Source organism: Rhinatrema bivittatum, chromosome 7, assembly GCF_901001135.1.
Source record: "Rhinatrema bivittatum chromosome 7, aRhiBiv1.1, whole genome shotgun sequence".
NCBI lineage: Eukaryota > Metazoa > Chordata > Amphibia > Gymnophiona > Rhinatrematidae > Rhinatrema > Rhinatrema bivittatum.
In genome coordinates this window covers 11,454,311-11,526,399 of record NC_042621.1, presented here as the reverse complement: position 1 = coordinate 11,526,399, position 72,089 = coordinate 11,454,311, and the positions used below count along the sequence as shown (strand labels likewise).

General features: G+C 44.7%; 1 protein-coding gene across 1 annotated transcript; it reads left to right on the top strand.

Moving 5' to 3' along the window:
- Positions 1–31,501: 31,501 nt before the first annotated feature.
- On the top strand, positions 31,502–50,684 carry DYNLRB2 (dynein light chain roadblock-type 2). Its single transcript, XM_029608160.1, has 4 exons — positions 31,502–31,637; positions 33,385–33,460; positions 49,496–49,663; positions 50,361–50,684. The coding sequence occupies exons 1-4, from the start codon at positions 31,635–31,637 to the stop codon at positions 50,402–50,404; spliced, it is 291 nt and encodes a 96-aa protein (XP_029464020.1). The 5' UTR covers positions 31,502–31,634; the 3' UTR covers positions 50,405–50,684.
- Positions 50,685–72,089: the final 21,405 nt, after the last annotated feature.

Here is a 72,089-nt window from a genome sequence, read left to right as displayed (position 1 = left end):
TCTGGCGCCACCAGAATTACTGGACCGTTGTGACTCTCTACTCTTTGGATTACCTTTCCCACCAGGGACCATGGTGGAAACTTGTAGAGGAGAATGTGCTGCGGCCAGGGAAGGACTAAGGCATCCACTCCCTCCGTGCTGTGTTCTCTTCTGCGGCTGAAGAATCATGGAGCTTTGGTGTTCCGTAGAGTGGCTATCAGGTCCAGGTGGGGAGACCCCCACTGACTGAATAGAAGTGCCACTGCTTCCTCGGAGAGTTCCCACTCTCCGGGATCTATGCGTTGACAACTCAAGAAGTTGGCTTGAACGCTGTCCACTTCTGCGATGTGAGAAGCCGCTAGGCGGGAAAGATGGACCTCCGCCCAGGCCAGCAACTTGTCCGTCTCCCAAGAAACGTGACGATTCTTTGTTCCCCCTTGACGATCGATGTACACTACTGTTGTTGTGTTGTCTGACAGAATCCGAACCGCCTGACGCTGGACTAGGGGGAGAAAATGCTTCAACGCCAGGCGTACCGCTCTGGTCTCCAAGCGATTGATCAGCCAGGATGCGTGCAACTCCATCCACATCCCCTGTGCTGATTTCGTCTGACAGACCGCTCCCCAAATGGAGAGACTGGCGTCTGTGGTGACAATCACCCACTGAGGGACTGCCAAGCTTACTTCCTTTAATAAATGATCCAGGTTGAGCCACCAAGCCAGACTGTCCTTGGTCCTCTCTGGCAGTGGGAGGATGGTCTGAAACTCACGAGAAATCGGTTTCCAGCGGGAAAGCAAGGCTCTCAGCAGAGGACGCATATGCGCAAAAGCCCAAGGTACCAGATCGATAGTGGACGCCATAGTGCCCAGAACCTAAATATAATCCCAGGCTGTGGGAAGAGAGACCCAAATGAATCACTGTACCTGGGAGTTGAGAGCCTGGGCCCGATCTGGATGCAGCAGTACCTTGCCCACAGCTGTATAGAAGTGTGCTCCTAGGAAGTCCAGGGACTGAGATGGAGTAAGGCTGCTCTTGGAGAAATTGACCACCCATCTGAGGGACTGAAGGAGATGCAACACTCTGTCTATCGCTTGTTGACACTGGACCAGGGACTATGCCTGGATGAGCCAATCATCCAAATAGGGGTGGACCAGGATTCCCTCCCTCCTGAGTGCTGCCGCCACTACTACCAATACTTTGGTGAAGGTACGGGGAGCTGTCGCCAGTCCAAAGGGCAGGGCTTAGAATTGAAAATGCTGTCCCAGAATCTTGAAGCGAAGGAAGCGTTGATGCGCCTTGAGGATAGGAATGTGGAGATAAGCCTCCGTCAGATCCAAGGAGGCCAGGAAGGCCTCCACCAGCTAAGAAGGGGGGCCCCGTGCTCTCAGGTCTACATCCACCATCGAGGTCTTTTCCTTCCCATCCTACACTACTACAATTGCTGTCCTGGGAATGGGATTCCCCTGAAGCCTCCCTCAAGGTGGGTAGAGCTATGGATAAGCTATACCCCATCCCAGATGATTTTCTGGAGCTCCTCAAGGTTCCCAAAGTGGACGCAGTGGTATCTGCAATGAAGAAACGAACTACCATTCCGGTGACAGGAGGTGCTGCCCTTCGGGATATGCAGGATAGAAAGCTCGACAGGCTCCTGGCCCTCGGAGCAATTTGCCCGGATCCCCCCACGGAAGTGGGAGCCAGCCATTACTCTATCTACTTTGTAGTCCCCAAGAAGGAGGGCTCCTTCCGTCCGATCCTGGATCTCAAGATGGGGACTACAAAGTAGGAGTAATGGCCGGCTCCCACTTTCGTGGGAGGAACCGGGCGAATTACTCCGAGGGCCAGGAGCCTGTCGAGTGCCTGGCGTACTATGAGTTGTTTCTGTGGTGGTCCACAGGGAGAGAAGAGGAACCTGTCTCTTAGAGGACGAGCAAAATCTAAAGCTTAACCGTGCTTTAGAATATCCAGGACCCACTGATCCGAGGTAATCTTGACCCACTCCTCTTGGAAGAGGGAGAGACGTCCCCCTATCCTGGGGACCGAGGAGTGGGCCATCACGGCCTCATTGTAAAGATTTGGGAGCTTCCCCCTGGGGAAAATTATCCTGGGCTGGTCTTCGGCCACGAAGAATGAGACCAGGACTGGAAATGTGAAGAGGGCAGACGAGAGGCAGCTGTTCTTGGTTGATGGAAACGTCTTTGGCTCCGGAAATGGCTTCTAGTGGAACCGAAGGTCCTAGCAGCCTGCAGCCAATCCTCCAGCAGCTTGTGGACCTTATTCTCGCCGAGTGACTTAATAATCTGGTCCAGATCATCTCCAAAGAGTAATTTCCCTTTGAAGGGTAGGGAGCCCAACTGGGTCTTGGAGGAGGAATCCGCCAATCAGTTGCGGAGCCACAGGAGGCATCTGGCCAAAACTACTGAAACCATAGACCTGGCCAGAACTCGGAGCAGGTCATATAGCGCATCTGCCCCATACGCTATCATGGCTTCCAGGTGGTCAGCCTGCTGCGTTTCGGCAGGAGACAGCTCTTGTGTACTGAGGAGTTGTTGGACCCATTGGAGTCCTGCCCGTTGCATGAGGGAACTACAGATCGCCGCTCTGACGCCCAGAGCTGACACCTTGAATACTCTCTTGAGATATACCTCAAGCTTTCTATCCTGCATATCCCGTAGGGCAGCACCTCCCATCACTGGAATGGTAGTTTGTTTCGTCACTGCAGATACCACTGTGTCCACTTTGGGAACCTTGAGGAACTCCAGAAAATCGTCTGGGATGGGGTATAGCTTATCCATAGCTCTACCCACCTTGAGGGAGGCTTCAGGGGAATCCCATTCCCAGGATAGCAATTGCAGTAGCATAGGATGGGAAGGAAAAGACCTCAATGGTGGACGTAGACCTGAGAGCACGGGGTCCCCCTTCTTAGCTGGTGGAGAAGGCCCTGGAAGGTCTTGTGGATCCTCAGTATCCAATTCCTGCACGACATATGGGATGAACGGAACCAACTCAACCCTCTGGAAGAGACGCAGTACCCGGGGATCATCCCCTTCCATCTGAGTCATCAGAAAGGGTTCATCCATGTCTGGGTCCGGGAGAGGGCCTTGAGGAAGAGAAGCCAAGTCCCTGGAGGACAATGGACCACGCGGACCCTGGAGGTACCTTGGTGAACCCCAGGTCCTGAGTCCCCCACTCCCTGAGGGTATCCCCGGAGGCCCCAGGGAATCAGCCATCCTCCTCACCTTAGGAGGAGGAGGCCCTGTTAGATCTTGCTGCTGTCCCATTCTGGCCAGGTAGGCATTGTTCATTAAAAGCACAAAATCCACCAAAAATGGAAAATGGTCCAGAAGAAGGCACTGGGGGGGGGGTCTCCTGCAGGTGGACAAGGGTCCAGGGGATTGACAGGGGTCAGGATCGGTGGCAGCACTGAAGAACCGGCGTCCAAATCATCCCCTGGCTGCTCTGGAGCAGTCGGCTCAGAATCAAAGATGGCCACCGTTCCCGCGCTGGGCGGGATCGGGGCTGGCCTCCGTGCATCGAGGCACGCCATCGCTCGCAAACCTGCTCATCCTGCTGGCCACGAGGAACCCTCCCCACCATGGAGGCATCTCGCACAGATCTCCTCGAGGGAGAGCCGGCAACCGGGCTCTCCGCACGCGCAGCACCTCAAGGACTGCGGCATGGGACTGTGAGCTGAGCCGCCAACAAATTGCTGGTGAGTGGCTGAGAGGAGCAGGGATAAACCCCGTCTGCAGCACTACTCCTTCTCCCCAACCTGCCTGAATTGCTATTTACACCACACAGAGGAATGTCGCGTCTCTGTGGAGGCTGTCCCGAGGCAAAACGACTTCTCAGGGCAGCGGGTCGGCTCGGAGGAAAAGGGGGAGAGGTTGGACTACCAACTTGCACCCTGGGGCTTACAAATCTAACCTGCAAGTAAGAAAGGTACAAAAACTTACTCCCACAAAGCAAATACAGCAATGGAGACTGAAAAACAGCTCTTCCTGCAAGTTAGATTGCTGGGCCCTAGACAAGGGTCTGAGCTTTCCCTGTCTCTTTTTATTTATTTATTTATTTATTTATTTTATTATCCGCTGTTAACCTTGATCCATCTTAAGATAGGAAGGAAGCTAAGAAATAGAGAAAAGAGCACTAAATTTAGCTTTTCAGAAGTCTTAGTGGGGAACTAGAGTTCAGCCACTCTCATCTGCTGGAGTCAGAAGAATACAGAAGGATGACAGAGGGAGCACTGGCTTATATGGGAGCACCCTTCGAAGTTTTCTCTGACTCCATCTGCTGGAAGGGGGACATAACCCACTGTCTGGACTGATCCGGGTACGTACAGGGAACCGCCAATAAAGGTGTAGGTGTGGTCATTTTGGAACGTGATATTTATGAACATGAAAATACCTGTCAATTATCAGATCTAACATTTTATTGAAAATTAACCGCCCGATTTTAAATGGCCCGCGCGCAAAAAAAAAGGGGGTTATGTGTGTGCCCGGGTCTTGTGCGTGCCGCGCGCATTTTAAAAGGGGCCCGGCCGCAAGCGTAACCCTCGTTACGCGCACAAGAGCCAGGCAGAAGAAAAGGGACAGGGAGGGGTTGGGGTGGGGTTGGAGGTGCCAGTACAGCCATTTGCTGCTGTGCCGGGGAAGCGCGCACCGGCAGTTGGCCAGCACACGCCAGTTGCTTCTGCTCTGGAGGAGCAGCGACTTAAAAAACAAAAAAAACCCCTGAAGGTAGATAACATTCAGGGAGTGGGAGAAGAGGGAATGGGGAAGGGAGGTTAGGGTAGGTGGTAGGGAAGTTCCTTCATAGATTGCTTCTTAATTGGAGCGGATTGGGAGGGAACTGGGGAAGGCCACGATGCGTCACCAAACTTGCCAAATTTTATTCCCCCTTGCACGTGCTGCCCCCAATTTTATAACATGCATTTACACATGGACGTGCACACATATATATATTTTTTTTTTTTAAATCTACCCCTTAGTGTTGATCCAACATCTCAACTTCAAGAGAGTTTAGCAGAAGAAATCATGATGCTGAAAAGAAAAAATTTATAACTACAAAGGAATTGGCATTTCTTCGGCTAGAAAATCCAGTGATGCCAGTATTATATGTCATCCCAAAGACACACAGATCATTGACTTCTCCTCCTGGACGTACTATAGTGTCAGCTCATGGGTTTATCTTTGAACTAATTGCAGTTTTTATTGATAAGTTACTTCAAAATTTTGTTCAAGAAGTTCATACATTTGTTAAGGACACCACTCAAATGTTATCTTTACTTTCCCCAAGTCACAGATTTTTCTGATGAGTATTTGTTGGTGACTATGGGCATTCAGTCCTTATATACTAATGTTCCTCAAGACCGGGTTTTAAATTTGGTTTCAACTATGACGAGAAGAAGACCACAGTCCAGTAGAATCCGTACTGATTTTATTTATTTATTTATTTAACAGTTTTTTATACCGACCTTCATAGTAGTTTACCATATCGGATCGGTTTACAGTTTAACAAAGGGAAAAACTAGAGTAACAATTCACGTAAACGAAAGATAACAATAAGTAGGAATAAGTCAAAGTTACAATCAACAGGGGGAGAGAACTTGGAAGCTTGCAACAAGCTGGAAAGAAGAAAGGTCGGTAAAAGTATTGTTACCATAGAGTGTACAAATTAAAAAACTTAAGAACAGTGCTTTAACCTGAGAGTCTCAGAGTCCATATTTTCTTTGAGTGCTAGACCGGGTAGGAATAAGTCCAACTAGTAATTGTCTGGTGGTTCAGGGAAGGCTTGGTGAAAGAGCCAGGTTTTAAGTCTTTTTCAGAAAGTTAAAAGGCAAGGCTCCAGTCTGAGATTTGATGAGATGCTATTCCAGATAGATGGGCCTGCTATCGAAAAGGCTCTGTCTTTGGTCGTAGCGAGGCGTGTGGCTTTAGTGGGGGGAACATTAAGAGTGCCTTTGTAGATATCTCTAGTTGGTCTGTTAGAGAAGTGGAGTTTGAATGGTATTTCCAGGTCCAATTGAAGATGATGGATGGTTTTGTGGATTAAGGTGATTGATTTGTATAGAATTCTGAAATTTACTGGTAACCAGTGTAGGTTCCTGAATATAGGTGAGATGTGTTCGCAGCGGCTGGTACTGGTCAACAATCTTGCTGCCGCATTTTGTATCATCTGCAGAGGTTTGGTAGTGGATTTGGGGAGTCCTAATAGAAGGGTGCTGCAGTAGTCTATTTTGGCGAACAGTAGCGCTTGGAGGACTGTCCTGAAGTCATGGAAGAATAATAGTGGTTTAAGTCGTTTTAGGACCTGTAATCTGTAAAAGCAATCTTTAGTTGTTGTGTTGACCATCTTCCTTAGGTTGCCCATGGCACCAGATTTGCTAATTTCTATGTTATAGCATTTGAAGAAGAGTTTTTGTATACATCATACTGGTTTGCAAAGATTCACCTTTGGCGAAGCTATACAGATGATGTCTTTTTTGTTTGGCAAGCATCTAAGGAAGAAATGGATGCATTCCATTGTTGATTTAATTCTCTAGATCAAAATTTACAATTTTCCATCAAAAGTAATCAGTGGGAGATTTCAATTCTGTACATTAACATTCATAGGCAAGTGGGTAATTTGAATACTACCGTTCATAGAAAACCTACAGAAAGAAATAACTTATTGCAATTTGACGGTTTTCATCTGAGAAAGCAGAAGTTAACTCTTCCGACTGGACAATTTCTGAGGCTATGACGCCTGTGCTCTACAGATAATGAGTTTTAACTCCAGGCACATATTTTACATCAAAGATTAGTAGATCATGGTTATCTAAGCAAACATGGTATACCAATCAACAATTACTGTTATCCTATCAATCGCAAAGGGAAGATTCTTGGATCAAATGCTTAATGAGATACTTGGTCTTGTCTAGCCAAATTATTAAAATAATTAAGCAACACCAAGATATTGCCAACTTTGATATCCCCAGAGCAAGTTGGTTTCACTAAAGAGAGGTATGCAGCTACAAACTGCCGAAAAATTTTAGCTTCCATAGACTGTCCCATAACAGTGGTGTAGCTACGGGTGGGCCTGGGTGGGCAGTGGCCCACCCACTTTCCATTCAGGCCCGCCCAAATTTCTTTGCAAGACACTGCAGCCAATAAAAAGCAGGCAGCATCAGCAGGCACCCAAGGGAGAAAAAATAAAAATAAAACCAGCTGGTGTGTTGCGGCTCCCTGTGTCCCACAGCCCCAGTAATACTTCCCTTTACCTTCTTCCTGCCCCCGCGGACCAATGGGAAACCTCCTCCCTTCTTCCTGCCCATGCAGGCCAATGGGAAATCTCCTCCTTTCTTCCTGCCCCCGCGGGCCAATGGGAAACCTCCTCCCTTCTTCCTGCCCCCACGGGCCAATTGGAAGCCTCCTCTGTTCTTCTTGCCCCCACGGGTCAATCGGAAGCCTCCTCCCTTCTTCCTGCCAGTGGGAGGAGGAAGCCTCTGATTGGCCAGTGGGGCAGGAAGAAGGGGGGCATCGGGCTGGGAGGAGTGGCAGTGTTCAAGCCATGGACTGGAAGTGCTGAAATGCGGCGAGCCACAAAGAAAAGAGGCCAGCCGCACCAGGAACTGCGATAGAGTAGGGATTCTCCAAAGCGAGCATGCAGAGGCCGGTTGCTCCAGGGAGTCTCCTCCTTCCCCCAGTGAGCGCGGAAGAACCGCATTTCAAGTAAAAGTGGCACTCAGCCATGCTGATTTCAGATGGGGGCAATTGGAGCTCCCAGCGGCCATAAAAGCAGGCAGATGGGGGGCCGCGGGAGCCTCGGGATATCCCGACAGTTAGGCTTGAGTGCTGTGGCATACTTTTCTAAAATAAATATTTGCTGCTTCAGTGCGGATGAGAAGGCAGCGGCAGCACTAGGAAATCTGCCACTGCGAACTTAAAGGGGAACACAGCATTGGGGCTCTAAGCAAAGTGTGTGTGAGAGACAGAGACTGGGCAGAGAGGTGACTGGGGTGTGTGTGAGAGACAGAATTTGGGCAGGGAGGTGACTGGGGTGTGTGTGAGAGACAGAGTCTGGGCAGGGAGGTGACTGGGGTGTGTGTGAGAGACACCGATGGCCTTTGCCCTTACCATGTGACAGGGTATCCGTGCCATTGGGCGGCCCGTCACATGTAGGGAGCACTGGATGGCCGGCACCATCTTTAAAAATGGCGCCAGTGGCCCAGTGGGGGGCGCCTGGTGGTCCAGTGGGGGTCACTGGACCACCAGTTACCTGTAAAAAGTTTTTTGGGGGGTCGGGAGGGTGGGGGAAGCTAAGGGATGTTTTAAAGGGTCGGGGTGGGTTTAGGGGTTATTTTTGTGTGCTGCTTTTCCCGCCTTCCCCCAAATCGATGAGAACCCCCACGAACAATATCGTGGGGTTTTCCTATTGTTTTGGGGGAGCCCCCGATTTCTGACGATTTTGAAAATATCGTCCGATATTTTCAATCGTCCGAAGCCCGATTCACATCCCTAGTGTTTAGGACCTGATTTAATATTTGTAGTGTTGCCTTTTCATAGATAGGGTTGTTGTATGTTCCATAATGCAGGTGTAACTTTGTGCAGATTAATTTCTGTGCATTCTTGCAGATCCTGGGACTGTATTAGTTGCTATATTTCTGTTTCCATTTCTCCAGGTTCGCACTGCATGCAGAGTGGCTTTTTTTGGGTTTCCATTCCAGTTTCTATCTCCATATTTATAATGTGTGGTCTTTCTGTACTTTGGTGAAGGTCGGTTCTGTGTGTGTGCCCGAGGTGAGGTAATTTACTAGCATGTAGGCAATTGTATCAATCTTATTTGTGGATGCAGAGTGTATGTTTACATGATGACAACTTAGTAAATGACAGGGCTGGATAGCGCATTGTTAACCTGCCCTTGGACGCGCGTTTTCCCTTACCCCTTATTCAGTAAGGGGAGGAAAACTCGCGTCCAACCCGCGGCATCTAATAGGGCCATCAACATGCAAATGCATGTTGATGGCCCTATTAGGTATGCCCGCGGGATACAGTAAGTAAAATGTGCAGCTAAACTGCACATTTTACTTTAATAAATTAGCGCCTACCCAAAGGTAGGCGCTAGTTTCTGCCGGCACCGAGAAAGTGCACAGAAAAGCAGTACAAAATGCTTTTCTATGCACCCTCCGACTTAATATCATGGCGATATTAAGTCGGAGGTCCCGAAGTGTAAAAAAAGTTTTAAAAAAATTTAAATGGGCCGGTGGCTGTTGGGCCGAAAACCGGACGCTCAATTTTGCCGGCGTCCGGTTTCTGAGCCCGTGGCTGTCAGCGGGCTCGAGAACCAACGCCGGCAAAATTGAGCGTCGGCTGTCAAACCCGCTGACAGCCACCGCTCCAGGCTAAAAGAAGGCGCTAGGGACGCGCTAGTGTCCCTAGCGCCTCCTTTTGCCTGTTTCTACCGCACCACCTAATTTGCATACTGAATCGCACGCACCAGCGAGTGGCCGGTGCACGCGCCGGGAGAGCAGGCATTCGTCCCGCGGACTTTACTGAATCGGCCTGTTAGTTTGTAAGCCCTCTGCGGATAGGGAAATACCTACAGAACTTGAATGTAATCCGCTATTAAGTGCCAAAAAGCAGATTATAAAAATCTAAATAAATAAGTAAATGATTCAAATCCTTCCCGAATTTCATCAATTGTTGACTGCAATTTAGACAGCCTGTATTCCAAGGCAGCCAAAATGCTTTGGGGACACTGAGAATCATCTCTTCTGATGCCACTGCTACCACTGACTCCGGGGAGCTCCTCGGTGTTTCTGTCGCCATCTTGAATTGTAATAGTCGGCCTCTCTCCATGCACTATGAATCGTCTTCACACTCACACCCCAAAATTAGCAACAAGAGGATCACCCAATGATGTGAGCACCAGAGGGAACAACAAATGTGGTATTTTTGCTAGTCAATAAACATTTTTTGGATTATTTGTGGTGGGGGGTCCACAGAGCTCACCCTGGACACATCTGCCCAGGTAGCTCCCCATAAACGGAAGTCATCCAGTTACTACTTTTAAGAGAAACATGGAAGTAACCTACATGGCACGGCAGATGCTACCATAAAAAACTTGCCAAGCAGACTGAAAGGACCATTTGGTCCTTTTCTGTCGTCATTATTATGTTACTATATTCTGGAGTAATTCCTCAGCAGTGCTTTGATATATCCAGAAGCTGTCATGACAAAGAAAAGACTGAACCAGCAGCCACTACTCCAGAAAATGATCTAAGCAGAGATGGCAGGAAGCCAAGATCCATGCTGAAAAAAGAAGGGCTGAGGCTAGAGGATAATTCCAATTGGTGATTTTCTTCAGAAAAAAAAAAAAAGTCATCCTCCCTGTCAGTTTTTCCTGCACAGCCCAAGTCAGACCTCTGTGTGCACCTGCGTCACAGAAATGTTGAGCAGAAAGAAGTCTGGAAACCTGTTCCCAGCATCAAGGATTATATAATAATTCCATTCCTTATGACAGCAGTCTGGAACCTAGAAATGCTCTTTAACACTGTTTAAAATCTGGCCTAGTCTGGATCCTGTGCTTGTTTATTCATTCTTTTTGGATGGCGGGAGTAACCTATGGGTATACTGTCACTCAAAACTGATGCCAGCCAATCAGTGTTCACTTCCGGTCTAAATCCCACCCACTCCCTTCCCACTCCCATAGAAGTGAATGGATGTAGCCCTGCCCATGCCCCACCCACTCCTGCCCATGCCCCCACCCCTCCCACTCCATAGAAGTGAATGGCCCCTCCCACAGCCCACCCAAAACCAAAACCCCTATGATGTCACTAGGATATATCATCGGAAGTCCAACCCTTACCACACCTCCAAAAATACACCCCCTAGAACATCTTCAGAATTAATGGACTCTAGCCGTTTTTGATGACCTCACTGGAGGTACAACCCAAACCCACCCCACACCCAAAAATGTGACTATCACTTTTAATGATGACAGAGCCAGAAGCAGATTTTTCTAGCCCATCTGCTTTAAAAGTTACTAGCTGTGACATGGCAGGAAGCTTTCTCTTATTCTGTACACAATGACAGGGAGAATCTCCCCCTTACCTCCTCCCCTCGCTGTACATAGGCAGAGTGAAATGTGAGCAGATCCTTTGTAGTATAGTAAAAGAATAAATAACAGCGGTGACCAAGATGGCCGCTGACCCTTGAGAGCGTGCGGCAGGCAGCTCCCGGTCTTTGAATACTTTTCGGGCTAGACCTTTGAAATTTTTTCCTTGGAGCCTATTCTTTGAACAATGCCACACACTAACAGGAAAGCCCGTGTGCGAGAGCTTACCTCTACTCCAAATTCCTTGCGACAATCAAAGATAGAGGCTGCGTTCGCCAGAACACCGACTTTTGACCCGGAAGCTCAGGTCGCTGGGGCAGGCGTGGAGCAGCCGCCGAGCCCTCTGACGCCGGAGATATCGCTGAGCCCGGGATGTCCAACGGCTCCGGCGCTACCAGTGAGAACACTAGAAGTGGACTTACTGGGGAAACCCTCGATGGAAAGTAATGGAATCCCGAGAGGAGAAGGTGATTTCTCCTCGGTGAACCCAGTGGGGAAGGACTCCACGGGTTCCAGGAACCATGAGATAGCGGCTCAACAAAGCCCAGAAGAACAAAAGGGTAGCGAAGGACCTTCGGAGGTAGGAGTTGTGATGAATAATGTGTCTTTGCCCACCTCCTCTCTCGCCCCTTCCCTGGAAGAGATTAAGAGCATTCTTGTTGTAATGCAGAAATCTATTAATACTTTGACCTTAACGGTGAAAGAAGCCATGAGTAAAACAAATAATGTCGAAGAGAAGATAATAGAGGCTGATAAAAGAACTTCAATTTTGGAAGAGAAGGTAAAAAAGATGGAAGAAGTCCAAGTAAACCTTATAAAATCAGAGAGACTTTTTGAGAGTAAAATGGAATTTCAAGAAAATCAATCCAAGAGAGCAAATTTGCGATTTTTGAACTTTCCAAGAACTAAATTGCAATCTGCAGTGGACTTACTGAAAAGTTACTTTGTGAATATACTAAAGTACCCTTTGGAAAAAACTCCAGTAATAATAACGACATATTACCAGATACAAAGATCTTCTGAGAAGGGAAGCTCTAATCAACAAGAAGGATTAGAAGAAGAATCTTTGGATATAACTGATTTTCTAGAAAAATCATTTGAAATGGACATTTCCTTACGAGCCACTTTATTGGTTCAGTTCGCATCAAGAGTTGAAAGAGATAATGTTTTAAAACAGTATTTTAGATTTCAGAAAATGAAGTTCTTTGGTCACCCTATCCGTATTTTCCCTGACATAGCTAGAGTGACGCAAATAAAACGGAAAAAGTTCTTAGAAATGAGGAAGGAGGTAGTTGAGAGAGGAGCTAGATTTATGTTACGTTTTCCTTGCCGTTGTTTTTTATACTTTGGAGAAGCTAAATATGTCTTTATAGAACCTGAGCAACTACGTACTTATTTAGATACTTCACCACAGCCCTAACGAGAATCCTAAGGTAGTTGGAAAAAGTTGTAATGTTGGTGTTAATCTCAGAAGTCAGCATGTATTTCCTTGAAGTTAAATTTCTTTATTATAACTGCTATAATCACCCTTGGTCTCCCATATTTCTTAAAGTAATGTTATCAATCAATGTATATAATTTCTTATGTTTTTTTGAATGCCTAAAGAGTAAGTGATCTTAGGTGGGATTATGACATACATTGATATTATTTCCTGTAATTGATGAAAAATTCAATAAAGTTTAAATATAAAAAAAAAAGAATAAATAACAGCAGGGGAGTTGGGGACTGCAAAAGAGAATAAAACAAGGCTTTAATTTTCTTTTAAAAAACAGACCTCTGTGTTTACGGCCATACAAACCAACCATGCACGAGCAGCTATTAAATAAAATTTATTATGACCCAGGCGCTTAGGAAGTTTTAGTGGAATAAATCCTCTTTTTAATGCTGCTAAGTCATGTAATGAAACAGTGTCTAGAAATCAAGTATCTGAATGGCTAACAGTTCAAGATGTATATTCCTTACACAGACCTGCTAGGATACATTTTAAAAGAAACAAAACCATAGTGTCAGATGTGGATGCACAATGGCTGGCTGATCTGGTCGATCTGACAGCCTTGTCCAGTTATAACAGCAGCTACAAATACATCTTGATGATGATAGATGTTTTGGCAAAATATGCATGGGTTGTGAACCTGAAAACAAAAACAGAACTTGAAGTAGCCAAGGCATTTGAGAATATATTTAAAGGTAGCCGTGTTCCCAATAAAATACAAATAGACAGGGGTAAAGAGTTTTTAAATAGCTTTGTGAAGAATTTATTAAAATACAGAGGTATTCATCATTTTGTGACCAACAACGATGTTAAGCCAGCGGTTGTGGAGAGATTTAACAGCACTTTAAAATCCAAAATGTGGCGATACTTTACATCATGCAACACTTTTCAATATGAAAATGTGCTTCAGGCTTTTGTGAATAGTTATAACCAAAGCTTTCACAGAACAATACAGGCCCGCTCCATCGATGTAACAGTCTCAAACTCTCTGCTGTTCTGGAAAGTAATCTACAGCAATACAACAAACTTGAATCTGCTAAGCCCTTTTTTAAAAAGGGGGATCATGTTAGACTCAAAAACTACAGGGAAATTTAAAAAAGGATGAGATATTTATAATAATGAACATCTTAAACAAGGGGCAGAAAACAGTGTACAAGATACAAGATTATGGTGAGGAAGCCATTCAAGGTTCTTTTTATTCTGAAGAATTACTGAAAGTCAACCATCGACAGGCTAGAATATACTGCATTGATAAGGTTCTAAAGGTAAAAGGGAGAGGTAGGAATAAGCAGTGTTTTGTGAAATGGCGGGGGTGGCCTGCAAAAATTAACAGTTGGATAGAAGCATCAGAGATTCAACATGTTTGATTTGAAAAGGCTTTGTATCACAAGGCAAGGCTGAGGGCAAGTCCCGGAGTGGAATGATAGCGTAGTCAAGTGAAGCAGAAGTCTGGACTAGGAGATGATCCATAGTGTGTTCAGGCAAAGTGGAGGTCTGGACTAGGAGATGATCCGTAGCGTGGTCAGGCAAAGCGAAGGTCTGGGCTAGGAGATGATCAGTAGCGTGGTCAGGCAAAGCAGAGGTCTAGACTAGGAGATGATCAGTAGCATGGTCAGGCAAAGCAGTGGTTGGGTCCAAGAGAAGATCAATAGCGTGGTCAGGCAAAGCAGTGGTCGGGTCCAGGAGAAGATCAATAGCGTAGTCAGGCAAAGAAGTGGTCGAGTCCAGGAGAAGATCAATAGCGTGGTCAGGCAAAGCAGTGGTCGAGTCCAGGAGAAGATCAATAGCGTAGTCAGGCAAAGAAGTGGTCGAGTCCAGGAGAAGATCAATAGCGTAGTCAGGCAAAGAAGTGGTCGAGTCCAGGAGAAGATCAATAGCGTGGTCAGGCAAAGCAGTGGTCGAGTCCAGGAGAAGATCAATAGCGTAGTCAGGCAAAGCAGTGGTCGAGTCCAGGAGAAGATCAATAGCGTAGTCAGGCAAAGAAGTGGTTGAGTCCAGGAGATCAATAGCATAGTCAGGCAAAGCAGTGGTCGAGTCCAGAAGAAGATCAATGTGTAGGGAGGCTGGATAACACGAACATAGGAACAATGAAGACAAACCAGGAACAGGAACTTGAAGGGATCAGGAACCAGGAACACGAAGGAATCACCAGGAGGCAACGAAGTACACATCCAGAGAGGAGACCTGTTGCAAAGGCGACTAACAGGAGTTGAGCCCGGACATATATACCGGAGCTTCAGTGACATCATCATCTGGGGCTGTGGCCAAGTTCCCGCCGTGGGCCCTTTAAAAGAAACAGGGAGGGGTGTGGCGCTGGACGGTGGCATCTCTCTGCGAGCCGTGCGGAGAGGCCCGCCGCAGAACACAGGAGTTCGTCATAGCATCAGGAGCACTGGGGGTGGTCCAAGGACGGAGCTGGCGGCCTACCACCACGAGGGAAGTGGAGCCAGACACTGAACTAGGCTGTAGAGGGTAAGAGGGCCTGGCCGCGGGCCTGCTGCAGCCAGCACAGGCAACAAACACATCTATTTCAGTATGGGAAAATGAACCTCAAGCTACACCTGAGACCCCAGAAAGCTGTTTTTTAAAATGGTTGTGGTTAAAGACTATGGGGACCCTGACACTTACAGAAATTATTATGGAGCACAGGCCAGTCACAGTCTTTCAGGGTATTATGGGGCTCTGGTCATGTACGGGGCGGGATAGGTGGCGTGTTTCGTAATCTCTTTAGAAAAGCAATACATCTTTTGAGAAGTTTTGAGAACACTGAGAGGAGAGGATCACCTTGCTGGTGGCTGAAAGGAATCAGTAAGTTTTAGCTTGGGACATTGTCTTTTTTAAAAGTATTGGGGCAAAGTTAACTATCTGGGAATATTATTTAGTGTGTTTGTGTGTTTGTGCCTTTAATAGCCAGAAAGGCAGTGAATAAACAAGTTAGACTGTTTGTATTTTTAAATAGTCAGTCAATAAGGTAGCTAGTAAGCATTAGGTAGTGTGTTTATTTTTAAAAGTCTGCAGAACTGAGTGTTCTGCAGACTTTTAAAGAACTGAGTGTTTGTACTTAATACAAACTGAGTGTTTGTATTGAAAAAAAAAACAAAAAAAAAACCCCCAAAAGTAGCCAGAAGCTAGAAATAAGCTAGGAGCAGTGTATACCTAAGTAAAAAAGTTGAATAGTTCAGCTCAGTTACTCACCTTGGAAAGGTGTTGAGGTAGTGTGATTGTGTTTGAATAGGGACCAACATTTGTTAATCAAGAGAGCAGTGAGTCACTCTGGCTGACTAACTGAAGTTATATCTTTTTTGAGATGCGGCGACCAGAATTGTACACAGTATTCAAGGTGCGGTCTCACCATGGAGCGATACAGAGGCATTATGACATTTTCCATTTTATTCACCATTCCCTTTCTAATAATTCCCAACATTCTGTTTGCTTTTTTGACTGCCGCAGCACACTGAACCGACGATTTCAATGTGTTATCCACTATGACGCCTAGATCTCTTTCTTGGGTTGTAGCACCTAATTTGGAACCCAACATTGTGTAATTATAGCATGGGTTATTTTTCCCTATATGCATCACCTTGCACTTATCCACATTAAATTTCATCTGCCATTTGGATGCCCAATTTTCCAGTCTCACAAGGTCTTCCTGCAATTTATCACAATCTGCTTGTGATTTAACTACTCTGAACAATTTTGTGTCATCTGCAAATTCGATTATCTCACTCGTCATATTTCTTTCCAGATCATTTATAAATATATTGAAAAGTATGGGTCCCAGTACAGATCCCTGAGGCACTCCACTGCCCACTCCCTTCCACTGAGAAAATTGTCCATTTAATCCTACTCTCTGTTTCCTGTCTTTTAGCCAGTTTGTAATCCACAAAAGGACATTTCCACCTATTCCATGATTTTTTACTTTTCCTAGAAGCCTCTCATGAGGAACTTTGTCAAATGCCTTCTGACCGCGAGCTCATCCTTTAGAGCACTAGAGAGTCCATATAGGAAGATGGCTTGCAGACAATCTTCTTGCCACCCAAGTTCTGTGGCCAAAGTCCGAAATTCCATTGTATATTCGGAGAGGGTTCTTGACCCTTGATGGAGGTGGAGTAGACTATGACTGGCGACAGCCATATGACCTGGGTCTCCGAAGGTCTGTTTAACCAGAGTAATAAAGTCTGATAGCTTGGAAAGGATAGGGTCAGAATGTTCCCATAAGGGAGAGGCCCATACAAGAGCCTTTCCATCCAACCGGGACAGAATGAAGGTGACTTTAGTAATCTCCTTCAAAAACAATGAGGGTTGCAGTGCAAACTGCATAAAGCACTGATTAAGGAAGCCACGACAGGAGCGTGGATCACCATTGCACCTGGGGGGTGCAGGAAGTACCAACGTTGCTTTAGGAAGCACAGAGGCTGAGAGGCCCACCGGATTGGCCATCGCTGTATCTTGTAACTGAGAGCGCAGTTCTTCTACCGAAGAAGCCAGCGTCTCTAAGATTTGGTGATGTTGTTTTACTGTGGCGGCCAGTCTGGGTAGGGCCCTGGAGGCGGGAAACTCCACTGAGTCCATGGCCTTGGCGACCTGTTGAGCTCGAGGGTGGATCCTTGGCCTGGGGCAAGGGTGGAATGGCTCCTGAAAGGAAACAGGAGGTAACTAGCCCCAGGGGGCGGAGCACTGAAGGAGACAGAGGCTAGGTAGAGCTTCACCACTGGAAGCCCGAGGTCCCCCTGGGAGAAGCCCTTAGGGACCCGGGCCGCTTGGACTTAGGTGGGCCTCGCAGGGTCTCCTGGGAGAGTGATAGTCCGGCATGCCCACAGACAGAGAAGAAGCGTGGTCAGGTTTGAGCTGGAGCAAGGAGAACCAGAACAGAGTTGGTGACGACAAGGCGAGGAACAGAGCCAGAATCTGGAAGCGTGGTCAGGCAGGCGAAAGCTCAATGTCCATAGATGAGTCTGAGGAGTGGTCACCGAAGCAAGGGTCAGATACCGGAGGTCAGATGTAGTCAGAGGTAAGCAGAGGTCCATGAGGCAGGCGGCAGAGAGACGAATAGATCAGGAACAGGCTGAGGTCCTTGAGGTAGGACAGGTCAAGAACAAGCCGAGGTCAGTACCAGAAGTCAGTCCAAAGTACTACCTGGGAAGGCAGATAGCCGAACACAGAAACAGACAGGACTCAGGAACAAGGATACAGGAGCAGGTCAGGAACGGAACTGGAACAGAAGGATCCTGGAACGAGACTAGGAACAAGCAGGAACAAACGCGAAGACAATCTAGCACAGTACTAACCCAATTGCCAAGGCAAGGAAGTGCAGTCTCTAGAAGACCTGATCTCTCTTGCCGGTAGGATTGATCATCGCCTCCGGCAAAGACGCCTAGAATTAAAGGCTCCATGCCCTTCTGCTGCACGCCCCACAAGTGCATCTCGCTCTCCAGTAAGAACCCGGTGTTACCATCTTCTACCACCATGGAACCTATGGAGGTGAATCGTGGGCGATTATCTCCGACTGAAAATCTCCATCAGAGGAAGGAGGGGCTTTGCCTTTACTGTGGCACTTCTGGACATCGTCTGCAGTGTTGCCCGGTCTGTCCGGGAAACTGCAACGCCTGAGCCCGGTGGGGGTCCCGAGCTTGGGCGCGACTGTATCTGGCCCTCAACTCTTGCTTCCTGTAACCTTGGGCGTTAAGGCCCACACCTTCGCAACCACTGCTCTCATTGATACCGGAGCGAGCGGTAGCTTCATAACAGACGACATCGTCAAACTTCTGAAAATACCTCTTCACCCTCTTGAGGTGAGTCTTCATCTTGCCTCCATTCAGGGGGAACATCTGCCAGGTCTCATTACTCACCAGACAGTGGTGATTCATTTCACTGTAGGTACTTTGCATCAGGAGGAAACATCCTTCTACATCCTCAAGCGCTCTACCCATCCTGTGATCCTGGGGCTTCCCTGGCTCCAGGCCCATGAACCTCAGTTTGATTGGCAGTCCTTGCAGTTGGTACAGTGGGGTCTGAAATATGCCTGAAGACTTGTCTGCATCCAGTGTCCCCTGTAATACCTGTTTTGAAATCTGTTACTCTTCCAGGTCTACCTCTGCAGTAGACCTGGAAGCAGAAAGTGGATACCTTACCTCCATTACGCAAGTTCAACTGTCCTATTGAACTTCTGCCAGGCACCATGCTTCCCAAAGGCAGAACCTACCCGTTGTCTCAGCCTGAAACCCAGGCCATGTCGGAATATATTAAGGAGAATTTTGAAAAGGGGTTCATTCGTACTTCTGATTCTCCTGCAGGAGTGGGGTTCTTCTTTGTGAAGAAAAAGGATGGTAAACTCCGTCCCTGTATTGATTACAGGGGTCTCAATGCAATAACCCTTAAAGACTGTTATCTGTTACCCCTGATCAGTGAGTTGTTCGACCATCTTGAAGGGGCACGAACCTTCTCCAAACTGGATCTGAGAGGTGCGTACAACTTGGTACGCATCCAACCCAATGATATCTGGAAGATGGCATTTAATACCAGCACGGCCACTACAAATACATGGTAATGCCTTTTGGGCTATGCAACGCACCAACTGTCTTTCAGCACCTCATGAATGAAATCTTCCGAGATCTCCTGTACAATTTTGTAGTTGTCTACCTTGACGACATCCTGATCTTTTCCAAAGATATAGAGTCACACCGTGAGCACGTCCGCATTATTCTCCAACGTCTGCGGGAGAATCACCTGTACACAAAGCTAGAAAAATGTTTATTTAAGCGGAACCGCTTACCTTTCCTGGGATACATCATCTCCGATCGAGGATTCGCAGTGGACCCAGAAGTTTCAGGGAATCCGCGACTGGCCTCAGCCAAAGGCCTCCTGGCATTACAACGCTTCTTAGGATTCATTAATTATTACCGGAGCTTCATTGCGAACTACTCTTCAATAGTTGCCCCACTCACTGCTATGACTAGGAAAGGGGCCAACACCCGAGTCTGGACGCCGAAAGCTATTGCCGCCTTCCAGAGAATTAAAGAGGCCTGCAGCTCCGGCCCATGTCTCTACCACCCCAATCCCAGACATCCATTCATTGTGGAAGTTGACGCTTCCGCGGTCGGTGCCGGAGCCGTCCTGAGTCAACATTCTCCTACAGGCAAGCTAGGTACCCTGCTCGTTTTACTCTCATAAGTTTTCCCCTATGGAACAACGTTACACAGTAGGCGACCGCGAACTCCTTGCGGTCAAACTGGCGCTTCAGGAGTGGCGCCCTTGGTTGGAAGGGGAGCAACATAAGTTTACTATCTACACAGACCACAAGAACCTCGAACATCTCAAAGAAGCCCAACTTCTGAACCCCCGTCAGGTCCGGTGGGCCCTATTCTTTGAGAGATTTAACTTCAACCTCTGCTTCCATCCAGGTTCTAAGAACCTGCGCACTGATGCTCTCTAGATCTTTTGAGCCGGAGGATGTTCCAGAGGCTCCCAGTTTCATTATTGATCCTGCTTGTATTACCCTGGCGGCTACCACCACAGTTCCAGTTGGGAAGATCATCATTCCCCGCCGGTTATGTGAGCGTGTGTTAAGATGGGCTCACGATTCCAAAATGGCAGGCCACCCTGGTCGTGCCCGGACCTTGGAGATGCTGAGAAGGCATTATTGGTGGCCTACTATGATACAAGAGTCCCGAAACTACGTGGACTCATGTCCCACGTGCTCAGCAAAAACCACCTATGGGGAAGCCTTGGGGCTTGCTTCAGCCTCTCCCAGCACCTACTGAACCGTGGTCCAGCATTTCTACAGATTTTATTATAGATCTGCCTGTTTCCCAGAACAACAAGGTGATATGGGTCGTTATCGACCGCGTCTCAAAAATGGGACACTTTATCCCTCTACTGGGTCTCCCTTCAACCCCGGAACTCGCTAAACTTTTTCTGAAGAATATTTTCCGTCTTCACGGACTCCCCAAGGAGATTGTGTCCGACCGGGGACCACAGTTTGCCACCAAAAATTGGCGTTCCTTGTACCGAAAATTCAATATTGTTCTTAACTGTACATCAGCCTACCATCCTCAGGCGAATGGGCAGGCCGAGAGAACCAATCGGACCTTGAAGACATTTCTACGTTCCTACATTAATGATCTACAAGGCAATTGGTTGAAGCTCCTCCCCTGGGCCGAGCTGTCGCATAACTCTCATGTCGCAGCAGCCACTGACACAGCCCCGTCTGCCTCTTCCTGTACCTTTGACAGTTCCGTCTCCAGCAGCTCAATCCATGGCTCAAACCATTCGCCACGTGTGGACCCGAGTAAGGGAGCGACTGGCACAAGCTGCAGAATGCACCAAGCGCTCCTCTGATCTTCATAGATGACCTGCTCCACTCTTTCGTCCAGGCCAGAAGGTATGGTTGAGTGCTCGACACATCCGCCTAAGACTACCCTCGCAGCGCCTGGTTCCTAAATACATAGGACCATTTCCAATAATCAGAAGAGTAGGAGCTGTTTCCTATCACCTGCAGTTACCTCGTTCATTGGGTATCCACAACACTTTCACATGTCCCTGTTGAAGCCATTGGTTCTCTCCTGGCCCTCTCGTAAATTCTCTGATGCCTCACTACAACCAGGCTGCTGGTCTGTGCTCAATGCTGAATCCAGTCTTGTAATATTTTCTAGCTCTAAAAAAAAAAGCAACCACACTTTTTTTTTTTACAACTGTTTTAAAATATCTAAAAACAAAATCTAGAACAAAACCATTAATCACGTTTTAGTTTTCTTCGTTGCCTCCATTTAGTGACAATTTATTAATAAAACCAGATTTCTGCATTTCTTTGTTTGAAGAATCCATTTGTTTCAAGCTCTTCAGGCCTTACAAGCTGCAGTCTAGTGAACCTTTCTGGTCACTGGATATCTTTTATTTCCATCATGAGGGCATAGCCACCAAAAATCCTCGAAAGACTTGTGCATTGTATGACAAAACTACTGTATGGACCCTCTCTGTCATGTAAGAATATAAGAACATAAGAACATGCCATACTGGGTCAGACCAAGGGTCCATCAAGCCCAGCATCCTGTTTCCAACAGTGGCCAATCCAGGCCATAAGAACCTGGCAAGTACCCAAAAACTAAGTCTATTCCATGCTACCGTTGCTAGTAAAAGCAGTGGCTATTTTCTAAGTCAACTTAATTAATAGCAGGTAATGGACTTCTCCTCCAAGAACTTATCCAATCCTTTTTTAAACACAGCTATACTAATTGCACTAACCACATCCTCTGGCAACAAATTCCAGAGTTTAATTGTGCGTTGAGTAAAAAAGAACTTTCTCCGATTAGTTTTAAATGTGCCACATGCTAACTTCATGGAGTGCCCCCTAGTCTTTCTATTATCCGAAAGAATAAATAACCGATTCACATCTACCCGTTCTAGACCTCTCATGATTTTAAATACCTCTATCATATCCCCCCTCAGCCGTCTCTTCTCGAAGCTGAAAAGTCCTAACCTCTTTAATCTTTCCTCATTGGGGAACTGTTCCATTCCCCTTATCATTTTGGTAGCCCTTCTCTGTACCTTCTCCATCGCAATTATATCTTTTTTGAGATGCAGCGACCAGAATTGTACACAGTATTCAAGGTACAGTCTCACCATGGAGCGATACAGAGGCATTATGACATTTTCCGTTTTATTCACCATTCCCTTTCTAATAATTTCCAACATTCTGTTTGCTTTTTTGACTGCCGCAGCACACTGAACTGACGATTTCAATGTGTTATCCACTATGACGCCTAGATCTCTTTCTTGGGTTGTAGCACCTAATATGGAACCTAACATTGTGTAACTATAGCATGGGTTATTTTTCCCTATATGCATCACCTTGCACTTATCCACATTAAATTTCATCTGCCATTTTGATGCCCAATTTTCCAGTCTCACAAGGTCTTCCTGCAATTTATCACAATCTGCTTGTGATTTAACTACTCTGAACAATTTTGTATCATCTGCAAATTTGATTACCTCACTCGTCATATTTCTTTCCAGATCATTTATAAATATATTGAAAAGTAAGGGTTTGTTTTTTAAATACAAACACTCAGTTCTGCTTACTAGCTGCCTTACAGACTTTTAAAAATAAACACACTACCTACTGCTTACTAGCTGCCTTATTGACGATTTAAAGATATAAACAGTCTAACTTATTTATTCACTGCCTGACTATTAAAAACACAAACACACTAAATAATATTTCCAAATAGTTAACTTTGCCCCAATACTTTTTAAAAAAGACAATTTCCCAAGCAAAAACTTACGGATTCCTTTCAGCCACCAGCAAGGTGATCCTCTCCTCTCAGTGCTCCTCTCAGTGTGATTATTATTGCACTGCCAAATTGATTAGCTTCCCTGATTTCTCTTGGCATTTCACCATCTGTCTGACCATTTTGTCCAAGTGGACGGTAGTATACTCCTATCATTATACTCTTACCCAACACACATGGGATTTCTACCCATATAGATTCTACTGAGCAGTTAGTCTCTGGTATGATCTTTATCCTGTTGGACTCTATACCCTCACGAACAGCCACTGTCTTTCTGTCTGAGGATTATGTTCTCACGTGCCCTCTATCATGTACTTATTTCTACATCCAGTTATAGAAGTCTGAGCATGCCTACACATATTACAATGCATGCAGCCAATCATCGCAACCCCCACAACCTTCTATCGCGCGCATGTTATAAAATCGGGAGTGGCGTGCACAAGATGGGGGGGCGAATTTGGCAAGTTTCGCGCGGAATCGCATTGGGGCCTTCCCCAGTTCCCTACCCCCTACCCTAGCCTCCCTTCCCCTCTCCTCCCCATCCCCTAAACCTAATCTTCCGGACCTTTTTTTTTTGTTGTTGTTTAAATTGCTTCTCCTCTGGAGCAGAAGCAACTTGCATGCGCCAGCCAACTCCCGGTGCGTGCTCCCCCGGCACAGTGGCAAATGGCCGCTGTACTGGCACCTCCATCCCTGCCCCCTCAGTCCGCCCCCTTTTCATACCATGGCACTTACTCGCGTACTGGGGTTTACATGCGTGGCCGGGCCCGTTTGAAAATTGGCCCGTCGTGCGCAAGGCCCGGGATTTATGCATGCCGGGGTTTTAAAATCCGGCCGTCTGGGTTTACACAATTTAGAAGAGCTAGAAAATCCCAGAACCTTGCAATAGCAGTACACATTTTAGAACCTATGCAGTAAAAAACATGATAAAATCAGCCAACGTATGAAAATGACTTGCAGGGTAGCTGCATGGCTTGCAGGGTAGCTGCATGCTTAAAGGGCTGTGTAATGTCCTCAGGTTCCCCCCAACTAACCACACTAAAAGAAAGGGCCACTTAGCACAGGAGGACCCTATTCCACCCAACACCCTAAAGGACCCAGAACCTTTTCTCATCCTCCCTCTGACAGGAATAAAGAACCCAATCTTCCCCCCCCCCCCACCCCACAACACAGCAAAAGCTTCCCATTCCCCCTCTCTCAGCCTCCCTATCCTACAGATCCACCCTTTACTTACTTGCACCCTTCCTCCTCCACTGTTGGCAGATGACAGACACCTCCTATCGGCTCCGATTGTGTCAAAACAGCATTGCCAGGTGTATTCTGTAACCTTACATGCAACTAAATGTGCAATGATGCCAGTCAGTGATATTCAAAGAGCATCACCGAAGGCTGTAGGAAGATAGCCTGTCTCCTCCTGCCAGCAGGGGCAGCAGAGGGTGGTTTTGTAAGTAGGTGGGCCAAGGAAAAGGGATCGGAGATTTTTGGCTTGTCATAGGCAAGTTGGGGGATGGAACTGGAAGGCAAGGCGGACCTTTCTATAGGTTGGGGGCCATCAGAATGAGATGGGAGTGGGGAGGAGGTTTTCCTTCTGTGAAAACCTTGACATGGCCTCTTCTACATCTGTTGGGTACTAGTTGTCAACCCTGCCATGCTAAGTTTTAGTGCCCTACCACCTAACTACATGCTGGGACCAAAAGTTAATAAATAGCATAGTAATGACTCTTCTCTCTTCTCACTTACTCTATTCAACGCCCAATCCATCACCAAAAAAACTCACATATAAAATATATAAAATTATATAATATATATATATATATATATAAATATATAAATAATATATTAATAAATATATAAATAATAAAATATATATTTTATATATTAATAAATATATAAATAATAAAAAAATATAAATATATAAATATATATATATATAAATATATATATAAAAATATATAATATAAAATATATAAAATTCAACTGGATGTCCCTTCATTACCACAAGCCAAACTTTCCTCCACCAGAAATAGAGCCATCTCTATAGTCGGCCCAAAATTATGGAACTCATTACCTCTACACCTCAATTCACAAGAAAATCTTAAATCTTTTAAAAAAGAACTTAAAGAATGGCTACTCTCACCGTCTTACAATGACTGTTCACCCAATGATAACAGAGCATAAATCCTTTTCATATCCACCTCTTGCTCCTTTTTATTCCAGCAATCCTTCTGACACTCGCCCCGACTTGCAGAAACCTTCCTTCTCATTAACGGCTTCAACCGTCAACCTCAAGCATTGCATTCATTCTTATCTAATGTTCAATGTACTTATTAACTTTTATTAAGTTAATGTTCTGTCTCAATCTCTGTTTTAATGTTATTAATTCAAATGTAACTGGTTCGTTGTAATGTAAACGGGAGTGAAGGCATTGTCAGCTGTACCTCGGTATATAAACAAATGCTAAATAAATAAAAAAAAACATACTCAACGACTACCTGATAGAAACCAACCCAGACATTTGTGCAATCACAGAAACCTGGTTGAAACACACAGACACAGCGTTAATAAATCCCCATTCAAACTTATGACCTCCTCTCAATCCCCAGAATCAAAAAAAGAGGTGGAGGTCTGCTCTTATCTGCAAAAAAAAGGGCTAGGCCTAACCTTACATCTCTCAAATGCCACAACTACTCTGGAATTTGCCTTCTTTAAATCAAAGTTTCTTCAATCGGTCTAATTTACGCTCCCCCTGGAACACTAGAAGCCGACCCTTCTCCCGTTATTGAACTCATCGTGAAACACTTCAATGCGGACAAACCTGCCATCCTGATGGGAGACTTTAATCTACACGTGGATGCCACGCCACTCTCTTCGAACTGCGAAACTCTACTCACCGAACTCAGCCATTTGGGTTTCAAACAAATTGTTAACAGTCCGACCCACAAAACGGGCCACACTTTAGACCTCATTTTTATAAATGAGGCCATCTCGCTATCTGCCAACCCAACATGCTCTCCAGTCCCATGGTCGGATCATCAGATCATTTCCATGGTCCTAGAGATTAAGGAACACCCTCCCCAGGCCTTCCCTAAAACATCGGTAACTTTCAGGAAACCCTGCTCCAGAGAACTCCTCAGCACACAGCTCACCAATGAACTAGCCCAACTCAACCTTTCCGACGCCAACACTGAGACCTCGTCCTGGTTCAACATCAACAGCAAAGTAGCCGAACGAACCTGCCCAACGATCACCAAAACCCTACAGCCGGATAGGGACAACAGGAAACAATGGTTCACACCTGAACTGAAGTCCCTCAAGCAGGATCTCAGAAGTAAAGAGCACAGTTGGCGTAAAAAACCCTCTTCTACAACCTTAGCTGCTTCCAAATCCCGCCTAAATGCCTACAGGAACGTTATCAACAGAACCAAGAAAGAATTCTTCGCAAAAAATATCCATCACTTCATCTTCGATGCCAAGGCCCTGTTCTCCTATGTATCAGCCCTCACCAAACTGTCCACACCTCTCATTCCAGACGACCAAGCCACCAGTAAAGCCAAGGAACTGGCCGACTACTTTGAGAAAAAAATTGCCACCCTTATTGCGCCACTCAAGGCACCCATTCCTCCGCCCCCTCCCACACCCTCCACCTGTCATCAACGAAACACATCACTAGTCTCATTCGAACCCACATCTTCACTAGAAATAGAGAACATACTCAAGAAGCTTAAACCTTCTTCTCACCCGGCAGACCATATACCATCCAACCTGCTCTTCACCATTCCGAATATTATCACTAAGCCTATAGCAGATGTCATAAACTGCTCCCTTGCTCAAGGGCTTGTTCCAGACCAACTCAAGATTGCTATGCTCAAACCCCTATTAAAAAAAACCTAACCTATCACCATCAGACCCAGCCAACTTCCGCCCCATAGCTAATTTGCCGATGATCGCCAAACTCATGGAAAAAATCGTGAACAAACAACTATCAAAATACCTGGAGGAAAATAATATTCTCGCCCCAACCCAATTTGGCTTCCGCAAGGCTCTAAACACTGAATCACTACTATCTACTCTCTCGGACACCATCCTCCTAAACCTGGAAAAAGGCCAACCATATATTCTTGCCCTTCTGGATCTACCGTATCCGCAGCCTTCGACACCGTGAACCATTCTATCCTATTACAGCGACTGGCAGACATTGGCATCAAGGGAACTGCATTCAATTGGTTCAAATCCTTCCTTGAAAACAGGTTTTACAAGGTGAGGATCAACAATACAGAATCACACCCAGTCAGATCCAACCTGGGAGTCCCCCAGGGATCATCGCTCTCACCCACTCTAGTCAACATCTATCTCCTCCCGCTCTGCCATTTACTCACCAACCTAAAGTTAACTCACTACCTCTATGCGGACGACATCCAGATCCTTATCCCGATTACAGAGTCTCTTCACAAAACCTGGTCTCATTGGAACAGCTGCCTTCTATCAATCAACCAACTTCTTACCAGCCTCAACCTCATCACCAACAAGACAGAGATCCTTCTAATAACTCAGGACAACAACAACGTGCTTCTCAATGCCCCAAGTTCCTCCCAACTATCCAAAACAGCAGTGAGTCACGTATCACATGTGAGAGACATGGGTGTTCTGCTTGACTACCAGCTGAACCTGAAAAAATTCGTAAATAACACCACCAAAGAATGCTTCTTCAAATTTCAAGTATTAAGGAAACTAAAACCACTCCTACATCTCAAAGACTTCCGCTTGGTGCTCCAATCCATCATTTTAGCTAAAGTTGACTACTGCAACTCCCTTCTTCTGGGTCTACCTGCCAACACCATAAAACCTTTACAGATGGTCCAGAACGCGACAGCCAGGATCCTCACCAACGCTAAAAAAAGAGAACACATCACCCCCATCCTTCAGAACCTTCACTGGTTACCAATAAAATTCAGGATCCTCTTTAAAGCCCTCATGATGATCCACAAGGCCTTGCATAATATCTCCCCCCTCAATCTAACTTTCCAACTACAGCCGCACATCTCAAACAGACCCATCAGAAGAGCATACAAAGACACTTTGTATACCCCTCCGGCAAAAACTGCATTAAGGAAGCGAGCCCTATCCACAGCTGGTCCTCCCCTTTGGAACTCACTCCCTCCGGACCTCCGCCAAGAACCCTGCCATCAGGTATTCAAAAAGAAGCTGAAAACATGGCTTTTCAGCCAGGCTTTTGCGGATAGATAATCCTTTCACCAAGGCCACACTGGTCATGTCCAACTATAGACTGATTCTTCAACTATAATCCCTCTTAACTTTACCTGCTCTCCATACATCCCCCAGCTCTTCAAATACACCGGGAGCCAGAGACTACATTTGTTCCTCAACCTAGCTGCTGATCAATACGCTGCTAGTAGTCTTCTCTCAGTCCCTCCATAAACCTTTAAACCACTTCGTTCCTAATGCATTTCTGTTTGGTCTCTTCCCTTTGAACTTGCCCGCTAGCTAAGTTAACCCTACCTGTTTTCTATAAGTCACTCCAGTTCTCCCCGTTATGACGGCCCTGCTTCCAAAGTTTTTATTTTATTTTGAAATGTCATCACGTATAGCCCTTTGACTCTTTTATTTTCAGTAGATCTCTACTATACCACACGTTCAATGTTTGCTTGTTTATTCTACCTCATGTTCATTGTACCTTTTGTTCATTGTTTTCTCAGTTTTTACTGTACCACATGTTCACTGTATTCGCCCTCGGCGACAGTTAAGTTCTTTGTAAACCGGTGCGATATGTATACTATACAGGAACATCGGTATAAAAGTTAAAAATAAATAAATAAATAAATAATGACTAAAACGACCACATAATTGTATACGACTGAAGTCAAATGGAGAGCACACCTAACAAAGTCAAAGGTATTTACTCAGATAAATGCTACCTTTTACCAAGGTGTAGGTGTTTTTGAAAAACAATTAGTGATATTGGTAAGGTCTTGAAGGAAAATGCTTGTTTGCAGAGGATACTAAGAAGGAACAGAAATAAAAACTTGGGACTTTAAAAAATGGGAAGAACAGTCAAGTAGCTTGGAAAATGAGCTTCAGTGTGAAAAAGTTTAAATTCCTGCAAATTGGGATGCAAAAATTAATTCACTGAATATCAGTTAGAAGGACAAGAACTGGAGCATGTCAAACAAGTGATCTGTTTTAGGAGTAATCATCACAGGTATTTGTGCAGCAAAGTAGTACAAGGTCGGATTAAGGCATAGGCAACATAGGCTCATGCCTAGGGCACCAAATTCTGAAAGTGCCTAGGATCAGAGACCTGGAATCCCTTGCCCTCTGAACTTTAGGAGATCCCCACCACCAGTCTATCTCTGGGTGCCATAACCTTAAATCTGGCCCTGTAGTAGTTGCAGTAAGATATCCTGAAAGTAGCTAGTCAATGTAATAGCGCAACCAGGAGAGCTAACAGCATGCTCAGTTGTAAAAGCAGATGTATTATCAGTAGGAAAAACAACTTAATTTCACCTCTATATAGGTTATTGTGAGACTTAAGATTAAAGTACTGTGTTCCATTCTGAAGTCCATTCCATTGTTAAGCATATTGAGAGGGCAGAAAAGGGCTACTACAATGATGCAAGGGTTGCAACACAAACCCCCCTCCAAATTGTACTCTCTGAAGGAGGGGAAACATGATAAAACATTCAAACATTTCACAGGCTTCCATGAAGCACAGGAATGTGACATTTTCCTTAGAAAAGAAACTGAAAGACAAGGGATCATGATATAAAGCATGGCCATCCTTGGGGTGGGGAGGGGTCCCATCCCATCCCCATCCCCACCACTACCAGTTCCATAGTTGCAGCAGAAGATCTTACATATACAGTCAGACAATTCGGAAACAACTTCCACCCCCACTCTTTGTTCTTCAGTCTACACCCCACTCTTTGTTCTTCAGTCTACACCCCCTTCAATTTCAGAAAGGGGCCAAGCTCCAGCAGATTCATCCCGCATCTCCTTAGGGTCAGCCCTGAAATGACGCTGCAAAGAGGAAGATTCTGAAAGGGTGCATTCGATATCTGAAAGTATCTACTGGCAGAGACAGTGGCAACCAATACCACGTGACAGCGCTATGGAAAGGTTAGGGGATAGATAGACAAGTGCCTTAGCATTTAGCGATTGCTTTAGGTTTTCAAGAAGACTTGGGATAACCTGCCTGGAGTAATCATGGTTAAAACTCAAAAATCATTGAGACTGGGGAAGCCAAATGCTTTGGACAACCTCACTAATTTTCATGGCTGTATGGATTATTACAGAATTTGGTGTTGGGAAAAGGAAGGGGCCTACTTTTTTTTTTTTTTTTTTACACAAAGAATCCCCAGGAGGGAAGAAACCAGTTGATCTAGTCAGCGAACACGGAAATAGGTAAATTCCCCGACAAACAAACCCAACCAGGACAGGACCGCAGGTTATGCCTCTCAATCTGCTGGAGTCAGAGAAAATACTGAGGGATCGCAGGTGGCACACCAGTATATCTAGGGGGTGGTTTTCAGCTTTTCTCTGACTCCATCTGCTGGAGGGGAGGCATAACCCAGCAGTCTGGACTGGTCCTGGTACGTACAGGGAATAACATTAATGCAAGATGAAACTTTATCTCCAGAAAAGCATGGCTGCCACATACTGCTAACTAAAAATGCATATGGTTATGAAGCATAGAGCAACCTTAACTGAGCGAGTTGCAGCCCAAGACAACAGTGATATGGCTACAATATGCTTCCTTGAAGGTGAGGTAACCTTCACGGTGCAGTACACGCAACCCTAAAAGGGACTCAATGGGAGAGGGGGTTGGGTTCCATGTGAGAATTTGATCTACTTTGGAGAAATGTGTATATAATCACTGTTGGGCAAACTAGATAGGCTTTTTTGGTCTTCAGTTGCCATCATTTACTGTCATTAACAGTATCACGAGAAAGAGTAATGTAGTGGTTACAGCAGAAGGCTGGGTTCCTATCCATGTGATGTTGGGCAAGTCACTACCCTACACTATCTCTGGTACCAATTTAGATTGTAAGCCCTCTGGGGTGGAAATCTACCTACTATACTTGAATTGTAACTCACCTTGAGCAGGGGTTTGGGAAGGGGCCTAAATAAATCCAAATACAACATGGTATGCACTTCTTTAGACGAGCAGAAGGTATGGCTAAACCAGCCCTCTTTTCGCATATCCTGTTTTAATTCTATTCTGGAAGTGACCACGACCAACACAAACTTCTTCCTTCCCAGCAGGACTTAGCAGATTCAACCCCTCGTTTGGCCTAAACGTCTTCTATATATTTCAAAGGATTCCCATTCATCTGAGCGTGAATAACAAAAGCTCCCCTTGCTCTTTAAGAAAGGCACCATCTCCTTGGTTCACTAACAACTGGCCATTTTCCAAAATCTCATTGGTTGGTTTTTTTTTTTAAATTTAAGCACTCGGACGGACCCACATCGCATTTCGAACTCTGGTGACTAAATGTTACAGATGTGCAGCCACAGCCTTGCATTCATTAAATCAGATTACATTTAAGTTTAACAAACATTCTCTCTCTCTCCCTCTCCCTCCTTGAGCAGGCGTAAGCCACCTTCTTTCTGTTCCTAATCCTGTTACCCCCCCCCCCCCCCCGGCCAGCCTTTGCCACGTGACCCGCCCTTCCTCCCGCCCGCTCCCGTCACTTCCGTTTCCGGTGTCGTCTCCCGGCAACCGCCGAAGCTGTGGTTTGTTGACTGTTGGGCGCGCAGACGCTGGGATGGTAATATTTTTTTGCTCCTTTATCTATGACCGAACAAGAATAGCGACATTTGATGAAATCCCGGTCTCAAAAGAGGGGGTAGTGGGCGGAGGAGAGGGGGGACGGACGGACGCCATTTGCGTTCTTCTCCCGGCGCTGCCAGGGGTGGTGGGTCCGACCCGACCCCGAGGGGAGCCGGAACGGCTGTCGAGTTTGACCTCACCCAGCCGCGGTCGCCGCCGCCGCCGCGAGGATTACTTTTTATTATTATTATTATTATTATTATTATTAAATCTCCCATCACACTCACAGCGCTTGCAGCCCCATCCCTGGCGCATTTCAGCTCTTCTGTGACCCTGAATGGTTTTTTTTTATTCGAGGGGGAAAGTCGATATATTTTCCTAGCTGCCTGAAAAATAATTGTATACATAAATATTTTTTTTTTCTACTTTTTCTCTTCTTGCTTGGTATTGTTTTTTTGCTTCTTTCACACGAGGCTTTACGTTTCCCAGAAAGGGGTTAGGTTCTGTTGATGCAGGTCCTGTGCCCCGAAGCCTCCGGTAGCTTTCAGAAACGCGCTGCAGGCTTTAGGCGGATCACGCTAAACGCTGTTTCGGTAGATGAAATGGAAAATGATGTGACTGGCTTGGAGCAGTCTTTCTGTGCTAGCTCAAGTCCCAAGAATACGCCAGGCGGTCATTAGATGGGTGGTCACATGATGAAAATGTTGGCCATACCTGCAAAATGCAGGGGATGAAAAAAAAAAAAACCCCATAAATTATACTCAAATAATGTAAAGAGCTGGGTGATGGCCTTTCAAAATAAATACCTGATATGCACAGGAGTTGGATAGTATTAGATATGCTTTTTATTCAAGTAATATTTTAGGACTATATGTGCAGACATTTATTTCACCTAGATCTGACCTAAACCCAGAAGAGCAAAATTAAGCTGCTGTTAATATAGTTAAGAACCAGTTGTCAGGAGTTTTGCCCCAGGTAAAGAAGGGAATTTTAGTAGCTTTGATGCCTTTTATTGATCAGACTTGAGAGTAATCAATATATTTTGGTTATTCTTGTGTTCAGCTAATGAAAGGTATTACAGTTTTCTAAGATTTCAGTTTCTTCCAGTTTACCAACACAGCTGCTAGAACTTCGCACAGTGTAGAGATTGGGGGAAATGCTTTATGAATAATGTCCTTAGTATCTTGTAACAGTCTGTGAGATTTGTCTACTCTACTGAATGTATGTAATTGTTTTTCCTTTCATGTCAATATTTAGTTTCAGCAGCATTACAAGTGATTGCAGCTTTTTAAAACTCTTCTCCAGTTTGCTGAACACAAGTTCCATTACTGGAAAATGTGGATGAATTGGACACATTGTCTACCACATTATAAAATAATGAGCATGTTTAAAATAGGACCTAGCAGTCATAATCCCAAGCTGATTGGTTTGCTAGCATAGTATAAAATCTAACTCATGCAACTGAAAATGTTTTATTCTTATGTTAATACTTTTAAATGGGAAAAATCAATTTTATAAACACATTAAACCCTGTAATATAAAACTTGTACCAGTCTAAACAATAACCCTGTCTCATGAATTTAACTTAGTCATAATCAATGTTAGGCAGTTTACTTTATCATATTTTAATGCTTAAATTATACACTTCTTACAGTAATTATTCATTAAAAAGTCATGGAATTTGTAAACCAAATGCTGCTTGTCTTAATTGTGAGCTCATTTTTAAAATTTTTAATGTTTTACAGGCTGAGGTAGAGGAAACGTTGAAAAGAATTCAGTCCCATAAAGGCGTTATTGGACTTATAGTTGTAAATGCAGAAGGTAATTTTCCTAATGCTTTTACAGTGCAACTAGCTAACACCCATTGAAAATTCAATGGACGGTATGTCACCATGGGAGCACTCTGCATTCTCTTTCCTTTGGCAGGCCCCAGCACTCTGTACCACTCCTCCACATGTAGACTTCAACCCTCTCCCCAGCACCAGTCCAACCCCAACCCCTCCAGAACTTGGCCCCTCTACTTTCCCCCCTACTTTCCCCCCTACTAGTCCAATCCCAGAACTTCTCAACCCTAACACAGTGTGACCCTCCCCAGGACAGTTTTGCATGCTATTCTTCTCACTCAGCCCAACTCCTCCATCCTTTTCCTTTCATGCCCTTACACTCTCTGTCCCTCCTCCAGCATGGCCCAGTGTTCAGTGATTCCCCCGGCCCAAGCCTGACCTTAGCACAATCCATGTCCCATGCCCAGCAGTCTGCTAGCCCTCAAACCCCAGCTCTGGTATTCTTTCTGTCCCCTCCATAGTCCAGCCCTGACACTGTCTGACCTCTCTTTAACCAGCCCAACTTCAGCATACAGTGACTGCCTCCCAAATCCAACAGTTTCTGACTCCTTACCTAGCCCAGCTGCAGCTCTCCATTCCTGCTAAATCCCATCATTCTCCTCACCTAGAGGGTTCTGGGTGACTATGGAAGGGAACAGGATATCTGTGTGAATATGTGTGGGGGAGAAGGAAAAACATGAGTGAGCATATGTATGTTACAGAGTGTATGTCAGGGAGTATGTGTGAGTGGGTATCTCAGGGAGTATATGTGAGTGTGTGGTGGCGGGTGTGTATGTGTGCATGTGAGTACTTGTGAGAGGGCATGTCAGTTCATGTGAGTATATGTAAGTCCCAAATCAGCACTCTCTGACCCCTTGCCCAGCCCAGCCTCAGCTCTCACTCCACCATCCTTGGCTGAACCACCAGCACAGTGTTGCCCTCTGGATCTCCGTTGCTTGAAGGCATGGAAGGAGGCAGGGATGTTTGTATGTGCTTATGGCCCTTGTTGAGGATGCAGGGTTTGAGACTGGAGAGAATGAGTGAATAGATGTATTTATTTATTTTTTATGTATGTATGTGCCATCATTCTGTTATTTTCATGTGAGGATGTGAATGTGTTAGGGAGAATAAATGTGGGAATGTGAAGGGTTATGTTGGCTTGAGGGAGTATATGAGAGTGGGCATGTCAGTGTTGGGGAGTGTGTGTGTGAGTGGACGTGTGTCTGTGTGTATGTGAGTATATATAAGTCCCAAGAGGTCAGTACTCTCTGACCTCCTGTATGGCAGCCATACACCATAATGGTGCCACCCTCAGGTTGATCGATGACTATTTTTGCAAATTGGAGTAGTGAGGTAAGAGTGATAGGGGATTGCTCCTGCCCACTGAACATCACGTGGACCCTTGATTGGGTAAGGACTGGGGTGGGGGTGGGGGGTCTGGAGGCATTGATTAGATTCCATTTGGTTTGCTGGCAGAATTCATTTTTTTAAACAAGAATGAGAATTTTGGCGTTAGTAGCTGGAGGGATGCGCATGCACAAGCCGGCCCATATGCTCACCCCACTCCCCAGCGACAAACAGATGTGTGTTTGTCGCTGGGGAGTGGGGGTGTATTAATGGACGTGTGTGTGTGAGGGAGAGTATGTGAGTGGGCATGTGGATGTGAGGGAGAGTACATGATTGGGAATGTATGTGAGGGAGATATGCAAGTGGGTGTTTGAGTATGTGCGTGTGTGTTAGGGAGAATATGTAATTGGGCATGTGTGTGAGGAGAATATGTGAGTGAGTATGTAAGGAAATAGATATGAGTGCATGTTTGAGTGTGTGGGTAGATGGGTATGTGTGGGGGTTATGAGTAGGCATTTGTGCATGAGAGAATATGAGAGTGGGCTGTGTGAGTGGTATGTATGAGGGAGTAGATGGTTTGGGTGGGTCTGGGGCAGATGTGAGTGGGCATGTGTGTGTGAAAGAATGTGAACTGGCATGTGAGTGGCACATGCGTGAGAGAGTAGATGTGTTGAGGATATAGATGTAAGCGGGGATATGAAGGGCTAGATGTGAATAGATGTATGTTGGGAAGATGTGGGGTTGGGTGAATGTATGAGAGGATCTTGTTTAGAGGTGAGTGGGAGTGTGAGCGGATAGGTGTGGGAGTGGGCATGTGTGAGGAGGTAGATGTGAGTAGGAATGGGTATGTGTGGGGGGTTATATGTGGAGATAGATGTGAACAGGTGGATTTGTGTTGGGGAGTTAGATGGGTGGGTGTGTCCTAAGTGAGCGCACATATAGGCACATATAGGCCGATACAGTTAACCCGCATTTGGATGCGTTAAAAATTTAAAAAAAATAAAAAATTTCAAATCAGCCTGCGGTTCGCGGGTTGGAAACTGGACGCTCAATTTTGCCGGCATCCGGTTTCCAAACCCGTGGCTGTCAGCGGGTTTGAGAACCGACACCGGCAAAATTGAGCGTCGGCTGTAAACTCGCTGACAGCCGCTGCTCCTGTCCAAAAAGAGGCGCTAGGGACATGTTAGTGTCCCTAGTGCCTCTTTTTACCGCAGGCCCTAATTTAAATATTTTGTTTTACTGTATTGCGCGCACAGGACAGCGAACTTTACTATATCGGCCTGTTTGTGCCCTTCTTTCCCCATCCCAGTCGAATGCAGTGTGAGGGTGACTGGATATGAAATGCTCCAGGATCCCTCGCTACCTCCCCCCGTCCCAGTCGTTACCCCGTCACAGTCCGTGCGCTGTTCCAGGAGCAGAAGCGATCCCTGTGGTTCCAGCCCCTCTGATATGATTTTCAAGATAGGGTAGCCGTACAACATAATGATGCTGGGCTTAGGTTGATCAGCGTCCATCTTGCAAAATCGGAGCAGTGGGGCTGGAGTGACAGCGGATCACTCCTACCCCCAGAATAGACTGAGGACCCGCAATAGGGTAAGGTCTAAGGTGGAGGAGATCCAAGAGGGTCCCTGGGACATTTTGTACAGTTTACTGGGTGGGTAGAGGTTTTTTTCAAGTAATATGAAGCCTGCAATTAGTAGCTGGTGTGGAGTGCATGCATGGTTTGCCACAGACAGACCACACATCCTGCTAAGCTGATTACATATATAGATAATTGCTTTTCAAGCATTACATCTGGATTTCTGTTAATATAAGGCAATGACAGCTCTGGGTATTTACTGTATGCACGGAGCAGTAATTCAACTCAAAATTTGAATTATAGTATGATTTAAGAGGGAGCAAAAGTGATAATTAGAAAAGAAGAACAAGTGCAGACTCAAACAATGAATATGCATGTCTGGGCAGGTTACAAAAACGACTCTTCACAGATGAGTTGGTGCAGGTCACAAGAGAAGAGCCTACTATTAGCCTTACAACAAACAGTTGTGTTATGGAAATACATTTCTTGTCTTTCAGTGTTGTTAACCAATCTAGTCATGCATTTTGGTCTTGGTACAGCTGAAAAAAATGTCTTTCCTTCATCTCATTTGCTAACTAAGGAGGTAATTTTCAAAGTAGTTGCATGCATAAAAGTAGATACGAGCAATTTTCAAAATCCTATTTATGCAATTTTACCATTTAGCCCTACTGAAGTAATTTTCAAAGGAGTTATGCATGTAGCAATTTGCAAAAGCTCATTTACTCGCATAAAACGTTGTGAAAATTACGTCCATAGGCCCTAATATAAAGTGCGCTCAGCTGTGTACACATGTTAATGTGCGGTTATGAGCACATTTTTGTGCATTCAACTTTATTCCCAATTTGACAAGAAATTTAGTGCACAAAAAATGTGCACAGAAATATAAATAAAACTTTGCGCACAACATAGCGCCCCTCCATGCAAATCACATATTAATCAAGGCATTAGTATTACTCCCCAATTGCCGGAGCATACTGTTGGAGGTATGACCCCCAAAAGCAGGAGGAGGCTAGATGCTGATGAGGCAGACTTGAACAAGAGCAGGAACAGGGTGTCATCTGCCTGTACTGGCCACCTTCCCCTCGGGTTGAGCCTTCAGGTGCTTGTGGCTGGCAGGACCTGGACAGTTTGAATACACACCTGGAACATGAAGGCACCCACAAGAGCAGGGCTGGACTGCTACAGGAACCATGGAACAGGAAGGTACTGACTGAAGCAGTGCAGGAGCACTGTAAGAGCCAGACACTCAAACTAAAATCAGATAAGAATACAGGAAAAAACTAGGACAAAATAGGAATGCAGAATGTGAAGGCCCAAGAGTGGGTCCTATGTAAGGTCACAAATTAGGGCCAACTGGACCATAGTTTAAAAAAAAAAAATTGTGGCTAGGAGCTAGCACCAGGTACTGACCATGAGGCGAGAGTATATCTGAATTTAAACAGGAACAACGTCTACACAGCAGGCCATAGTGCCAGGAGGACTAAGCAAGCAGTCTACAAGGCCCACTGAAGCCCTCTGCTGGCTTCAGCAAGAACTGCCCAATAGGTACTCATACCAAAGCAGAGAGGTGCATAAAATTAACTCAGTTATGACATTTTGATTCTGAACATCCATGCAGTTCTAAATGCCAACAAGGTGATTTTTTATTTCTCCTAGGACAAGCAGGATGTAGTCTTCACAAATGGGTGACATCATTGGATGGAGCCTGGTACGGAACTTTGACCTCAAAGAATCTAGAACTTTCAAACATGCCCTACTGAGCATGTGCAGCTGTAGTCATCACCCTGCCCCCTAGGCAGAGTCCCTCAGTCATTTTTTTTTTCTGTGGAGCCATGTGGTCATTGGAACCGTGTGTCGCACAGAATTCGGCTTTGCTCTCTCCTCACAGTTTTTGTAAGAGATTTTTTCTGCAGCTGCAGCTGTTTTCTTTCTTTTTTCTTAACGGTAGTTTTATTTCTTTTCCCTTTTTCTTCTTCTTTCCTCTGTCTGCCAGCCGCATGGCAGGCCTTAGTCGCTTTGCAGTCTGGCAGAGTCTATTTCTATCCCTTATTACAAAATAAATAAATAAAAAATACTGCACCGGCAGTTCCCTGTACATACCCAGATCAGTCCAGACTCCTGGGTTTTGCCTCCCCTCCCGCAGATGGAGACAGAAAAAGTTTTACTGATACTGCAGTCTCTCAGTATTTCTCTGTCTCCAGCAGATGGTGGAGGTGTAAAGCTGCAGTCTGACTTCTAAAACAAAAAACAAATTAAGAGTCATAGCTAGGTCGGATCTGCGCTCTATGGCATAGGGTTGCTAGATCCTGGTGGGTCCATCCCCTCAGGTGTTCGAGGCAAACAAGCAAGGTGTCTGGGACCCTTCAGCTTGCTCACTCTTCTTGCCAAGCAGGGCTGACACCCGGTGGATCTGGATCACTTGCCCTGAAGGACCAGCGGAGCTTCAAGCCGCTCGCAGGGAAGTACCTTATGCTTTGTGTGCTGATTAAAGTTGGTATAAAAAAAAAAGTAGTTTTAGAAGCACAGCCGGGAGTAATTGCAAGGCTGTATTCCTCCCATTCAGAGGTTTGCTATCTCTCCTGTCGGCTCTTGGGTGGTCCCTTCCCAGCGCCCCTTTCCCTACCGGCCCAGCACTGTCTTTTAATTCTCCCCGGTCGGCTCTGATCTTCATGCCTTGTGAAACGACCTGCTCTGCTTGCGGGGACACGCGCATGCGTCTGTCCCACGATGGCCTCTGTGCTCGCTACCTGCATACACTGGCACATTTCACCGAAAAAAATTTGTAATCAACTTCAAGTTCCTCAAGAGCATAACCACAATCTCGTCCAATGTGCCAGTGTATGCAGCACACTACAGCACTCCTAAATGTGGATAGAAAGATATTTTGAGGACTACTCACCATGATATGACTTCAAGAGCCCCTGATGCAGCCGTAAGGGCAAAACTCGGCCAGAGTCGGGCGGGTTCTGTTCTATTGAATAAATCTTCTTTCCAAGGCGTCAGTCTTGTTTTTGTTTTCTTCACACCCGAACATGCTTGGCCTTCGTGGACTGGCTAGATCTTTTCCTTTCCATTCTTCGGTCAGTGCTATCCTGTTCAGGGAGTGGGATACCCCGGACATAGATCTGAAGGTCAGCAGGGCTATGAATAGATTGTATCCGTTGCCTGAAGATGTGCTGGACCTCTCAAGGTCCCCAAGGTTGACACCTCTGTCTCAGCGGTGACCAAAAAGATGATCATTCCAGTTACGGGTGCTGCAGCTCTGAAGGATCTTCAGGACGGAAAGCTGGAAGTGCATCTCAAAAAGATTTTCGAGGGGTCTGCACTTGGAGCCCGAGCAGCCATGTGCAGCAGTTTTACGCTGAGAGTGGGTCTGCGCAGGGTTCAGCAGTTGCAAATGGGCAAATCTTTGTCTGAATCTGAGGCTCTTCAAGCAAAACAGTTGGAAGCCGTGGTCACCTACAGAGCAGATGGATTGCATGATCTTCTCAGAACCTCGTCCCTGCCCATGATGTCGGTGGTTTCTGCCCGACGACTCCTCTGGCTGAGGAATTGGTCAGCTGATGTTTCTTCCAAGTCTCAGTTGGAGTCATTACCTTTTAAAGGGGACTTGCTGTTTGGTAAGGACCTGGAAAAGATGATTAAGTCACTCTGTGAGAACAAGATTCATAAGTTGCCGAAAGATAAGCTGAAAGGAAAAGGCTCTTTCCCTCTCGCCCTCACTTTAAGGGGAGTCACAGGTTTCGAGCATCCAGGCCTTCAGGAACCACTCAGAGACAGTTCTCGGGTTGACAACAGTCAAAGAACCAGTCCTTTCGAGGATATCGGTCTGGCATAGATGGCTCTTCCCAGGAAGCAGATGGTACCAAATCTTCCCAATGATGCCAGGCTGGTTCACTCCTCACTTCCGGTGATAGGAGGCCATCTTGGCTTATTTTACGAAGAGTGGACTAAGATCACATCTGACCAGTGGGTCCTAAGTGTGATAAAACTAGGTTACGCTTTAGAATTTGCTCGGCCACTAAGAGACCACTTTCTGATATCCCTGTGCTCTTACCGAGAAAAAAAAATAGCAGTAAGAGACACCGTTTGTCGCCTGCACCAATTGGGAGCCATTGTCCCAGTTCCTCCGGACGAGCAAGGGTCAGGTCGCTATTCCATCTATTTCATCGTTCCCAAAGATGAGGGTACGTTCACCTGATCCTTGATTTAAAGAAGGTGAGTGAGGTTCTCAAGGTTCCCCTGTTCCAGATGGAAACTCATCATTCTGTCGTCGTGGCGGTATACCCGGGAGAGTTTCTGGTGTCCTTGGATTTAACCGAAGTGTACTTGCATATAGGAATTCAACCTGATCATCAGAGATATCCCCGGTTCATAATTCTCAGAGAACACTTTCAGTTTTGTGCTCTACCCTTTGGTCTAGCGAGTGCCTCGGACCTTTACCAAGGTGATGGTCATGATGGCGGCGGCTCTCCAGAGGGAGGGCGTTCTGGTCCATTGGTATCTTGGTGATTGGCTGATCCTTGCAAAGTCGGAAGGCCGTGGATCTGGTTTTTGGCGCCTGGAGTCTTTGGGGTGGATAGTCAATTTTTCCAAGAATCATCTTGTCCCTTCCCAGAGTTTGGAATTCCTGGGGGCGCATTTTGATACAAAAGTGGGAAAGGTCTTTCTCACCGAGAAACGGATTTTCAAACTTCAGGCCCAAGTTTGCAGATTTTTGGACATGAGAGTACCCAGGGTCTGGGATTACCTATAGTCCTTGGGTCTTTGGCCTCTAGCTTGGAGTTGGATCCCTGGGCCTTTGCCCATCTGAGGCCTCTTCAGTCCGCGATGCTTTATCACTAGGACCCCTTATCGGAGCATTTTCAGCTTCCTCTTCCTCTCCAGGAATTTGCACTTTCCAGTCTTTCTTGGTGGCTCCTCCCGGACATGTTGAGCCGCAGTGTGGATCTCGATGTCCCAGGCTTGGATGATCGTTACCACCAATGCCAGTCTCTCCAGCTGGGGGGCAGTATGCCAGAGTACAAGGTTGCTGGTCGCCAGAGGAAGCCTCTTGGTCCATCCAATCACCTAGAGACAAGAGCGGTATGTTTGGCTCTACTGGCATTTCTACTCTTGGTGAAGGAAAACCTGGTAAGAATCCTGTAGGACAATGCGACTACAGTAGCTTACATCAATAGACAAGGAGGGACCAAGAGTCTGGCTGTAGCCCAAGAGGCCATTCGTTTTGTGGCCTGGGCAGAGCAGAATCTGGATCGCCTGGCATCCTCCCAAATAGTGGGCTCAGACAACATGCAAGCAGACTTTTTGAGCCGGCAGCAGATAGACCCCGGAGAGTGGGAGCTGTCACAGGAAGCGATGCGTCTTGTCACTTACAAGTGGGGCTCACCGAGTGTGGACTTGATGGCAACCTTCTGCCATGCCAAGGCCCCATGTTTCTTCAGTCGTCAGAAAAAGAGGGGCGGAAGGGGTAGATGCCTTGGTTCTGCCCTTTCCACCGGATGTCCTTCTGTATGTGTTTCCTCTTTGGCCACTAGTAGGCAAGATCTTATGGTGCATAGAGACGCATCCGGGCAAGGTTATTCTGATCGCTCCAGAGTGGCTAAGGTGTCTATGGTTTGCGGACCTAGTCAGCCTAACCCTGGACAGGCCTCTACGGCTCGCTCATCTACTGAATCTTCTGCATCAGGGCCCCATTTATTTGGATCAGGCAGATCGATTTTGTCTAGCAGCTTGGCTTTTGAAAGACAGCGTTTGAAGGATAAGGGTTATTTGGACGCAGTCGTCACTACCCTCTTACAGCCTCGGAAGACTTCCCCTTCTCTTGCTTATGCGAGAGTCTGGAAGGTCTTTGAGACCTGGTGAATCAGTCAGTGAATCCTAGGCGAGCCACGGTGGGGCATATTTTGGCTTTTCTTCAAGACGATTTGGTCAAAGGGTTGTCCTTTAATTCTCTCAGTGTTCAAGTGGCGTGTTAGGATGTCTGTGCGGTGAGGTTCACAGAATTGCTCTTTCGACTCATCCAGATGTGCGTTTTCTTCAGGGGGTTGAAGCATTTATGCCCTCCAGTTCGACAGCCGTGTCCTTCCTGGAGCCTGAATGTGGTCTTCAAACCTCTGAGACGTGCAACTATGAAGGATCTCACTCTGAAAGGGGTTTTCCTGGTGGCTATTTGTTCGGCTCGTAGAATTTCCGAGCTTCAGGCCTTATCTTGCAGGCAGCCATTTTTGAGAATCTCGGATGAAGGGGTGTGCGGACAGTCCCATACTTTTTGCCTAAGGTGATGTCATCTTTTCACTTAAATGAATCACTGGAGCTCCCGTCCTTTTCCACTCCAGATCCCTCAGAGGCGTGTTCGAGGGACTTAAGACATTTAGACGTGAAGAACGCATTAATGTGGTACTTGGAAGTCACCAACGGTTTCCGCATGTCTGACCATCTTTTTGTTTTGTGGAGAAGTGCCAAAAAGGGGCATAAGATGTCAAAAGCCACTATTATAGAAACATATAGAAATGACGGCAGAAGAAGACCAAACGGCCCATCCAGTCTGCCCAGCAAGCTTTGCACTTTTTTTTTTCCCCTCATACTTCTGTTAGTCTTGACTCTTAGTAACCTTTTGGTTCTATTTCCCTTCCACCCCCACCATTAACGCAGAGAGCAGTGTTGGAACTGCATCTAAGTGAATATCTAGCTTAATTAGTCTGGGGTAGAAACCACCGCAATAAGCAAGCTACACCCATGCCTATCTGCTTACCCAGACTATGTAATTCAGTCCTCGTTGGTTGTTGTCTGTATATAGATCCACTTTTCTTCATTCCCCCTGCCGTTGAAGCAGAGAGGTATGCTGGATATGCATGAAGTAACCGGTCTGTTGCTCAGTGGTTGAAGGAAGCTATTAGTTCAGCGTATAACTGTCAGCGTTGTCCGGTCCCAGAGGGTCTTTGGGTGCATTCTACTAGTGCTCAGTCGACCTCCTGGGCCAAGTGTCAGCTGGTTTCTCCACAGGAGATCTGCAGAGCGGCTACTTGGAAGTTGTTGCACACTTTCACCAGACATTATCATTTGGATGTCCAGTTTCTGGAACTCAGGGGCGTTGGTGAAAGTGTGCTTTGAGTGGGACTATCTCAGTGCCACCCTACATAGGGAAGCTTTGATACATCCCAGGAGTCTGGACTGATCTGAGTACGTACAGGGAAAGGAAAATTGGTTCTTACCTGCTAATTTTCATTCCTGTAGTACCACAGATCAGTCCAGAGTCCTGCCCTCTGGAGGCATTGGATAGTTGAGAGTCTGCTCGATTTATCTTACCTTTCCATATGCTCTCTGAAGAATGGCAGGGGAGAAGAAAAAAACTGATACCTCACGCATATCCAGCATAGCTCCCTGCTTCAACGGCAGGGGAGAAGATAAACAACCAATAAGGGCTGTATAACATAATCTGGGTAAAAACAAATAAGCATGGGTGTAGCTTGCTTATTGGGGCGGTTACTACCCCTACTACCTCTAACTACTCAAGCTAGATATTTCACTTGGATGCAGCTCCATCACCACTCTCTACATTAATGGTGGGGGTGGAAGGGAATTAGAACCAAGAGCTAAGAGAAACAGATAAGTATGAGAGAAGAAATGAGGGAAGCTTGCTGGGCAGACTGGATGGGCCATTTGGTCTTCTTCTGCCGTCATTTCTATGTTTCTATGTTCCTTTAGTCCTACATGGGTTTTTTGTGTGGGCGCAGTTTCGTTTTTAAGGTTTTCCTTTTCCTGCTCGTTTGGAGGACTCTTGTGGGTTTAGTTGCTTACAATCCTGGCTTGGGTACAGATTAATACTGAGGGACTGCAGGTGGCACCTCAGCTTAAGTGTCAGTGTCAGTAAAACTTTCTCTGTCTCCATCTGCTGGAGGGGAGGCAAAACCCAGGAGTCTGGACTGATCTGTGGTACTACAGGAACGAAAATTAGCAGGTAAGAACCAATTTTCCTTTTAGTATCTGTGTCCTCTCCTTGCTCCTTGTACCGCCTTGTATCTTTGTCAGGAGCTGGCAGGACTAACTGAAGGCAGGCCGCTGAACCTGGGGACTTGCCTGAGTTCTACCCAGAAAGGAGTTATGTCGTTTCACCAATTGATTGGCATTGAAGAAGGTTCAGACAGTCCAGAGATCGAGGACCACACTGTTCCTGTGGGGGAGGGGGAGGAGAGCTCATCCTCCCCACATTCAAAGGAACTAGTCACGCATAGGAGCCCTGGATGATGTAGCCTCCCCTTCTGCTTGCTGGTGATGGCAGTGCAGTCTCTTTGTGAGAGAGGGTGAGCAGGAGCCTGGGAAAGCAGCTTGCTGCCACACCTTCAGTGCCATGCCGTTACAGTTGCCTGTGCAAATCTGTGACCAGGACACTGCTGAACTGATGCATTGATGTCAGGACTGCCATTGAGCGCCATGGCCAGTCTTGATGCCGTCGAGGTGCGTGACCTCCCTCTATGCCGTAAGGGCCTTCTGTGCCATAGGCATCTGTGGACATGAAGTCTCTTTGCACCAGAGTCATCGAGTGCTTTGCACCTCAGTGTGGCAGAGTAGCGGCACCAACCACTAGTGTCAGGGACCAGGTCTACCATCAAGCACCATGATCCTCCTTGATGCCATCGGAGCTACTATTGACGTTGATGCTCTTGATACCATCAATGCCTCAGTGGTACTGGGGATGCCATCGTCACACTGTTCCTGTACATCCCCACTGGGAGTTACTGTAACAGTGGAGCGCAGCATGTGCAGTCGGGTATGGCAAGGCATCTATTCCAAGCGTCTCAGGCAATGGCAGACGGCATTCTCCCTGTCTGTGCAATTCTCAGCCACGCCAGGGTTCTGCCCTCTCCTTAAGTTGTCCTAAGGCACAGCAGGTCTATTTCGCGAGGGAGCCTTTCCAGAGTAGCTCCCCGGTGAAGATTAGGGGTTTCTCCCATCCAGGAGTCACCTCTGATACCTGCTGAGCTCAGTGGGCATTTTTTGATAAGGACCACTATTGCCAGTCATTCTCGCCTGTGGGACACTACCTCAGTGAGGAGGGTTCTAATCCATCTAATTGGTGAGTATGCCTTTCAGCCTATTGCCATATCCATGGCTGAAGGAGTTGGGGGACAAGGGACCCCACAACAGAGGTGCTACTCTTAGCTTGCAGTGGCTTGCAAGCTATACTTCCTCATTTTAGAGATAACCCTATCTGCGGTCAGGGGCATCTTGATTCATGTGATTGTTCTATTTACTGGACAGTGTGCTTCCTTGGGGGAAGTATATGTTATCATGGCTAAGGTATTAATACCTAAGCCAGGTTCGTGGCATAAGAACATAAGAAATTGCCAGGCTGTGTCAGACCAAGGGTCCATCAAGCCCAGCATCCTGTTTCCAACAGAGGCTGAACCTGGCACGTACCCAAACACCAAAAAGATCCCATGCTACTGATGCCAGTAATAGCAAAGGACATTCCCTAACTGAACTTGATTAATAGCAGTTAATTGACTTCTCCAAGAACTTATCCAAACCTTGTTTGAACCCAACTACACTAACTGCTCTAACCACATCCTCTGGCAGAAAATTCCAGAGCTTAATTGTACGTTGAGTGAAAAATAATTTTCTCCAATTAGTCTTAAATGTGCTGCTTGCTAACTTCATGGAGTGCCCCCTAGTCCTTCTATTATCCGAAAGTATAAATAACTGATTCACATCTACTCGTTCAAGACCTCTCATGATCTTAAAGACCTCTATCATATCCCCCCTCAGCTGTCTCTTCTCCAAGCTGAACAGCCCTAACCTCTTCAGCCTATCCTCATAGGGGAGCTGTTCCATCCCCTTTATCATTTTGGTTGCCCTTCTCTGTACCTTCTCCATTGCAACTATATCTTTTTTGAGATGGGGTGACCAGAATTGTACACAGTATTCAAGATGCGATCTCACCATGCAGCGATACAGAGGCATTATGACATTTTCCGTTTTATTAACCATTCCCTTCCTAATAATTCCTAACATTCTGTTTGCTTTTTTGACTGCTGCAGCACACTGAGCCGACGATTTCAATGTATTATCCACTATGATACCTAGATCTTTTTCCTGGGTGGTAGCTCCTAATATGGAACCTAACATTGTGTAACTACAGCAATGGTTATTTTTCCCTATATGCAACATCTTGCACTTGTCCACATTTAATTTCATCTGCCATTTGGATGCCCAATCTTCCAGTCTTGCAAGGTCCTCCTGTAATGTATCACAATCCGCTTGTGATTTCACTATTCTTAATAATTTTGTATCATCCGCAAATTTAATAGCCTCACTCGTCGTATTCTTTTCCAGATCATTTAAAAATATATTGAAAAGCACTGGTCCAAGTACAGATCCCTGAGGCACTCCACTGTTTATCCTTTTCCACTGAGAAAATTGACCGTTTAATCCTACTCTCTGTTTCCTGTCTCTTAACCAGTTTGTAATCCATGAAAGGACATTGCCTCCTATCCCATGACTTTTTAGTTTTCTTAGAAGCCTCTCATGAGGGACTTTGTCAAACGCCTTCTGAAAATCCAGATACACTATATCTTCTGGTTCACCTTTATCCACATGTTTATTAACCCCTTCAAAAAAATGAAATAGATTTGTTAGGCAAAACTTCGCTTGGGTAAATCCATGTTTACTGTGTCCCATTAAATCATGTCTTTCTATATGCTCTATGATTTTGATCTATAGTATAGTTTTTTCATTATTTTTCCTGGCACTGAAGTCAGGCTCACTGGTCTGTAGTTTCCCGGCAGTCTGTTCCAAGATCACTCTTGCCCTGTCCTGGTACCCTTAGAGTATCCAGGCTGGTGAAGAAATCCTGTTCAACAGGGGTTTGCACTTGTGGCATTCGGCTTCCTGTCTCGTAGTGGACTGTTTCTAGATTTCTTCCCTGTGGAATTAGCTCTCTGTTTCAGCTGTCCCAAGCAGGCTGAGGGCTCTATCTTGGTGGGTAACTCCCTACCGGAATTGGCAGTGAGTTATTCACTTGGTTGCTGAGTTATACAACCTAGTGACCTATGCTTATCCCGTAAGTCCAGCAGTCTGCCTCTTTGTGTTCTTTGCTCCTTCCAACTTCCAGTTCAGTTCACTAGGGTGCCCAAAGTGTCTTCCTGCTCACCTGAATTATCCTGTAGACAGGATGGATAGCCCAGCCCTTGACAGGGTGCAGTGTGGGTGAACTTCAAGTCTAGCGTATCTCCCTGCTCGGGGGGGTTTGGGCTAGCGATCCCATTTAGGGATTGCCTTTCATCTGCTGAAACACTTTATACTGTCCTGCTGGTTAGCTGTGTCTGGTGCTTTGGTACATAGGGACTGTCACAGACCATGCCATTGTTGCTGACTGTTCTTCCAAACATTTTCTGCCCATTATGCCAAACATGGGCACACTTCTGCAGGGACATTCTGTCCTTCAGAAGTCAGTGTACCGCAGTTTCTTTCTGGAGTGTTCTATTTTTTGGTTGTCCTGTAACACCGAAGAAAACTGTACAGTCTTCGTCAAAGAGTCATTCTTTTGTTTACATCTCTAGACGTTTTCCTGTACTAGACCTATTATCATCGTCATGGATTCCTGATATGAAACCCTGCTTGTAATGTTTTATGTGATGCGGAGTACATTTCTTGCTGGCATTCGTATCACTCCCCTGCCTTAGGCACCTCTGCTATGCATCGGGGTTTTCTGTCTGTCTTTTCTATGGTTTTCTCTTTGTAGAACCCAACTCTTTTCCCGCCTAGGCAAAAGGGAGAGAGGTGGTTCTTTCAGCACTATGCGGTGTCCTGCTCAGACAGCCTCTAGTTTGGGATTCACCCATGTGTGAGGACTGCCATCCTGCTTGTTCTGTGAGAAAGCAGAGTTGCTTACCTGTAACTGATGTTCTCCGAGGATAGCAGGATGCAAGTCCTCACAAGCCCCGCCCATCTCCCCTGGGAGTATTAGCTATAGTACCTATAGAGAATCTGACTAGGTGCAGGATGATGATTACACTGCACATGCTCAGTAGGACATGTTTGAAAGGTCTAGAATCTTTGAGGTCAAAGTTCCCTGCTGGGCTCCATCCGATGATGCCACCCATATGTGAGGACTTACATCCTGCTGTCCTAGGAGAATACCTGTTACAGGTAAGCAACTCTGTTTTACTGTCCTGGTCCAAGTTTGGCACGGATGGTGTCTCTTGGCTCCCTTCTTGCTCTGGGTGAGTTCTGGAGTTATGATTTTCTGTATGATCCCAGAAAGCTATCTGAAACGCTGTTTCTTCCTTGAGAAAGCTTTGTTCTTTACTATATACAGATTCACGCATAGTAAAAAACCAACAGATAGAAAAATATTTGTCCAGTATTTTTTTTTTTTTTGAATTTCATTAACATCAACTATCTAGTAATGCTGTTAAACCAAGGATACCTGCCATGTTTTAAATACTTTTCAGCTGCTGTTCAGGTGGCTTGAACATATACTGACTTACTGTCTTGTCTCTTCTTGGTATTGAAACAAAACAATCATGAAACTTTAGTAAAGCTGCACAATTTGTCCATTTTTAGTTACTTTGAAAACTTCAAAATTATTACTACAGAAGAAACTTTATTGCTTCATGAAAAACAATCACTTAGTTTTTGTTTTTCACTTTTTAACCATATTTTGTTTCTTCTGCTGTTGTTTTAAAAGTTCCAGCAAATAAATTGGGGAAATCATACATATATATGCTGCGTTTATGGGAGACAACAGTTTTCTTCTAAATTAGCTTCTGGAGTTGGAACCTGTAAACATGGTTTTAACATAAAATTGAGCCTGCTTTAACAGAAAAAATATATTTCTACTTTTAATTTATATATGTGTTTATTTATGCCTAGGTATCATCCATAACTCTAGAGCTATAATTAATTGGATTATTCCATGAACACAAAGGGCTTGATTATCATGGGATTTCTTCAGTTTCATGCCTGTGTGGAAAACCATTGATAAATAAGAACAAAAAATAGAAGCAAATCACTTTGAAGCTAAGATTTTCAGTGCTCGAAATCATGATTGCCAAAGAGTTGATTTATAATAGATGTCTTTTCTATTGAAATTTTTATCTGCAGGAATCCCAATCAGAACAACACTGGATAACTCCACCACAGTGCAATATGCTGGTCTCCTCCATCAGCTGTCAATGAAAGCCAGAAGCACAGTGAGAGATATTGATCCTCAGAATGATCTCACTTTTCTCCGGATTAGATCAAAGAAACATGAAATAATGGTAGCCCCAGGTATTATACTCCACCAAATTTGTATTATTTAATTTAAAAGCAAAACAGTATTTTTTAAAGGGGGGCTGTTTTGATAGCACTCTTGTCCTTCATTTAGTTGTAGTAGAGGAACAGAACTGGTGCAGCATTTCCAACACTGCTCCATGAAACAACCACAACCATATTCTACAAAGACAACTACTGTGGCTGAGTGAGGAGTTAATTTTCCATGCCACCTCAATCCTTGATCTCTATGCGGTGCTACCAGCTAAGGGGCTAATTAGCACCCATTATCAGTATGATGTGAGACATGTGTATACTTATCCCTTAGGAAGAGGACTAGGGCTCTCAAGCAGTGCCATATGCTTAAAACTCCATGTAAACCTGAAAAAAAGATTAAAAAAAATAATACAAAATAATCATGATAAATGATTTATTTTCTTCCTACTCTGCTGAATAGGGCCAGCAAAAAAAAAAAAAAAAATTATGATTGACCCAAGTCAGTAGAGAGAAAGAAAATGGGGTAAGAAAAAGATATAAAACCTGTTTTTTAAATATATATATATATATATATATATATTATTTAAAGCATATATGACTATATAACAGTGAAGAGTACTTTATACATGCAGTCCATGTTAGCTATAAACAATCTACTAAAATGGGCTGCTGGCTTAAAAAATGTTCAACTAAATGTGTCTTTTATATCCTTTCACAGATAGAGAGTATCTTCTCATTGTAATCCAAAACCCATCTGAGTAGAAGAACAGACATTCAATAATGCTAATTTGAAAGACATGGAAGTCATTGTACTGCTCAAATATTTCTTCAGACTTTGCATACATCTAATGTCAGATATACTGTTCCAATAAGTTGTTGTCCCATTAACACACAGCTATAGCTGAAGGATATGTGAATACAAGAAAAGTTGACTGTGAGTCTAGTTCAGTTTTTCTTGAATAACAAACATATGGCTGATCACACTCTTCTATTTCTTATGCACATCATTATGCACAATAAATGAATTTCTTAAAGTCCTAAAGTGTGTTGATTGTAATGTCATTTTTCTTCCTTCAAAGAAAAGCAGACTTGTGCAATATTGCAACATGTAGGATATAGACATACACAGCCTACATCAATTACACATTTTACTTTAAAGCTATCATTTATTAAATGAATGCATTTTCTCCTGACAATTTCCCTAAAATCTCAGTATCAGTAGTGTTCAAAAATATGCCATGGATGACCTCATACATAGCATAGAAACCCATCTGGTGAATAATCAAATGCGTAGTATGCAAAATAATAAATATATACCTTCGTATGTATAAACAAAATAATATCACAAAGTACCCATATGACCATCATCAAAGACATATTAAATTGATCCAATTTATCTGTGGAATCAATACTTGGTCTGTACTGGATCACATATATGTTATAATATTCAGGTAATATGTATTATTTTTCAGAAAATTTTAAATTGCAAATAAAACTTAACTTGGAATGAAATCCAGGGTATTCCAAGATTTCTCAAATTGTCGTCCAACACTACTAGCATTTTTTCAGTTTCTCTGCATGAGAGGCATAAAATTGTAAAAGTCAATGACATGTCTATCTAATGGCAGCATGCAAACATAAAATTATTGAAATCAGGGTAACGTGAAATATTTTTCTCGCATTGAAAATATAGCATGTTTGAGCTGTTAATAATATCAGAGTGAAGATATAAGACAATTAAGAGTAGTTACAAATAGTGTACGGGTCCATTACTTAACTAAATGTTGCAACAATGTCTCTGACTGGTTGAAACCAGTGGAATCCCTGATCGTACTGATTTCAAAAACGGAAGTGGCGTGAATCTTGGGTGATGCTGTCAATCATCTCTTGTAGTTCCGGATATAGCTGAAATCATTTGTTGAATAATGAAAAAAAAATATCAAAGACTATATCAATTGATTTATTCATTCAAACCTCTTGGTACATAAAGTCCAGATCAAAAATAAATGTTTTTTCTTGGAAATTGAGGAAAGTATGAATGTCTCCTCCTCTGAATGGGACTTGAACCGCTTATAGGATAGAGCATTTGAGATACTCAAATCTATGTTGATGTTCCATGCAGTGTTGTACTAGCAAGGCAGTGAGTGCTTGACAATTGAGCATTGAATGATGTATCTTACATTCTTGGACATGCAGTCTGAATAGGAGCGTCTTAAAACTTCAGCTCCAGTCATCAGATGTGTCCAAACCATGCCAGTGATTGTCAATGAATGAAAGAATCCAAGGCAGTTAGGAAATCACTAGTAATACAAAAATCAAAATCCTGCTGTGTGTGTAAGGGTCAACAATATATTGTGCTTGGAGTGACCTCATATAATGTGCCCAAGAAGCTACAGGCTCAAAAAGCTCTAGGGAGCGTTAGGCCTTTCTAATCATTGGTCACTGAGAATATTTTAAATGCTCCCAATAAAAGCTAAACAATGTTGAAAGATACTTCAATATCGAGAAACACTTGTCTTGTGTTGCAATACCCTCCAGTCCAAGTGTTGCTGGTAGTGGCAAAAGTTACAGTCCATATAAAGGTGCAGAGCCAAGCTGAGTGAGATTAATCCGATGATATCCGACACTGCAGTGTTTCGGAGAAACCTCCATCTTCAGGGAGTCGGATGGTTTTTCTTGCCGGCACAAGGACTGTGAACTGAAAACAGAAAGTGTATTTAATTTGACCCCATAATAAAAACATTTTAAAGAGATGGCGCCAGTCTTGGAGAGCACTTACTTTTCAATAAGTTCTTATGTCACTGCGATCATATGTTTCAATGAGTGCTGCAACAAAGTGATTGTCAATGTGCATTTTCCTAGCGTGTAGCAGATGGACTCAGGACCAATGGGTATAGTGTGCTCCTGATAGCAGTTGGAGATGGAGTATCACTGCAGTGATACCTAAGGGTCCCTCCCCCAGTTGAGAATTCCTGAGGTAGGCCGCGGTCCGATAGCCGGTTCCCTGCGTGGACTTAGCCCCTGGCAACGGGAGTGGCTGAGAGGCAGCGGGTGCAATACTGAGCGTGGCAGTGAAGGTACTTTTCCCTCTCCCCCCCGTAGCCGGAGACGAGACCAGGAAATGCCGAGATAAGGTAAGGTAGAAAACGTTTTCTAGGTCTCCGAGGCTTTGCAATACAAGAACAACAATACAAGAACACCGGAAAACAGTGTGACACATTAGGCAATTCAGAAATACATCCACATATTTAGAATACATCATCTAACTACCTTCGCCCCCGCCATCTCCAATATGGGCCCCAAATATATTCTCAGGAGAGCAAGGAGAGGAAAGATAGAAGCAACCCTCTCAAGAGAAATGATACAAGCATTCAGATTTTCTGTTTCCACACGTCAACAGATATTTTACATGATGTCGTTCACACAAAGGGAACTACGGTTTCCAGTTCATGTTTGTTGGGTTGGTGCATAGAACAAATTCTAAACTATGAGCAAGGCAAGATAACAGAATTAAAGGGACCCACTTGACAAAGAAATTGCTTTGCAAAACATTAAGTTGTATTTGTCGGCTTTGCTCCTCAATGCATGTTCTACTGAATAATCCCTCTATGAAACAGGCCAGTCTTATTGAGACATGCAAGAGGTCCTTCTTGATTGCTGCACCTGATTTCGGGAACACCTTGCCTGAAAGTCTCTGCTCAATGGAATGTACTAAAACATTTAAGCCCCTACTTAAGACTTTCTTATTCAAATTGGTTTTCTACTGAACTTCTGGGTCTTTTACCATGAGATAATGAAACTAAAAGATCAGTGAAAGTTAAGGTTAAGGTCTTTCTAATTTATTCAAACATATCTTTTAATTTGTTTTATTTTAATGATTTACATGTTTTTATCTTATTTAATCATATTTTTGTCTCATATCAAATTTTTTTTTTTTAATAACCTTTTGGCTTGTTTGCATTATTTGTACAATTGTGTATGTCTGAAAATTGTAAATCGCTTAGAGCTTAAGACATAAGCAATCAAGAAATACAAATAAATCAATACTCTGGGATTTTCAGGTCTCTTGTGCTCAGTCTAGTGGTTAATAATAATTCCTTGTGTGCACATTCGGTTGCTTCACATAGAAATGGGTTATGAGACTCAAAATGATCCATTCAGGTGCTGATGTCATTAGATAATTCCATCCAGTTATTAGATGGTATCAGCTCTTAAGAGTTTTCCTTAAGTCTTCATGTGTCACTGGACAGATACTTTAATTTCGAGTGTTGTATCCTCAATTTTGTAGCCCTGAGGTGAACGCAAGCTCAGATTTCCAATTAGGTGGAATAAGAATGCCACAGTGAAAAGGAGCACATTATCCTCCTCTTCCATCCCCCTAGGCCCTTTCTCGCTCAGTCTGAGCAGGCAGCAGCCCACTGAGCCACCCCCTTAAAGGGATTCCTGGGCCGGCAGTAATCAGGCACTGCCAAATAGAATTGCTGCCAGCCTGCCTCAGCGCCTTCAAAAAGACAGGTCCGAGGGGTTGCAGGCACGCAGGCGTACAACAGTACAGGTGCTATAAACAAAACGAGATCACATAAATGCAACTCTTTGGAAAGTAGTCAGTCTGGTCTTCCTCAGGCTTATTTCTTTATCAGCCCTTAGGGAATTTTTTTTCATATAATTGGCATGTCGCAGACTTATTTTATAGAATGGATGATCCGTACTCAGGGCTAGCCTTCAGTAAACAGCCATCTCAGCCTCTTGTTAAACTGCCCTCCTGCACCTTCTTTTGCTACTCAGGTAACAGCATGGTTCTTGCCTACCAGGCCTTGTCGAGGTTGGTGGACAGTAAATGCATTCTGGTGAGGCCTCTTCGCTTGTACAAAGATTTGTATTTATGTGCGTGCCTCTCTCTGTCTGTTGCTTGATCCACGGGGAAGGCCCTCTTTTGACAAACTCCATTCGCTGTCTGTGGTGTATGGTAAGAACTTGACACCTTGACTTTATTTTGAATTGTCTTTGGAGTGCATGTTTACTTTTCTTTCCTTTTTTAAAAATCTTTGGCTGTTGATTTTGACAAGAGAAGAACGTCTCGAATATTTCCATCTGTCACACTTCATTACTCAGACACTCACTTTCAGCGCGGACGTTCTGTTGATCACCACTTCCTGTTGAAGCAGACAGTTTCTATTATCTCATTTTTAATATTCAGTGGTGTTGGGGGAAGCGCAATTCATTTAACCTAATAACATTTGTACGGCTATCCAAAAGTTGTGAAAATAAACAGAACTTACTGATAGGAGCTGTTTGTAAGGTGTATACTAGCAAAGTGACACCCTATTTTACATTGCTTCACCAATGTCCAAAATAATTTGGGCCTGATATGTTCTCGAGAGCCTACTGAACTAATGAGTAATGTGCCAGCCAATGAGCTTGCTGAAGCTTTTGCAATGGGTTGGGAAGCACTGCTGTAGAGCAGGGATGGGTAACTCTGGTCATTGAGGGTCCCTAACCAGTTGGGTTTTCAGCAAACCCCTAATAAACATGCATGAGAAAGATGTGCATTCATATTCCTTTAGGTGTGTGCATCTCTGTCTTGTGCATTTTCATAAGGAATGCCCTGAAAATCAACTGGTTAGGGGTCCATGAGGACCAGAGTGGCCCACCTCTGATGTAGAAGGCAGAAAAACACTTGGAGCTGTTATTCTGCTGCTCGCACTACACAACAGTCAGCATGATGGGACACGAGAGTGAAAGAGAGCTCAGTCGTGTGAGACAATGTCTTTTATATTACTGGGACTCAAACCTGTCCTCAATGACCCCAACCGGTCAGATTTTCAGGATATCCAACATAAATTTCCTTGAGACATATTTGTAAACACTAGAGACCTGGGATATGCAAAGTTATCTCATACATATTCATTGTGGAGTTGCAGCGACATCAAGAGAGGGTGTGGGAACCTCTGTTTTGTACCTTTTTTTTTTTTTTTTTAATATTGGAGCATATAAGAAGACGAGAGTGGGGACAAGTACTGGTCTGTGAAGGTTTGCCTTTTCTTTAAATTTCAGAGATTTTCATATTCATTCCCTCAATGTGAAACTGCTACAAAAAAAATCTCAAAGACTGTGTAGCTGGTAAAGCCTTTCTGTTAATCTTGTGCTGTCCATGAATGGAAAGTTTACATGCCAGATTTAGTGCTGGTGTCACTTCTGAAAAAGTTACGGTTCATTCTGCTCTCTCTTTGCCTCTTACACTACATCTGTTTTTCGCTAAACATTTTTTTTAGCTTTAAGTCCAGCTTTTGACAGCAGCCAACAAACCCTCCTTGTTTAGACGCTCAGGCTGAAGGCATGCTTTTCTTGAATTTATTTTCTCTGGATCACAACGTGTGTTGGACCCAGGAGTCTTTTGGTTGGTTTTATACCAGGGCTGCCTATTGTCCTCCCCCCCCCCCAGCTCTCTTGGATGGCACCATAAGGTCCTGCAGGAGAAACCTGTAAACCTCTCATTGGATAAATAATCACGGCTAAAGTCCTTTCCCCTACCCTACTGGATTTAGCCAGGCAAGCCACTCCTGCATCTGCAGCTATGCTCTGCTTATCTTCTTCTTGGCTCCTCCGTCTGCTTCTTCTCAATATCAGTAATCGCTGGGGTCCTGTGTCTCTTCTTTCCTGCAGGATCTTCTATCCTGGGTCTTCACCTACAGTGCATACGTAGGTAGCTCTCCCTCAGCTAGTTCCCTGTTTTCTATGTCTCCCTGCCATTTGCTAAACCTAAGGTGTGGCTGACTAGGGTAGAGCTTAGTCCCTCCCTCTCTGCAAGCCCCACTAGGACCACCCTATCCTTTCTGATCAGGCACATTTCCAGTTTTTTGTTTCCTTACTTAGCTTTACTTTGTGATGAGTGCAGGCAATACATTTTAATCAATTCAGTCTGCCTGTCTTTATCCCTGCCAAGCCATGTGAACAATTACCAGGAGAGATCTTTAAGATGAATCTCATATTTGTGATGGGTGGCATGGGAGTGAGCCCTTGTTGCTGTGGCATAGTTGACACTGCCTCGTAGGCAAACCTACGAGGCAAACCTCGTAGGCAAACCTACGAGGCCTGCACAGACAGCTGGCGGACATGCCCTGTAGAATGACAGACCAGAGCTTCACCTATACCAGCCACCTCCCCCCAAAGGTTGAGCCCTTGGGTTCTGGTGGCCAGCAGGGCTTAGGGAAGTCAGGTAAAGAAGAGAGTCTCAGGGCACGCCAGGGTCAGGACAGACAGCAGACTGAAGGGGCCGAGGGCAGACCAAGGTTGCAGCAGACAAGCATGGTCAGGTCCAGGCAAGAGGTCAGAATCTGGAAGTCAGGCCAAGGGTGGATGAAGACACACAGAAGATACTGGATGAGACAGACAGGACAAGGCACAGCTTGATCAGGAAGGTTGGACGAGGCAAGACAGGAACTGGGATCACAGACAGGAAGCAGGAACGAGACGCAGGAGCAACACGCACTGCAGGTGCAGGATGAGGCAAGGTAGTGCAGGGCCGGGGGGCCTGGGGGGAGTTAAATAGGATGCCCGCTGAGGTAATCGGAACGTGCCACAAGAGAGCCTTCCCACCACTGGGTCTACTTAATGTGCGCCCCTGCTCAGGCGCACGCACCTATGGGGAATGCATGGCAGCCCGGAGAGGAAAGCATCAGCAGCATCCCTGCCATGAAGAGGGGAGCCCTGGCATCAGCATGAGTTTGGTGGAGTCTGTGGATGATCCCGCAAGCTGCCAAGTGTATCAATATTTCAGTGAGTTTTAGCCAAAACAGCAAAGCCAGTTGTCTGTGATTGCATAATTAAGAAATAAGCACTGATAATATACACTGCATGCCAGTATATGTTTATTGTGTACCAAAGTGCATCTAGCAATGAAGATTCCTCAAAGAACAGCAACAGTTCAGCTTTTGCAGGAAAAGTGCCCTGTTTAGAAACTGACTTAGACATTTGTTGCTGTCTTGTAAACCATAAGGTGATCTGACTCCAGCAGTTCTGGAATATAGTTCAAGCAGGCATGAATTCTGGTTAAGACTGACTGAACCTGACACCTCCAGGAAATGATGCTAATTAGTTATTACTCAATTATCTGCTGTGGCACTCGGACAACTCCAAAGCATGACCTATAAACTAACCCGACTTGCCCTGAGCATGCACTCAATCTGTGTCCAAGAGAATCGGTGGAAACTATTCATGTTAATTTACCACTATGAAAAATAGTGCATCGTTCAAGTTTAGATCTTTTTTAATTGCTGTGACTTGATGTTTATTGTTCATCACATTTGGCAAATCTTATATATATTTTTCATTGTGTTCATTTTTTGTTTTTCTCCAATCCACCAAGCCAATATGTACACAAGACAGCACAGAGGAAAATAGTAACATGAGCATGCATTAAAATTAGTCATCCAAGACAGAATTAGGAAGTCAACACTTTAAAGCAGGTACAGCACGAATGTAGCCAGTGCTCACACCCATTAAATCAATTAGAGGGTGATTCATTTATCTGTTGTAAAAACAATTATTAAACTGTTTATGTGTGTTACAGTGCAGCATTATCTTAATCCAGTATTGATACAGGAGGATTACCAAGGTCTGATTTTGCAAAAAATCAAAATCAGAGAGTTTTTTTTAATGGATTATAGCAATTCCCTAGAAACCAACTGAGTCGTTGCCAGAAAGTTCATGGTGCCTGGAAACTGTCTAGCAAGGTGATAAGAGGACAAAAAGGGGCAGATGAAGGAAGTATGATTTAGTGACACTGCAGAGCACAGGGTAGCTGAGTCGATACCACCACACTACAACTCCCCAGATATCAACTAGGACAGTGCCAGCAGGCAGGCGGTGGCTGGGCACCTTCCAGGAAGGTCATGGAGACTTAGGAAGCCAGATGTGAGGACAATAACCTCATTGGCAATAAGACAGTGTGAGAGAGGAGAGAGCTAGGTGCTGGATTAAGCATGGGATATCGTATGGACATCTACCCAGGACTGTAGAAAAACAAAGGAAGAAAACAACAACTGATTTGGATGTCCTAGAAGTGGTCAGGCTTCTATAGCTGGCATCTGGGATATATCCTTGCAGTGTGGACAGGAATAACTGGGCAGACTGCATGGGCCAACTGTTCTTTTTCTAATGTCATTTACTGATACTAGATATATAGAAGCTGCATATAATTCAAAGACTATTCAGTGATGAGTTCTAATAGCTGCATTGGACTTGAACCACAGGGAACCTTTAACCCCTTCTGTTCTCAGTCCTATCTTTTAGACCCTGTTCACAATATTTCTAACTGCTCCAATGACTAATTGGACAGTCTGTTAATTGATACCATCTGAAGCTATTCCAGGTTCCACTTTCCACATTCCGAAGACTGTTACTGTGGGAATTTTCACTCCACAACAGTATCTAGATATGAAGTCATTCTTCCTTCCTTCAGCCTCGCATCTGGACCTCTTTTATCTTGGTCTAAGTGCAAGGAGACTCCAAACCAGACCTTTTTTGTTTTTTTTGTTTTTATTGCATTTTAAACAAACATTAAACAAGATATTTCTTGTAATGGTAACATTAGAGTTTGTATCTTATAGCAGAAAGGAAACTATTCAATTTTTAACAATATGATAATAAACTCTAAACTCAAAAGGCAGTGTTGGGTGAAGCATCGCAACATGAGCGAATACAGTATTTATTTATTTATTTATTTATTTCAGATTTTTATATACCGGCATTCGAGACAGCAGTCACATCGTGCTGGTTCACATAAAACAGGGGTGCATAGTAAACATAACTATAACAATGGTGTTGAAAAGGCAGTTACATATAACAGGGTGATAAGAACTTGGCTGAGAAGGAAGAGAAAGGAAAGGTTATTAAATTCACACAGGTAAACGATAGAAGATAAGGATGACCATGGTGTATTTGGAGATTAGTTAACCGAGTTGGAGATTAGTTAACCATGTTGGAGATTAGTTAACCATGGTATAGTTGGAGATAAGGGGTGGCTTGGAGGTGTTCTATCAATTGGCGTCCGGGAAAGCTTGTGTGAATATCCAGGTCTTTAGTCTTTTTTTGAAAGTTGAGATGCATGGTTCTGTTCTGAGATTTGAGGGGATGGAGTTCCATAAAGGTGGAATGGCTGTAGAGAAAGCCCGGTCTCTTAGTGTGCAGTGTCTGGTGGATTTGGACGGAGGTACCTGTAGCAATCCCCTGTATGCATCTCTTGTCGGTCTTGACGAATTGTGTAGTCGGAGCGGGATCTGTAGGTCAATGGGAGCCAGTTGTTTGATGTTTTTGTATGTGGTAAGAATGGCCTTGTATATTATTCTAAAGTGTATAGGTAGCCAATGGAGGCTCTTTAGAATGGGGGTTATGTGGTCATACAAACAAAAAAAATATACAAACAAAAAAAAATACAAGCAAGCACTGAAACTTCCCCGTTTACACTCAATAACTAGACATTCATAATGCAATCCCTAAAAGACCCTTAAGTTGTACCGGGTCGGTAAAAAGATAATTTTGATCATTATATTTAACTGCACATCTACATGGGTATTTTAACAGAAAACGTCCTCCCTTTGCTAATACCATTTGTCTAAGGTTAAGAAATTTTTTCCGTCATAATTGAGTATTCCGAGCTAAGTCTGGGTATACCCAGACTCTCTGCCCATAAAACATAAGCAATCTTGAACGAAAGAAAGTCCTTAAGACATTTCCTCTGTCAGTGGCAAAAACAAAATTAACTAATAAAGTCCCTCTACATTTAACTTCTAGGTCTTGAGAATTTTGAAGTAAAATCCGAGATATTAATAGAAATTTCCACCAATGGTATTCCTTCTTCCTCATTTTCTCCCCGCTGTGTTTAGATTTGTATATTATCTTTCTTTTGCCCAGTATAAAAAGCTTTAACAATAACTGGCATACATTCCATTGGGATTTTCAAACCCTGGGTTATATAACGTTAAAAAGTTCCACGGGGATCAGTTGTTTGATTACAGGAAAGTTTATTACTCTTAGGTTCAAAGCCCAAGTAATATTTTCAATACTTTCAATTTTCTTAGAGAGGTTCCCTTCAGTTTCTATCTGATATTGTTGAATTTTTTCCACTTGTATAATACGTTTGTCCATATCTAGGATTTTCTCTTCATGGGATCTTAACAAATCAGAGTTCTTCTTTAAAGAATTATTAGTTTCTACTACTGCCTCAGTCAGTGATGATATCGAAGTTTCTAATCTTACTATGAGGTTCCATGATGTTTCAAGGGTAGTAATGGTCTGTTTTAAAATCACATTTTTATCGATCTGAGCTCTGGGGTTTGTCCCGGAGTTGTACTTGTTGCTCCGGCCAGCTCCTTCTGGTTTCAGCGTACTCGCTTCCAACGGTGCCAGGGGTGGAGGTCCAATATCCCCAATCACAGGCATCTCAGGTATTGCCTGAAGATCAAGTGGATTTTCTAACTGTTTTATACTCTCCCTCTGCACACCTCTCAGAATTTCTGGATTCAATATGATTTCTCTGATGTCTCCCTGCATTCCCTCCGGTCTAACACCGGCACTGCAGGGAGGAGATGGTGTTTCCGGCGCTCCCGGACTCAATGAGATCTCTTTGACCTGGGAAGCATGACCCTGCTCTGGGTCAACTCTTCCAACGGTCCCCTCTATGGGAGTTTCTGGAGGGGTGCCAAGCCACTCCGATATGCTCCTCTGCAACGGCTCTGAGGCTGTGGTAACAGGCTGGCTTTAGCTTAGCCTTCCTCTTGGTATGCGGCATGGTTGTCGTCAAATAAGAAATATAAATCAAGAAAACTCAGCTTAGCGAGCCAGAGATGAGCAGGAGCATGGCGTAATCCCTGCAAAAAAGACATTTTGAACCCATCTGCTATTAGGTCCATTGTGATGTGTGTTGGGTGTGGGCTTGACCCTCTGAAAGCCCTAAAACACTAATACACTTCCTATTAGGAGAATGCCTCACCTCAGTCACACGTGCAGAACATAAACAGACCCTCACCAAATACAGAACAGAGCAACCATAAAGTAGAAATACAAACGTGCAGACAAAAACTGAACTGGAAACCACAAGGAGCCAGGCTCTCTATACAGTGCAACAATGAAAAAACAGAACCACCACCATTCCTCAAACATCAAACAATAAAATCAAGAAATAAAATAAATATATAATCATAATACTAAAAACATACTAATAATATTATTTAAAAAACACACACACACACACTCCCTCTCAGACAAACTCGCAGGCGTCTCTAGCTCTTCTTTGGTTGGGATCTACCAGCAACCCCAGGCCCTCATCTTCATTTCAGCTGCTGGCAGGTTGGGATCCACCTGCAGCCCATTCTCTCTTTCTCACACACACACCCCAGGCAAGCTCCCGTTTATACCCACACACCCCAGGCAAGCTCCCATTTACACCCACACACCCCAAGCAGGCTCCCATTCACGTCTACCCAAATCCCAGGCAGGCTCCCATTCTCACATATACACCCTGCTCATCCCAAGAAGGGCCCTATGTGTGCATGTGCACACCCATCCATCTCAGGCAGGCTCCCATTCACACACAACCACACACCCATCCCAGGCAGGCACACATACACATATCCAACCCAGGCAGGCTCCCATTTACACACCTATCCCAGGAAGCCTCCCATTGATACACACATGCACATCACAGGCAGCCTCCCATTCACTCACATACACATGCAGACCAGGCAGTCAGGGTCAATGAGTAATTCATCCTCCACTGCTGCCGCTTCTGAGAGCCTGTTATTTCCGTGTGGAGAGCAGCCGTTCTGCAGCTCCTGTTCCTATGCTGGCCCCAAGGTAATTCAGCACTCGTGGTGTTAGCACTTTCTGTATTCTCATCTCCCAAGAATACAGGATGTTCTAGCACCGCGAGGGTTGAATACTGCAGGCCCAGCACTGGAAGAGGAGCTGCCAAATGGGTTTCCTCTGCTGTGCCCTCCTCTTCTTCTGCCGCTGATGGAATCGGGTCCACCGGCAGCACCACAGGCTTCGCCGTGCTCCCGACGCCACCCCATCGGTTGTGCTGCCCTGTACAAGTGCACAGTTTGCACACCCAGTGGTGCCAGGCCTGAGATCCATGGCATAGGGAATACTGGAGAAAACCCACATGCTATAAGACTGGAGAGGTATGTGAAGTCAAGGGGAAGGTCATGGCCCATGGAGACATGAGTAGTGCTAGCAATGGAAATTGCAGTGTCCCTTTTGTATGTGAATTTTCATAGGTTATGTCTGGGAAAATTCAAAGGATGTGAACTCCATTCCGGGACAGAGGTATTGGGGAATGAGGTAATTGTAAGGGAATGGAACTTTTATGTTCTGAAGAGTTATCAGATGGGGAAATCCATAAGAGTTTCCTGTGAAGGATGGTTGCCCCTATATGCCTCATAATTGTTCTCTCTGTGTGGATAAGATGTGATTCTGACTGTTCAGTTCCCATGAATTCTGATTTATTCACTGGGATCATGTATATACTGGGATCACACAGAAATAACATTGAAGAGTTTAAGTTTGAAAGTGGTGCCTGCTATGGTTTATTTTAGCCAGCACTAACGGACAGCAGTGGGGCCCGGGTTCATGGAGGGGAGATGATGTGTGCCCTCCCCTTCCAGTCAGAGAAAACTGCCACCCTGATGGTCTCTGTACAGGTCCACTTTATCATCTGCATGACCGAAACTTACCACTAAATATATTTGGGGAAGATGACCCATACCCCACAGGGAAATCTTTTTTTCCCATTATTTTATGTAACCCAATAAGGAGTTATATAAGAAAAGGTATCACTTACAAAGATTCCAAAGACTATTCAGAGCACATCGACTTGTAATGCTTCTCAGAACAGTACTGAATGTTGCTTTTAAAACAATAGTGTGCCTATAAAAACTTGCCATTCAATAACAACCTCATTTTCAAGTCTTTTATGGTAAAAGGAACTTGTGCTATTTTAAAAAGAGAGAGAGAGAAGGGAGTAAACAGATGGCTTTTGTGAAACAAGTCACTGTCCTTTCATCTTGCTATATGGAATTTTTGCGAAAGAAGAATCAGGATTCTCTGTAGGCCGTGGCACCATGCATTGAACAATATAAGAATTATATAACAAAAAACTCAGTTTTCTCCAGGATCAATAAGGCTACTAGAACTCTGAACTAATCACAGAGCAAAAACTGATGTTATCCTGTCTTCAAATAGGAGTTCTCAGCTGTACAGTAGCATTTTAACCTGTGAGCGCACATTTGCAACATCTTTGGCCAGATAAGGTTTAACATGGAGTAATGTAGGGTAACCTCAGGGCATCTAAACATCTTTGATAAGCAAAGCCGGTGGAAGCACTAGGTGACTGCCTAGGGCACCATAGGTTTGGGAGCTGCCCAGCAGCAGCTACTGCTTCCATTTGACCTGCTCAGAATTGTAAAAAAAAAAAAACCTTGTCCCGATCCAGACACTGGTGGCAGCTGCAGGACCTAGGCGATTGGACCTCCTTCTTCCAGCCCTCGAGGATTGGAAGAGGAAATGTATTATGGGCCTGCACGGGCAGAAAGAAGGATGCCCAATCATCGCAGCTAGAAAGAGCGGCCAGAAGAAAAGACCGAGTGAGGCACCGGCTGGGTCGCACAGCTGAAGACAGGCAGCATTTCTGCTCAACATGAAAGTCAGCGGAGGCCTCCTGATGCTGTGGAAGTCCAAGAAGAAAGCTGTTGCTGCTAAAGTAAAAAAAAAAAGTGTGTGACAGCATGAGGGTGAGAGAGAACATGTGTGTATGTGTGTGTGAAAGCATGTAGGAGAGAGAGCAAGCGTATGTGTATGGGGGAGAGAAAGCATTTGTATGTGAGAGCGTACAGAGGAGAGAGCATGTGTGTGAGTGTGGTGTGTGAGAGAGAATGTGGAGGAGTGTGTGTATGAATATGTGTGAGTACGTGAGTATGCAGGTGTATGTAAGAGAGAGGAGAAAGTCTGTGTATCGCAGCCACTGCCTCCTCACCCTAATCCATGACAAGCTCAGACTGAAACTCAAAAGTTCCCAGGTGTGGAGAATGGGAGATTTTGTATCCTTATTTTTAATTATTGGGTGGTGTTTGGTGTGTCTGCTGTTTTGAAATATTTTATTGGTGTTTGGGAAAGCTTTCAAAATTTGTGCGAGTCTTTCATTATTGGATATTCTATTCATCAGCTGTTTTGAACTTATTTTACCTGAAGATTGGAAGATGGCCAATGTAACTCCTATATTTAAAAAGGGATCCAGGGGTGATCCGGGAAACTATAGACCGGTAAGCCCGACTTCAGTACCGGGAAAAATCATGGAAACTGTTATAAAGAATACAATCACAAAACATTTAGACAGACATGGTTTGATGGGAGTCAGCCTATTGGCTTTACCCAAGGGAAGTCTTGCGTTACAAATCTCCCACATTTTTTTGAAGGCGTGAATAAACATGTGGACAAAGGTGAACCGATAGATGTGGTGTATTTGGATTTTCAGAAGATCATTCAACAAAGTCCTGCATGAGAGGCTTCTAAGAAAACTAAAAAGTCATGGGATAGGAGGCGATGTCTTTTTGTGGATTGCAAGTTTTAAAAGACAGGAAACAGAGTAGGATTAAATGGTCAATTTTCTCGGTGGAAAAGGGTACACAGTGGAGTGCCTCAGGGATCTGCACTTGGACCGGTGTTTTTCAATATATATATATAAATGATCTGGAAAGGGTTATGATGAGTGAGGTGATCAAATTTGCGGATGACACAAAATTATGCAGAGTAGTTAAATCTCAAGTGGATTGTGATGAATTGCAGGAGGACCTTGCGAGACTGGAAGATTGGGCTTCCAAATGGCAGATGAAATTTAACATGTACAGGTGCAAAGTAATGATAACCCTTGCTGTACTTACACAATGTTAGCTTTGATCTTAGGAGTTACTGCCCAGGAAAGAGAGCTAGAGGACATAGTGGATAATACATTGAAATCGTCGGCTCAGTGTGCTGTCGCAAACAAAAAGATATAGCTGCACTAGAGAAAGTGCAGAGAAGGGCGACAAAAATAAGGGGCATGGAATGGCTGCCCTATGAAGAAAGGCTAAAGAAGTTAGGGCTGTTCAGTTTGGAGAAGATACGACTGAGTGGCGATATGATAGAAGTCTACAAAATCATGAAAAAATTTGAACAAGTTAATGTAAATCAGTCATTTAATCTTTCAGATAATAGAAGGACCAGGGGGCACTCCATGAAGTTAGCATGTAGCTTTGGAATTCATTGCCAGAGGATGTGGTTACAGCAGTTAGTGTAACTGGGTTTAAAAAAGGTTTGGATAAGTTCCTAGTGGTGTTACGATGCTGCTCGCGGAGCCCATCCCGCAAACAGCCTCCCACGCACCTTGGCCCTCGCCGCTGCCTTCTCACGGCCTAGGTCGCTCCAGACCATCACTGCTGCTCCTCTTTGCAGCCGGAGCTGCCGCCCGATGCGGCAGGACTTCTTCGTGCGGCCTAAGCTGCCCCGGACTGCTGCTTCTCTTCCTTGTGGCAGGAGCCGCTGCTGAGACGTCTCTTCGCGGCCCTAGTTCCGCCGCTGACTTCCTCTTCTATGCAGCAGGAGAGCCGCTGCCGTCCTCATCTTCACGGCCCTGGTGCCGCCGCTGACTGCCTCCTTCATGCGGCAGAGACGTTGCCAATGTCGACTCCTCCCCCTTCTCGTCCCTGCATAGGCGCGCGCACACAACTTACTTTAATATTTAAAGGGCCAGCAGCGGGAAACGCCCGCGGCCCCAACTGATGACGTCTTCAGCCTGCACCTAGTCCAGCCCTATAAAAGGGCTCTCTTCCACTTCCTCGAGGCCTTCGTTCCTGGATTCACAGTTGTCTGTGCTCTTCTTCCGGTCAAGGTCCCCCATGGTCTTCTCTTGTCTAGGTGGCTTCTTGTTTGATGTTCCTGGTCTCCTTCATCCTGATGTTCCTGGTCCTGTTCTTTGTTGGAGCTCCTTCGTCGTCTCTTCAGTGTCCTGATGTTCCATGTCCTGAAGTTCCAGTCCTAGTCTTGATGTCCTCGTGTCTGGCTCTTCATCCTGCTTCCAGGTTTCCTGCTTGTCCACCTTTCCTGGCATGCCACCATCATGGTCCATGACCAGCCCATGGGGGGGGGGCTGTGTAGGGCGCTTTGTGGCACAAGGCCTGCCTTCATATCTGCAGTACAAATTTCCGGAAGGCTCCTTGTTTTAAATTTTGAGGTCTGTTCCTGAATCTGAGCTCCAAAGTCTTGAATCCTGAATCCTGAATCCTGTTTCCAGTCTTTGGAGTACTTTGTACCTGCTTCTGTCCATGCCCAAGACTCAAGCCAGAACCTGCTCCGCTTCAGTGTTGTCCACGACCAGCCATGGGCAGCTGTGTAGGGCGCGCCTAGATGCAGGCCTCTCCTGAATCTTCGACATGTTTCCGGTTCCAAGTCTTCACTTTCTCGCCTGGAGTCTGCTTCGCTTTCGGCATGGTCCACAACCAGCCATGGGCGGCTGTGTAGGGTGCACTGCGGTGCAGTACTCACCCTGTACTAGTGCCTGAACCCTGAATCCTCACCTGAGTCTTCCAAGTATCCTGGATCCTCGTCCGAGTCTTCCAAGTATCCTGAAACCTCGTCTGATTTTTCCAAGTTCCTCATATCCTCGTCTGAGTCTTCCAAGTCCTGAGTTCCATGACTCATCTTGTTTATTTATTTATTTATTTATTTAGAGAATTTTATATACCGACAACCATTTGCACATCGTATCGGTTTACATATAACTTATAACTAGTTGGGAATGCCCTTACATAGAACAGGAACAAAATGTACAGTAACTTACAATAACAAGATAAACTGTGTAACAGAGAAACTATTTACAGAATTCGATGGTATATAGACCATAATTTGGTTAGAGAAACAGTCCATAGAAACAGTCCATAGTCCATAGTGTGATTGAGTAGCAGGGAAGGCAAGAGCGTATTACAGGCGTAATGGTGTTACAGGGAAAGCAGACCATAGCGTGATTGGGTAGTTAGGGGTCGAGCAAACTCTTGAATGGGTAGGGTTTCAGGGAGAGTTATAGCAGGGGGAGAGGGGGGGACAGCATAAGAAGTCTAAATAATTGTTGACACAAGGTGAGGAGGTAGGGAGTTGTAAAAGGAAGTTCAGAGCGGTGGTATTAGCTGCAATAGTTCAGAGCAGTGGTTCCTGCCCTCAGCCTCTGTCTGGCCTTACACACTCGACGTTCCAAAGTGGCGGTTCCAGAAGGGCTACCGAGTGGCCGCAGGGTTACTCTTGAGACCAGCATTGCATTGCTGGGTCTCACCGATGCGTGCAGGTCGAGTGGAGGCCTGAGCCTGCCTTGCTTCAGTTCCAGTTCCTGTTGTTCTATGCCTTAATCCTGATCCAGCCTTGTTCCTGCTCCAGCCCATGCCTGGATACTCTCATCTCCCACAGTGTGTGTCTTCGGGCTCCTCCCTGAGCCGTGCCGTGGCCCAAGGGCTCACAATCTCTCTGAGCTAGCGACCACACCTCCGTACTCGCAACAAGCGGAAAAATGCATAATCTGCTATTACAGTAATAAATATGCAATAATAGCTTGTGATTTATCTAATGTTTGGGTATTTGCAATGGATTGGCCACTGTTGGAAATAGGATACTGGGCTTGATGGAACCTTGGTCTGACCCAGTGTAGCATATCCTATGTTCTAATGATTTTTTTTTTTTTTTAATTCTTTATTTATGACTTTTCTAATACAATTTGTATCATAAAGTGAACAGGAAACATGTTGCATACTTTAGGAGAAAACAATATTAAGTAAAGCTTTCTAATACAATAGAATATTTTACCTAAGTAGCAACCAATTCTCAAATAATAAACCAGTGAGAGACAAACTTTGAAGGAGATTATAGGAAATTAATATTAGTTCAAGGCATTTACCTGAAATTAAAGAGCAGAATAATTACTTTATTCCCCTGAAAATACGGTATGCTCTGGGAAGCTATGAGTATCTATGTAGAGCTTTAATTGTTCTGGGGAAAAAAATATAAACGTATCTGCATCCTTTTTAATAACGCATTTACACGGATATCTAAGGACAAAAGTTGCACCGAGAGAAATCACATTTTGTCTCATGCTCAGAAAGCCTTTCCGTCTTTCCTGAGTTATTTTGGAAACATCAGGGAACATACGAACCTTACTACCATGGAACAGCGTGTTTAGATTTTTGAAATACACTACCATAAGCCTACTAACATCTTGTTCAACTATTAGTGATACATGCAATGTGGAATAATCAATTATCTCAATGGCCGAAGATTCTAAAAAGTTTGTCAAATTTTGAAAATCCATAGAAGGAACTGCCTGTTCGTTTGAACGATTCTGACCCAAAAGGAAATAAGCTTTATTTATCAATGGAAATTGCGATTCAGGCAGTAGAACAACTTCGGCAAAATATCTTTTTAGTGTTGTAATAGGCATCTCTCCCATTATTCTAGGAAACTTGATTAGTTTTAGATTCAAACGGCGGTTCCAGTTTTCCAATAATTCAAGTCTTCTAGAAAGAGCAGCTCTGTCTTGTAAAGTAGCCAAATTAAAATCTTTAAGGTGATTTATTTCAGATTCGACCTTCACAACTGATGTTTGGAGTTGGGAAAGAGTATCGTTCTGAGCTTGAATTTTATTATTGACTTGGGAGGCAAAGGAGTCTAATTTTAGGTTGCAATCTCGAACAGCAAGCGTAAACCCCGCAGAGAGTTCCCATAAAGATTCAAGGGTGACGACCGCAGGCCTTACCATAGGTTCAGGTTGTTCACCCGATGTCGAGGGGGTCACTTCAGTGGAGTCTGGTAGAATTACGGGTTCAGCGAGGTTCGGTAACCCTTCCCGCTGTGAATCCTCTCCACTGCCTTCTTCCTCTAAGCCACCCGTCGCTTCTCCCAGCAACCCCGTCGCTGTGACCTCATCGGTCCGCGCTGGTTGCTGTGCTTCCGGGGTCGAGGCTCCTCTGGCTGCCGGCGGGCGTACTTCGGGGGGGCTGAGGGAAACCTCCGTCCCTGGTGAGAGCGCCTCTCCTCCCGGCACTTTCGCAATGGGATTCACCCCCTCGAGATGTGCTGCTCCCTGGGCGAGGAACGATGTTATTAAGGCCTGCTCCGATAGCTGGGTAGGTATAGAGGGGAACACCCTCACCCTGCCTTTTCTCTTCGGCGGCATTTGTTTAATTTTCAAGTAAAGCTGGAGCGACTCTGTTCCGTGCACCCTTCAGGACGCTATCTTGCCTCTATGTTCTAATGATTTATATATCTTGATTTTATTATTTGATGTTTCATGAGGAATAGTGACATTTTTGTTTTTCCATTGTTGCACTTTATAGAGTCTGGCAAGTTGTATTTTACAGTTCAGTTTTTGTCTGCACATTTCTATTTATACTTTATGGTGGCTTTATTCTGCATTTGGTGAGGATCTGTGTTCTGCATGCGAGATTGAGATGAAGCATTCTGTAGCGTGTAGTTTCTCTGTAGGGATCTGTAGTAGCTTGGCCTGTTCTGTTTTCCTGATAGGAGGTGTATTGATATATTAATTTCTGGTTTAATATTTGCAGTATTCCTGTTCATAGGTAGGGTTGTTACTGCTTGAGTGTTGGCAGATAGTACTGTGTTGATACGGGAGGACCATGCCCACATGTAACAAGTTACAAAAGGTCTAATGCTATATGAATTCCAAGTGGCAGAGTTTTCTTGTTGGCATCACAACTGTGCATGTAACTATCACAGCAATGTGTATATTATTTTTATCTCAGAATGTTATTTTTCATGTAAAATCTGTTTTATAAATGCATAATTTAAAATTGTGTATGGGGAGGGGGGGGGGGGGCGCCAAGCTTTAATGTTTGCCTAGGGCGCCCAATACCCTTGCATCAGCCCTGTATTTATGACCTTACAAACATTCCTACAAGATTTTGTCTTCCCAACAAGTGGATGGCACCAGGATCCCTCCAAAAGTTCTTTTCAGGTTGATTCCCTTCAATTTAAAAAAAAGTATATTGTTTTATGGTGTTATCAGGGGTATTCTAAGGAGAATATCAAAGGACTTCAATGTTGGGCAGAGAAATTGTTGCTTGGTAAAATGTCTTGAATCCTTCAATGTGGAAGATGGCAAGCTGTGAGAACTTGGCTTGTTTAGCTACTTGACTGCATGTCTCTGTATTCTTTTCACTAGATAGCCTAAATCCTTTAAAAAAACAAAAAACTCTGGTCAATACCACAGCTTTCTTAATCTTCATTGTATGACATGTATTTCCAGCTTGGCAAAGATTGGTCTGGATGTGAAGCAAACATTCTCTTCCTATGACGCCTGTGCTCTGGGTTTATGTTTTTAAAAGGAGTCACTACCAGTAAGGCTCTGCGGTCGTTCTACACAGTGATATCTGACCTGATAATCTTCTCAGTTGGCTGTCTACTAACATTGCACCATACACATTAGTGCATGTGATGTTTCCTGAACGAGACTATTTCATTGGATTTAGGACAGCTTTTTAATGTAGTTTCTTCCTTGCTGCATTTCTTGAGGTATATCATTGTTATCTACAATATCTGCATGCTTGGTGAGAGAGCAGAGGAGCCGAAGACTACAGAAAAAGAACAGAGCAAAGAAGCTAAAAAAAAAAAGAGCACACTGATGATAAAAAAAAAAAATAGAAGAGCATCTATGTTACATGTGGATCATGCTCAGGCCACAAAGAAAATGCTTTCCAGCTCAGATCTAAATTTAGCCCTCACGTCTCCGGAAACACCCTCTACAAACACTGCAGTCTTCCTACAGGGAGTGCATCAATGAAATGGGTTTTCCAGAAGAGTAATCGCTTTCAGGCCTCAATAAACATGCCCAATCCATAAAGTTTTCTTCTGTGGTAAAGTGGTGCGATGCTGCAGACTAGCATGCTAGCCCAGCTTTACACTGTCATGGCACTATCACCATACAGTTGTCTAACGTTTCTTTTCACTTGCCCTTCCTGATTATTAAGCAGCCGATGCAAATAAAGCTACAGTAACAGCTGCATTTTTTTCCTCCTGCAGTTTTGCAATCATAATCTCGTGAAAATGTTCTGTGCTCGATGACATTGTTTGGCATAACACAGTATGGGTACCTCCCCATCATCCTCTTAAGTAAACACCGAAGCAAAGAAATCATTTAATCTTTCCGTGATGACCTTATCTTCTCTAAGTGCCCCTTTAACCCTTCAATCATCTAACAGTCTCAGGCTTTCTGCTTCGGATATATTTTTAAAAGTTTTTACTGTGAGTTTTTGCCTCTACGGCCAACTTCTTTTCAAATTCTCTCTTAGCCTGTCATCAATATCTTACATTTAACTTGCCAACTCTTGTGCATTATCCAATTTTCTTCTGTTGGATCCTT

Bases quoted from the DNA above. Each gene is read 5' to 3' on its own strand.
- DYNLRB2 (XM_029608160.1), top strand. The intron at 33,461-49,495 runs GTAATTTTCCTA...TTTTATCTGCAG, and splicing joins TATAGTTGTAAATGCAGAAG to GAATCCCAATCAGAACAACA. The intron at 49,664-50,360 runs GTATTATACTCC...ATCCTTTCACAG, and splicing joins TGAAATAATGGTAGCCCCAG to ATAGAGAGTATCTTCTCATT.